This window comes from Haemorhous mexicanus, chromosome 5, assembly GCF_027477595.1.
Source record: "Haemorhous mexicanus isolate bHaeMex1 chromosome 5, bHaeMex1.pri, whole genome shotgun sequence".
Lineage (NCBI taxonomy): Eukaryota > Metazoa > Chordata > Aves > Passeriformes > Fringillidae > Haemorhous > Haemorhous mexicanus.
Window position 1 is genome coordinate 76,191,597 of NC_082345.1, and position 67,099 is coordinate 76,258,695.

The window sequence follows — 67,099 nt, forward strand, 5'->3', positions numbered from 1 at the left end:
TGGGGCTCTAAATGAAAACGTAAAAGATCCTATAATGCTGAGAATGGGGCTCTTGGCCTTGAGGCGAAAAGAGGCACAGTCTGTCACAGTGTCACAAGATTGTTGGGCTGGAGGTAAAAGCATGGGGGGGCTGGCATATTGATGCTGGGGTGGGCTTAGAAACCCTCGGGTAGCAGCTCAAGTGTTGCAGAGCTGGAGCCAAAGCCAAGATGCTGCCCTTTGAAGCTGGAGAAGAGCGCTGGCAGTGAAATAAAGCTTGTGGGTCAGCAGCTGAAAGGGCTGAAATCACTGGGCCTGGACTCATTATTGCTCATCTGGGATCGGGGCTGAACACGGCACAGGAACCACAGGGCTGCCACAGGCACCGTAGTGTTTTTCTGCCAAAATCACCGTGGGGCGCGTGCTATGGTGAACGTAAAATAGGTTGTGTGGAGCGCCAAAGGGGGCTGCAGCCTTGCGCCAGAAAGCCCCGCTGATGGTAGGAGATCACCTAGGTCTGTGATGGCACCTCTAGGGATCCAGTGGAAATCACTGTGGGGCTGGGTCTCTAACTGAAAATGGAAAAGATCTTATGATGCTGAGAATGGGTCTCTTGGCCTTGAGGCGAAAAGAGGCACAGTCTGTCACAGTGTCTCAGGATTGTTGGGCTGGAGGTAAAAGCATGGGGGGGCTGGCATATTGATGCTGGGCTGGGCTTAGAAACCCTCGGGTAGCAGCTCAAGTCTTGCAGAGCTGGAGCCACAGACAAGATGCTGCCCTTTGAAGCTGGAGAAGAGCGCTGGCAGTGAAATAAAGCTTGTGGGTCAGCAGCTGAAAGGGCTGAAATCACTGGGCCTCGACTCATCATTGCTTGTCTGGGACCGGGGCTGAACACGGCACAGGAACCACAGGGCTGCCACAGGCACCGTAGTGTTTTTCTGCCAAAATCCCTTTGGGGCCCGTGCTATGGTGAACGTAAAATAGGTTGTGTGGAGCGCCAAAGGGGGCTGCAGCCTTGCGCCAGAAAGCCCCGCTGATGCTAGGAGATCACCTAGGTCTGTGATGGCACCTCTAGGGATCCAGTGGAAATCACTGTGGGGCTGGAAATTGGACTGTGGGGCTGGGGCTCTAAATGAAAACGTAAAAGATCCTATAATGCTGAGAATGGGGCTCTTGGCCTTGAGGCGAAAAGAGGCACAGTCTGTCACAGTGTCACAAGATTGTTGGGCTGGAGGTAAAAGCATGGGGGGGCTGGCATATTGATGCTGGGGTGGGCTTAGAGGTCCTTGGGCTGGAGCTCAAGTCTTGCAGAGCTGGAGCCAAAGCCAAGATGCTGCCCTTTGAAGCTGGAGAAGAGCGCTGGCAGTGAAATAAAGCTTGTGGGTCAGCAGCTGAAAGGGCTGAAATCACTGGGCCTGGACTCATTATTGCTCATCTGGGATCGGGGCTGAACACGGCACAGGAACCACACGGCTGCCACAGGCACCGTAGTGTTTTTCTGCCAAAATCACCGTGGGGCCCGTGCTATGGTGAACGTAAAATAGGTTGTGTGGAGCGCCAAAGGGGGCCGCAGCCTTGCGCCAGAAAGCCCCGCTGATGGTAGGAGATCACCTAGGTCTGTGATGGCACCTCTAGGGATCCAGTGGAAATCACTGTGGGGCTGGAAATTGGACTGTGGGGCTGGGGCTCTAAATGGAAACGGAAAAGAACTTATGATGCTGAGAATGGGGCTCTTGGCCTTGAGGCGAAAAGAGGCACAGTCTGTCACAGTGTCACAAGATTGTTGGGCTGGAGGTAAAAGCATGGGGGCTGGCATATTGATGCTGGGGTGGGCTTAGAGGTCCTTGGGCTGGAGTTCAAGTCTTGCAGAGCTGGAGCCACAGAGAAGATGCTGCCCTTTGAAGCTGGAGAAGAGTGCTGGCAGTGAAATAAAGCTTGTGGGTCAGCAGCTGAAAGGGCTGAAATCACTGGGCCTCGACTCATCATTGCTTGTCTGGGATCGGGGCTGAACACGGCACAGGAACCACAGGGCTGCCACAGGCACCGTAGTGTTTTTCTGCCAAAATCACTATGGGGCGCGTGCTATGGTGAACGTAAAATAGGTTGTGTGGAGCGCCAAAGGGGGCTGCAGCCTTGCGGCAGAAAGCCCCGCTGATGCTAGGAGATCACCTAGGTCTGTGATGGCACCTCTAGGGATCCAGTGGAAATCACTGTGGGGCTGGCATATTGATGCTGGGGTGGGCTTAGAAACCCTCGGGTAGCAGCTCAAGTCTTGCAGAGCTGGAGCCAAAGCCAAGATGCTGCCCTTTGAAGCTGGAGAAGAGCGCTGGCAGTGAAATAAAGCTTGTGGGTCAGCAGCTGAAAGCGCTGAAATCACTGGGCCTGGACTCATCATTGCTTGTCTGGGATCGGGGCTGAACACGGCACAGGAACCACAGGGCTGCCACAGGCACCGTAGTGTTTTTCTGCCAAAATCACTGTGGGGCCCGTGCTATGGTGAACGTAAAATAGGTTGTGTGGAGCGCAAAAGGGGGCTGCAGCCTTGCGGCAGAAAGCCCCGCTGATGGTAGGAGATCGCCTAGGTCTGTGATGGCACCTCTAGGGATCCAGTGGAAATCACTGTGGGGCTGGGTCTCTAACTGAAAACGGAAACGATCTTCTAATGCTGAGAATGGGGCTCTTGGCCTTGAGGCGAAAAGAGGCACAGTCTGTCACAGTGTCACAAGATTGTTGGGCTGGAGGTAAAAGCATGGGGGGGCTGGCATATTGATGCTGGGCTGGGCTTAGAGGTCCTTGGGCTGGAGCTCAAGTCTTGCAGAGCTGGAGCCAAAGCCAAGATGCTGCCCTTTGAAGATGGAGAAGAGCGCTGGCAGTGAAATAAAGCTTGTGGGTCAACAGCTGAAAGGGCTGAAATCACTGGGCCTGGACTCATCATTGCTTGTCTGGGATCGGGGCTGAACACGGCACAGGAACCACAGGGCTGCCACAGGCACCGTAGTGTTTTTCCGCCAAAATCCCTTTGGGGCCCGTGCTATGGTGAACGTAAAATAGGTTGTGTGGAGCGCAAAAGGGGGCTGCATCCTTGCGCCAGAAAGCCCCGCTGATGGTAGGAGATCGCCTAGGTCTGTGATGGCACCTCTAGGGATCGAGCGGAAATCACAGTGGGGCTGGAAATTGGACTGTGGGGCTGGGGCTCTAAATGAAAACGTAAAAGATCCTATAATGCTGAGAATGGGGCTCTTGGCCTTGAGGCGAAAAGAGGCACAGTCTGTCACAGTGTCACAAGATTGTTGGGCTGGAGGTAAAAGCATGGGGGGGCTGGCATATTGATGCTGGGGTGGGCTTAGAAACCCTCGGGTAGGAGCTCAAGTGTTGCAGAGCTGGAGCCAAAGCCAAGATGCTGCCCTTTGAAGCTGGAGAAGAGCGCTGGCAGTGAAATAAAGCTTGTGGGTCAGCAGCTGAAAGGGCTGAAATCACTGGGCCTGGACTCATTATTGCTCATCTGGGATCGGGGCTGAACACGGCACAGGAACCACAGGGCTGCCACAGGCACCGTAGTGTTTTTCTGCCAAAATCACCGTGGGGCGCATGCTATGGTGAACGTAAAATAGGTTGTGTGGAGCGCCAAAGGGGGCTGCAGCCTTGCACCAGAAAGCCCCGCTGATGGTAGGAGATCACCTAGGTCTGTGATGGCACCTCTAGGGATCCAGTGGAAATCACTGTGGGGCTGGGTCTCTAACTGAAAATGGAAAAGATCTTATGATGCTGAGAATGGGGCTCTTGGCCTTGAGGCGAAAAGAGGCACAGTCTGTCACAGTGTCACAAGATTGTTGGGCTGGAGGTAAAAGCATGGGGGGGCTGGCATATTGATGCTGGGCTGGGCTTAGAGGTCCTTGGGCTGGAGCTCAAGTCGTGCAGAGCTGGAGCCACAGACAAGATGCTGCCCTTTGAAGCTGGAGAAGAGCGCTGGCAGTGAAATAAAGCTTGTGGGTCAGCAGCTGAAAGGGCTGAAATCACTGGGCCTCGACTCATCATTGCTTGTCTGGGATCGGGGCTGAACACGGCACAGGAACCACAGGGCTGCCACAGGCATTGTAGTGTTTTTCTGCCAAAATCCCTGTGGGGCGCGTGCTATGGTGAACGTAAAATAGGTTGTGTGGAGCGCCAAAGGGGGCTGCAGCCTTGCGGCAGAAAGCCCCGCTGATGGTAGGAGATCACCTAGGTCTGTGATGGCACCTCTAGGGATCCAGTGGAAATCACTGTGGGGCTGGAAATTGGACTGTGGGGCTGGGGCTCTAACTGAAAACGGAAACGATCTTCTAATGCTGAGAATGGGGCTCTTGGCCTTGAGGCGAAAAGAGGCACAGTCTGTCACAGTGTCACAAGATTGTTGGGCTGGAGGTAAAAGCATGGGGGGGCTGGCATATTGATGCTGGGGTGGGCTTAGAGGTCCTTGGGCTGGAGCTCAAGTCGTGCAGAGCTGGAGCCACAGACAAGATGCTGCCCTTTGAAGCTGGAGAAGAGCGCTGGCAGTGAAATAAAGCTTGTGGGTCAGCAGCTGAAAGGGCTGAAATCACTGGGCCTCGACTCATTATTGCTCATCTGGGATCGGGGCTGAACACGGCACAGGAACCACAGGGCTGCCACAGGCACCGTAGTGTTTTTCTGCCAAAATCACCATGGGGCGCGTGCTATGGTGAACGTAAAATAGGTTGTGTGGAGCGCCAAAGGGGGCTGCAGCCTTGCGCCAGAAAGCCCCGCTGATGGTAGGAGATCACCTAGGTCTGTGATGGCACCTCTAGGGATCCAGTGGAAATCACTGTGGGGCTGGGGCTCTAACTGAAAACGTAAAAGATCCTATAATGCTGAGAATGGGGCTCTTGGCCTTGAGGCGAAAAGAGGCACAGTCTGTCACAGTGTCACAAGATTGTTGGGCTGGAGGTAAAAGCATGGGGGCTGGCATATTGATGCTGGGGAGGGCTTAGAAACCCTCGGGTAGCAGCTCAAGTCTTGCAGAGCTGGAGCCACAGACAAGATGCTGCCCTTTGAAGCTGGAGAAGAGCGCTGGCAGTGAAATAAAGCTTGTGGGTCAGCAGCTGAAAGGGCTGAAATCACTGGGCCTGGACTCATCATTGCTTGTCTGGGATCGGGGCTGAACACGGCACAGGAACCACAGGGCTGCCACAGGCACCGTAGTGTTTTTCTGCCAAAATCACCGTGGGGCGCGTGCTATGGTGAACGTAAAATAGGTTGTGTGGAGCGCCAAAGGGGGCTGCAGCCTTGCGCCAGAAAGCCCCGCTGATGGTAGGAGATCACCTAGGTCTGTGATGGCACCTCTAGGGATCCAGTGGAAATCACTGTGGGGCTGGAAATTGGACTGTGGGGCTGGGGCTCTAAATGGAAACGGAAAAGAACTTATGATGCTGAGAATGGGGCTCTTGGCCTTGAGGCGAAAAGAGGCACAGTCTGTCACAGTGTCACAAGATTGTTGGGCTGGAGGTAAAAGCATGGGGGCTGGCATATTGATGCTGGGGTGGGCTTAGAGGTCCTTGGGCTGGAGTTCAAGTCTTGCAGAGCTGGAGCCACAGAGAAGATGCTGCCCTTTGAAGCTGGAGAAGAGTGCTGGCAGTGAAATAAAGCTTGTGGGTCAGCAGCTGAAAGGGCTGAAATCACTGGGCCTCGACTCATCATTGCTTGTCTGGGATCGGGGCTGAACACGGCACAGGAACCACAGGGCTGCCACAGGCACCGTAGTGTTTTTCCGCCAAAATCCCTGTGGGGCGCGTGCTATGGTGAACGTAAAATAGGTTGTGTGGAGCGCCAAAGGGGGCTGCAGCCTTGCGCCAGAAAGCCCCACTGATGGTAGGAGATCCCCTAGGTCTGTGATGGCACCTCTAGGGATCCAGTGGAAATCACTGTGGGGCTGGGTCTCTAACTGAAAATGGAAAAGATCTTATGATGCTGAGAATGGGGCTCTTGGCCTTGAGGCGAAAAGAGGCACAGTCTGTCACAGTGTCTCAGGATTGTTGGGCCGGAGGTAAAAGCATGGGGGCTGGCATATTGATGCTGGGCTGGGCTTAGAAACCCTCGGGTAGCAGCTCAAGTCTTGCAGAGCTGGAGCCACAGACAAGATGCTGCCCTTTGAAGCTGGAGAAGAGCGCTGGCAGTGAAATAAAGCTTGTGGGTCAGCAGCTGAAAGGGCTGAAATCACTGGGCCTCGACTCATCATTGCTTGTCTGGGACCGGGGCTGAACACGGCACAGGAACCACAGGGCTGCCACAGGCACCGTAGTGTTTTTCTGCCAAAATCACCGTGGGGCGCGTGCTATGGTGAACGTAAAATAGGTTGTGTGGAGCGCCAAAGGGGGCTGCAGCCTTGCGCCAGAAAGCCCCGCTGATGCTAGGAGATCACCTAGGTCTGTGATGGCACCTCTAGGGATCCAGTGGAAATCATTGTGGGGCTGGAAATTGGACTGTGGGGCTGGGGCTCTAACTGAAAACGTAAAAGATCCTATAATGCTGAGAATGGGGCTCTTGGCCTTGAGGCGAAAAGAGGCACAGTCTGTCACAGTGTCACAAGATTGTTGGGCTGGAGGTAAAAGCATGGGGGGGCTGGCATATTGATGCTGGGGTGGGCTTAGAGGTCCTTGGGCTGGAGCTCAAGTCTTGCAGAGCTGGAGCCAAAGCCAAGATGCTGCCCTTTGAACATGGAGAAGAGCGCTGGCAGTGAAATAAAGCTTGTGGGTCAGCAGCTGAAAGCGCTGAAATCACTGGGCCTGGACTCATCATTGCTTGTCTGGGATCGGGGCTGAACACGGCACAGGAACCACAGGGCTGCCACAGGCACCGTAGTGTTTTTCTGCCAAAATCACCATGGGGCGCGTGCTATGGTGAACGTAAAATAGGTTGTGTGGAGCGCCAAAGAAGGCTGCAGCCTTGCGGCAGAAAGCCCCGCTGATGGTAGGAGATCCCCTAGGTCTGTGATGGCACCTCTAGGGATCCAGTGGAAATCACAGTGGGGCTGGAAATTGGACTGTGGGGCTGGGGCTCTAACTGAAAACGGAAACGATCTTCTAATGCTGAGAATGGGGCTCTTGGCCTTGAGGCGAAAAGAGGCACAGTCTGTCACAGTGTCACAAGATTGTTGGGCTGGAGGTAAAAGCATGGGGGGGCTGGCATATTGATGCTGGGGTGGGCTTAGAGGTCCTTGGGCTGGAGCTCAAGTCTTGCAGAGCTGGAGCCAAAGCCAAGATGCTGCCCTTTGAAGCTGGAGAAGAGCGCTGGCAGGGAAATAAAGCTTGTGGGTCAACAGCTGAAAGGGCTGAAATCACTGGGCCTGGACTCATCATTGCTTGTCTGGGATCGGGGCTGAACACGGCACAGGAACCACAGGGCTGCCACAGGCACCGTAGTGTTTTTCTGCCAAAATCCCTTTGGGGCCCGTGCTATGGTGAACGTAAAATAGGTTGTGTGGAGCGCCAAAGGGGGCTGCAGCCTTGCGCCAGAAAGCCCCGCTGATGGTAGGAGATCCCCTAGGTCTGTGATGGCACCTCTAGGGATCCAGTGGAAATCACTGTGGGGCTGGGTCTCTATATGAAAACGGAAAAGATCTTCTAATGCTGAGAATGGGGCTCTTGGCCTTGAGGCGAAAAGAGGCACAGTCTGTCACAGTGTCTCAGGATTGTTGGGCTGGAGGTAAAAGCATGGGGGGGCTGGCATATTGATGCTGGGCTGGGCTTAGAAACCCTCGGGTAGCAGCTCAAGTCTTGCAGAGCTGGAGCCACAGACAAGATGCTGCCCTTTGAAGCTGGAGAAGAGCGCTGGCAGTGAAATAAAGCTTGTGGGTCAACAGCTGAAAGGGCTGAAATCACTGGGCCTGGACTCATCATTGCTTGTCTGGGATCGGGGCTGAACACGGCACAGGAACCACAGGGCTGCCACAGGCATTGTAGTGTTTTTCTGCCAAAATCCCTGTGGGGCGCGTGCTATGGTGGACGTAAAATAGGTTGTGTGGAGCGCCAAAGGGGGCTGCAGCCTTGCGGCAGAAAGCCCCGCTGATGGTAGGAGATCACCTAGGTCTGTGATGGCACCTCTAGGGATCCAGTGGAAATCACTGTGGGGCTGGCATATTGATGCTGGGGTGGGCTTAGAAACCCTCGGGTAGCAGCTCAAGTCTTGCAGAGCTGGAGCCAAAGCCAAGATGCTGCCCTTTGAAGCTGGAGAAGAGCGCTGGCAGTGAAATAAAGCTTGTGGGTCAGCAGCTGAAAGGGCTGAAATCACTGGGCCTGGACTCATCATTGCTTGTCTGGGATCGGGGCTGAACACGGCACAGGAACCACAGGGCTGCCACAGGCACCGTAGTGTTTTTCTGCCAAAATCACTGTGGGGCCCGTGCTATGGTGAACGTAAAATAGGTTGTGTGGAGCGCCAAAGGGGGCTGCAGCCTTGCGGCAGAAAGCCCCGCTGATGGTAGGAGATCGCCTAGGTCTGTGATGGCACCTCTAGGGATCCAGTGGAAATCACTGTGGGGCTGGGTCTCTAACTGAAAACGGAAACGATCTTCTAATGCTGAGAATGGGGCTCTTGGCCTTGAGGCGAAAAGAGGCACAGTCTGTCACAGTGTCACAAGATTGTTGGGCTGGAGGTAAAAGCATGGGGGGGCTGGCATATTGATGCTGGGGTGGGCTTAGAGGTCCTTGGGCTGGAGCTCAAGTCTTGCAGAGCTGGAGCCAAAGCCAAGATGCTGCCCTTTGAAGCTGGAGAAGAGCGCTGGCAGGGAAATAAAGCTTGTGGGTCAACAGCTGAAAGGGCTGAAATCACTGGGCCTGGACTCATCATTGCTTGTCTGGGATCGGGGCTGAACACGGCACAGGAACCACAGGGCTGCCACAGGCACCGTAGTGTTTTTCCGCCAAAATCCCTTTGGGGCCCGTGCTATGGTGAACGTAAAATAGGTTGTGTGGAGCGCAAAAGGGGGCTGCAGCCTTGCGCCAGAAAGCCCCGCTGATGGTAGGAGATCACCTAGGTCTGTGATGGCACCTCTAGGGATCGAGCGGAAATCACAGTGGGGCTGGAAATTGGACTGTGGGGCTGGGGCTCTAAATGAAAACGTAAAAGATCCTATAATGCTGAGAATGGGGCTCTTGGCCTTGAGGCGAAAAGAGGCACAGTCTGTCACAGTGTCACAAGATTGTTGGGCTGGAGGTAAAAGCATGGGGGGGCTGGCATATTGATGCTGGGGTGGGCTTAGAAACCCTCGGGTAGCAGCTCAAGTGTTGCAGAGCTGGAGCCAAAGCCAAGATGCTGCCCTTTGAAGCTGGAGAAGAGCGCTGGCAGTGAAATAAAGCTTGTGGGTCAGCAGCTGAAAGGGCTGAAATCACTGGGCCTGGACTCATTATTGCTCATCTGGGATCGGGGCTGAACACGGCACAGGAACCACAGGGCTGCCACAGGCACCGTAGTGTTTTTCTGCCAAAATCACCGTGGGGCGCGTGCTATGGTGAACGTAAAATAGGTTGTGTGGAGCGCCAAAGGGGGCTGCAGCCTTGCGCCAGAAAGCCCCGCTGATGGTAGGAGATCACCTAGGTCTGTGATGGCACCTCTAGGGATCCAGTGGAAATCACTGTGGGGCTGGGTCTCTAACTGAAAATGGAAAAGATCTTATGATGCTGAGAATGGGGCTCTTGGCCTTGAGGCGAAAAGAGGCACAGTCTGTCACAGTGTCTCAGGATTGTTGGGCCGGAGGTAAAAGCATGGGGGCTGGCATATTGATGCTGGGCTGGGCTTAGAAACCCTCGGGTAGCAGCTCAAGTCTTGCAGAGCTGGAGCCACAGACAAGATGCTGCCCTTTGAAGCTGGAGAAGAGCGCTGGCAGTGAAATAAAGCTTGTGGGTCAGCAGCTGAAAGGGCTGAAATCACTGGGCCTCGACTCATCATTGCTTGTCTGGGACCAGGGCTGAACACGGCACAGGAACCACAGGGCTGCCACAGGCACCGTAGTGTTTTTCTGCCAAAATCCCTTTGGGGCCCGTGCTATGGTGAACGTAAAATAGGTTGTGTGGAGCGCCAAAGGGGGCTGCAGCCTTGCGCCAGAAAGCCCCGCTGATGCTAGGAGATCACCTAGGTCTGTGATGGCACCTCTAGGGATCCAGTGGAAATCACTGTGGGGCTGGAAATTGGACTGTGGGGCTGGGGCTCTAACTGAAAACGTAAAAGATCCTATAATGCTGAGAATGGGGCTCTTGGCCTTGAGGCGAAAAGAGGCACAGTCTGTCACAGTGTCACAAGATTGTTGGGCTGGAGGTAAAAGCATGGGGGGGCTGGCATATTGATGCTGGGGTGGGCTTAGAGGTCCTTGGGCTGGAGCTCAAGTCGTGCAGAGCTGGAGCCACAGACAAGATGCTGCCCTTTGAAGCTGGAGAAGAGCGCTGGCAGGGAAATAAAGCTTGTGGGTCAGCAGCTGAAAGGGCTGAAATCACTGGGCCTGGACTCATCATTGCTTGTCTGGGATCGGGGCTGAACACGGCACAGGAACCACAGGGCTGCCACAGGCACCGTAGTGTTTTTCTGCCAAAATCACCGTGGGGCGCGTGCTATGGTGAACGTAAAATAGGTTGTGTGGAGCGCCAAAGGGGGCTGCAGCCTTGCGCCAGAAAGCCCCGCTGATGGTAGGAGATCACCTAGGTCTGTGATGGCACCTCTAGGGATCCAGTGGAAATCACTGTGGGGCTGGAAATTGGACTGTGGGGCTGGGGCTCTAAATGGAAACGGAAAAGAACTTATGATGCTGAGAATGGGGCTCTTGGCCTTGAGGCGAAAAGAGGCACAGTCTGTCACAGTGTCACAAGATTGTTGGGCTGGAGGTAAAAGCATGGGGGGGCTGGCATATTGATGCTGGGGTGGGCTTAGAGGTCCTTGGGCTGGAGTTCAAGTCGTGCAGAGCTGGAGCCACAGAGAAGATGCTGCCCTTTGAAGCTGGAGAAGAGTGCTGGCAGTGAAATAAAGCTTGTGGGTCAGCAGCTGAAAGGGCTGAAATCACTGGGCCTCGACTCATCATTGCTTGTCTGGGATCGGGGCTGAACACGGCACAGGAACCACAGGGCTGCCACAGGCACCGTAGTGTTTTTCTGCCAAAATCCCTTTGGGGCGCGTGCTATGGTGAACGTAAAATAGGTTGTGTGGAGCGCCAAAGGGGGCTGCAGCCTTGCGCCAGAAAGCCCCGCTGATGGTAGGAGATCCCCTAGGTCTGTGATGGCACCTCTAGGGATCCAGTGGAAATCACTGTGGGGCTGGGTCTCTAACTGAAAATGGAAAAGATCTTATGATGCTGAGAATGGGGCTCTTGGCCTTGAGGCGAAAAGAGGCACAGTCTGTCACAGTGTCTCAGGATTGTTGGGCCGGAGGTAAAAGCATGGGGGGGCTGGCATATTGATGCTGGGCTGGGCTTAGAAACCCTCGGGTAGCAGCTCAAGTCTTGCAGAGCTGGAGCCACAGACAAGATGCTGCCCTTTGAAGCTGGAGAAGAGCGCTGGCAGTGAAATAAAGCTTGTGGGTCAGCAGCTGAAAGGGCTGAAATCACTGGGCCTGGACTCATCATTGCTTGTCTGGGATCGGGGCTGAACACGGCACAGGAACCACAGGGCTGCCACAGGCATTGTAGTGTTTTTCTGCCAAAATCCCTTTGGGGCCCGTGCTATGGTGGACGTAAAATAGGTTGTGTGGAGCGCCAAAGGGGGCTGCAGCCTTGCGGCAGAAAGCCCCGCTGATGGTAGGAGATCACCTAGGTCTGTGATGGCACCTCTAGGGATCCAGTGGAAATCACTGTGGGGCTGGCATATTGATGCTGGGGTGGGCTTAGAAACCCTCGGGTAGCAGCTCAAGTCTTGCAGAGCTGGAGCCAAAGCCAAGATGCTGCCCTTTGAAGCTGGAGAAGAGCGCTGGCAGTGAAATAAAGCTTGTGGGTCAGCAGCTGAAAGGGCTGAAATCACTGGGCCTGGACTCATCATTGCTTGTCTGGGATCGGGGCTGAACACGGCACAGGAACCACAGGGCTGCCACAGGCACCGTAGTGTTTTTCTGCCAAAATCACTGTGGGGCCCGTGCTATGGTGAACGTAAAATAGGTTGTGTGGAGCGCCAAAGGGGGCTGCAGCCTTGCGGCAGAAAGCCCCGCTGATGGTAGGAGATCGCCTAGGTCTGTGATGGCACCTCTAGGGATCCAGTGGAAATCACTGTGGGGCTGGGTCTCTAACTGAAAACGGAAACGATCTTCTAATGCTGAGAATGGGGCTCTTGGCCTTGAGGCGAAAAGAGGCACAGTCTGTCACAGTGTCACAAGATTGTTGGGCTGGAGGTAAAAGCATGGGGGGGCTGGCATATTGATGCTGGGGTGGGCTTAGAGGTCCTTGGGCTGGAGCTCAAGTCTTGCAGAGCTGGAGCCAAAGCCAAGATGCTGCCCTTTGAAGCTGGAGAAGAGCGCTGGCAGGGAAATAAAGCTTGTGGGTCAACAGCTGAAAGGGCTGAAATCACTGGGCCTGGACTCATCATTGCTTGTCTGGGATCGGGGCTGAACACGGCACAGGAACCACAGGGCTGCCACAGGCACCGTAGTGTTTTTCCGCCAAAATCCCTTTGGGGCCCGTGCTATGGTGAACGTAAAATAGGTTGTGTGGAGCGCAAAAGGGGGCTGCAGCCTTGCGCCAGAAAGCCCCGCTGATGGTAGGAGATCACCTAGGTCTGTGATGGCACCTCTAGGGATCGAGCGGAAATCACAGTGGGGCTGGAAATTGGACTGTGGGGCTGGGGCTCTAAATGAAAACGTAAAAGATCCTATAATGCTGAGAATGGGGCTCTTGGCCTTGAGGCGAAAAGAGGCACAGTCTGTCACAGTGTCACAAGATTGTTGGGCTGGAGGTAAAAGCATGGGGGGGCTGGCATATTGATGCTGGGGTGGGCTTAGAGGTCCTTGGGCTGGAGCTCAAGTCTTGCAGAGCTGGAGCCAAAGCCAAGATGCTGCCCTTTGAAGCTGGAGAAGAGCGCTGGCAGTGAAATAAAGCTTGTGGGTCAGCAGCTGAAAGGGCTGAAATCACTGGGCCTGGACTCATTATTGCTCATCTGGGATCGGGGCTGAACACGGCACAGGAACCACACGGCTGCCACAGGCACCGTAGTGTTTTTCTGCCAAAATCACCGTGGGGCCCGTGCTATGGTGAACGTAAAATAGGTTGTGTGGAGCGCCAAAGGGGGCCGCAGCCTTGCGCCAGAAAGCCCCGCTGATGGTAGGAGATCACCTAGGTCTGTGATGGCACCTCTAGGGATCCAGTGGAAATCACTGTGGGGCTGGAAATTGGACTGTGGGGCTGGGGCTCTAAATGGAAACGGAAAAGAACTTATGATGCTGAGAATGGGGCTCTTGGCCTTGAGGCGAAAAGAGGCACAGTCTGTCACAGTGTCACAAGATTGTTGGGCTGGAGATAAAAGCATGGGGGGGCTGGCATATTGATGCTGGGGTGGGCTTAGAGGTCCTTGGGCTGGAGCTCAAATCGTGCAGAGCTGGAGCCAAAGCCAAGATGCTGCCCTTTGAAGCTGGAGAAGAGCGCTGGCAGTGAAATAAAGCTTGTGGGTCAGCAGCTGAAAGGGCTGAAATCACTGGGCCTGGACTCATCATTGCTTGTCTGGGATCGGGGCTGAACACGGCACAGGAACCACAGGGCTGCCACAGGCACCGTAGTGTTTTTCTGCCAAAATCACCGTGGGGCGCGTGCTATGGTGAACGTAAAATAGGTTGTGTGGAGCGCAAAAGGGGGCTGCAGCCTTGCACCAGAAAGCCCCGCTGATGGTAGGAGATCCCCTAGGTCTGTGATGGCACCTCTAGGGATCCAGTGGAAATCACTGTGGGGCTGGGTCTCTATATGAAAACGGAAAAGATCTTCTAATGCTGAGAATGGGGCTCTTGGCCTTGAGGCGAAAAGAGGCACAGTCTGTCACAGTGTCTCAGGATTGTTGGGCTGGAGGTAAAAGCATGGGGGGGCTGGCATATTGATGCTGGGCTGGGCTTAGAAACCCTCGGGTAGCAGCTCAAGTCTTGCAGAGCTGGAGCCACAGACAAGATGCTGCCCTTTGAAGCTGGAGAAGAGCGCTGGCAGTGAAATAAAGCTTGTGGGTCAGCAGCTGAAAGCGCTGAAATCACTGGGCCTGGACTCATCATTGCTTGTCTGGGATCGGGGCTGAACACGGCACAGGAACCACAGGGCTGCCACAGGCACCGTAGTGTTTTTCCGCCAAAATCCCTGTGGGGCCCGTGCTATGGTGAACGTAAAATAGGTTGTGTGGAGCGCCAAAGGGGGCTGCAGCCTTGCGGCAGAAAGCCCCGCTGATGGTAGGAGATCGCCTAGGTCTGTGATGGCACCTCTAGGGATCCAGTGGAAATCCCTGTGGGGCTGGAAATTGGACTGTGGGGCTGGGGCTCTAACTGAAAACGTAAAAGAACTTATGATGCTGAGAATGGGGCTCTTGGCCTTGAGGCGAAAAAAGGCACAGTCTGTCACAGTGTCACAAGATTGTTGGGCTGGAGGTAAAAGCATGGGGGGGCTGGCATATTGATGCTGGGGTGGGCTTAGAGGTCCTTGGGCTGGAGCTCAAGTCTTGCAGAGCTGGAGCCACAGACAAGATGCTGCCCTTTGAAGCTGGAGAAGAGTGCTGGCAGTGAAATAAAGCTTGTGGGTCAGCAGCTGAAAGGGCTGAAATCACTGGGCCTGGACTCATCATTGCTTGTCTGGGATCGGGGCTGAACATGGCACAGGAGCCGTAGAGCTGGCACAGAAACCATAGTCTTTTTGCCTCGAAACACCTTTATGCGCGTTTCACGGATGAAGGGGCTGGGTATTGTGACTGAAATTAGAATAGGTTGTGTGGAGAGGAAAAGGGGGCTGACACCTTGCGCCTGAAAGCCCCGTTGATGCCAGGATATTGCCTGAGCCAGGGATGGCACCTCCTGGGATGGAGCAGAAAACACTGAGGGCCTGGGACTTGGAATGAAAATGGTAAAGATACTAGACCTGTAGATGGGGCTGTGGCCATCGAGGTGGACTTATGCAGGGGCTGGCACCGTGGTTGGGGATTGATGATCTGGAGCTGAAATCATGGGGGGCTGGCCTATTGATGCTGCGGTGGGCTTAGAGACCCTTGGCCGGGGGCTGAAGCCTTTCGGAGCTGGAGCCAAGGCCAAGATGCTGCCCTTTGAAGCTGGAGAATCGTGCAGCTGCAGCTGGAAGAAGAGCACTTCCAGTGAAATAACGCTTGTGGGTTAACAGCTGAAAGGGCTGAAATCACTGGGCCTGGACTCATCATTGCCTGTCTGGGATTGGGGCTGAACACGCTATAGGAGCCATAGGGCTGGCACAGACACCGTCGTGTTCTTGCGCCGAAACACCTTTAGGCCCGTGGTTGAAGGGGCTGTGTATTGTGACTGAAAGTAGAATAGGTTGCATCGAGAGGAAAAGTGGGCTGCAACCTTGCACCTGAAAACCCCGTCGATGCCAGGATATTGCCTGGGCCTGTCATGGCACTTCCTGGGATGGAGCCAACATCACTGTGGGGCTGAGAAGTGGACTGCGCGGCTGGGACATTGTTTGAAAATGGAAAATATACTAGTGCTGTCAATGGGGCTGTGGCCGTAGAGGTGAACTTATGCAGGGGCTGGCACCGTGTCTGGGGATTGTTGAGCTGCAGCTGAAATCACAGTGGGGCTGGGATATTGATGCTGGCGTGGCCTTAGAGACCCTCAGGGGAGAGCTCAAGTGTTGCAGAGCTGGAGCCAAGATCAAGATGCTGTACTTTATAGCTGGAGAATCGTGCAGCTGCAGTGTGCCGCCCGAGGAGCCGGGCATTCTTAGGAGAAGGGTGAGTAGCAGACTTGTTGGGCTGGGCTTTGGCCGCTGTGCACCTAAGATGATGCAATGATATTTGGTGTTGCTGATTGTAGCTGAGCAAGGGACCAGAGCCCGGTGACTGCAGGAAATTCCTAGCAGGCTAGGCGGCCTTCCTTGGCACCAGATGCAGATTCTCTTCTCCTGACATCCAAGAGATAAGTCGAGCGCTATGACAAACAGAGGGGATAAAAGCGAGGTGCTGGGAGGGCCTTTTAAGTGGCAGCTTTGGAGGCGGGGATGTGCAAGAGGCGACCTCTTAGGCCAGATAAAGTCACACGATGCTGAGGTGCTCAAAGGATCAGTCACCATTTGCCTTTGCAGGGGAAGCATCAACGGTGACTGTGTGTTTACAGCATTGCTCTTTGCCTTTAAATTTAGGAAGTAAAGCTGGATATGAGTAGTCAAGGTAAGTGGGCAAGGTGATCATCCATTCCCCTGGATGGAAGCAGTGGTTATTGCGCAGGTCTCAATTTCTGCTGCATCTCTCAGCCTCCATTCTCCTTTGTGTGCTTCAGGCGGTCCATGGGTATCACGCCGAGACCCCGTCAGCAACTGGCCAACAGACCCGGTTCGTCATGGGAACTGACACTGAGAAGTAAATTTGTGTTCAAGTGATTACAGAGGTTTTTCTTGATGTATTATTATGCTGAGTCTTAGTGGTGTTAATTGTTTTAAATTGTATTTTTTTATACTCTGAGGTAACTTCTTTGTGGTTTTTGGGTTTTTGTTTGGTTTTTTTTTTTTTTTGTAACTAAATATTATACAAGGTTTTTTTGGTAATGATTTTAGTAATTTTAATTGTGGTTTAACTATAATTTGTGTAAGAGTGCATAAATTGTATTTTAAGAATTTTTTATGTATAGGATGTTTTGATTAACAATTTAAAGTTTGCGAGAGATAAATTTAGGTATTAAGAGGTATGCTAACACGGTGTGTAGAAAATGGATTTTTAGGATCAGTGACCAATAAACACTGGTTTTGGATGTGTGGTTTTAGTGTTACTTATATGTTTTGTTTTGGTTACGGAATTGTTTATCGTGGGGTTTTTTGTAGCGTTTTAAATAAGGTTTGACACAGTGAGTAGGAATCTCGTGTGGTCTGTTTTTTGAGGAAACAGAAACATAACTTTTTCTTTAGGTTTAGGCTTCTTCAGGGAGCCGAGCCGAGCCCAGCCGCGCCGAGCTGAGCCGAACGGAGAGAGCGGTTCCGAGCTCAGCCGAAAGGAACCGAGCTGAGCCGAACGGAGAGAGCGGCTCCGAGCTCGGCCGAAAGGAACCGAGCTGAGCCGAACGGAGAGAGCGGCTCCGAGCTCAGCCGAAAAGAACCGAGCTGCGCCGAACGGAGAGAGCGGCTCCGAGTTCGGCCGAAAGGAACCGAGCTGAGCCGAACGGAGAGAGCGGCTCCGAGCTCGGCCGAAAGGAACCGAGCTGAGCCGAACGGAGAGAGCGGCTCCGAGCTCAGCCGAAAGGAACCGAGCTGAGCCGAACGGAGAGAGCGGCTCCGAGCTCAGCCGAAAGGAACCGAGCTGAGCCGAACGGGGAGAGCGGCTCCGAGCTCAGCCGAAAGGAACCGAGCTGAGCCGAACGGGGAGAGCGGCTCCGAGCTCAGCCGAAAGGAACCGAGCTGAGCCGAACGGAGAGAGCGGCTCCGAGCTCGGCCGAAAGGAACCGAGCTGAGCCGAACGGGGAGAGCGGCTCCGAGTTCGGCCGAAAGGAACCGAGCTGAGCCGAACGGAGAGAGCGGCTCCGAGCTCAGCCGAAAGGAACCGAGCTGAGCCGAACGGAGAGAGCGGCTCCGAGCTCGGCTGAAAGGAACCGAGCTGAGCCGAACACACAGAGCGGCTCCGAGCTCGGCCGAGCCGAACTCCGCCGAAGAGTCGAATGCAGCCGAAAGCAGCCGATAATAACCGAGCTGAGCCGAGCGCAGCATCCCGGGCAGGGCGGGGCGCCGGGGCAGGCTGGGGATGAATCGGGACGGGCTCGGGATGGATCGAGGGCTCTGGGAGGATTCCCCGCCTGTCCCTACCTCCCAGCCTTTAACTTCCCCTCCCGCTTTCCTCCACAGCCCGAGCTCCCTCCCTGCCCTTTCCCATCCCCTGCCATCCCTCCTCTCCTCCCGTCCCCCCTTTCCTTCTTTCCCCCGCAGCCGCGGGGCTTGGGGTGCCGGAGAATAAAGCCCAGAGGGCAACAAAAATGGAGCCTATGAGGACAAAAGAAATTAAGGAGAGGGAAGAAGCTACTCTTCTATTATTGTCTGTGTTTGAACCGGGTGGGGATCCCCTTTCACTTGTAGTCTTAGGGGTGTTGATTGAAGGAAAACCTGCCTTTTCCAGGCTGTTAGGGGTATCACAGGGGCGACAGGGAATCCCTGCGTTCTGTTTTAAATGGAAGGGGAAAAAATATTGTATATAAATAAATATAAATATGTACAATGTGTATAAATGTATACATTTCTATACGATGTATGTAAATATAAATAAACAAAAAAATTAGGAATTGATACAAATTATACTGTATATATCATTTAATATGTAATATATATTACATAGCTAAATATAGCACATATATTAGAACACTGAATATATTATAATCTAATATAGTAAAAAAAAAGGTGAATATATTATTATATAGTATACAACCACTTAAGAAATTAAATATCAAAAATATAAATCTGAAAAATATTAAAATATTGTTTAAAATGAAGGTATTTTTTGTTTTTATATGGTAACCGGCAGAGTTTTTATTATAGAATTATAAATAAAAATAAATGTAGATATCTAAGCATGAAATATATCATAACTACACAAATATATATAAAAAACTGTAATTTTAAAATAATGTAAGTATTAGCTGTACATATGATATAAATATAAATAATAAATTATATTATTACGTTCTGATGTGCATTATATAAGTTAATAGCTGTAATAAACCGATATAAACTATAAAAGAAAATGTGCATATAATAATGAAAAATAGAAGTATGAAAATATTTCAATATGGTTTAAAAGAAAGAGCCCTTTTTGGTTTTTATTTGGTTAGATGCAAGGGTTTTATTTAAAAAATATGAATATATATGTTATTTTTTATCGTTATAAATATATAAATATGAAATCAATATATAAAACCACAAAATATGAATAAATATAATTAATAGGAAGAGATGTAATATAGAATAAAAATTACACTATACATCACTATACATTTAGGATGTGAATATAAATATGAAAAATATAAATTTAAAAAATTAAATACTTTTTAAAAGAAAGGGGTTCTTTTTAGCTTTTATTTGGGTGGACGAGGGGTTTTATTTTAAAAATTATAAGCATTATAGAAATATAAATCTAAATACAGAAATATATAACCGATATATAAAGATATGTATAAAAATAGAAATATCAATATAAAAATAGGACTAGATCTAATATAGATTAAAAATCAAATTATACATCAATATACATTATAAATCTAAAAATAAATATAAAATTGAAAAATAAAAATATAAAATGTATTTAAATGTTTTTTAGAAGAAAGGCGTCTTTATTTTGGTTCTTTAGGTGTTAGAGACGGGGGTTTTTGGTTTTTTTCCCGGTTTGTTTTTTGGCATTTCTTTCAGAGGAGTTTTCGGCGGGGGCCGCCCCTGTTCTCTCTCGCCGCCTTCCCTGCCCGCAGCCCCAAGGCGCGCGGCTGCCCCCGGCTGGGGCGCGCGGCGGTGCTGCCGCCTTGTGGGCAGAGCGCGGTACTGCAGCCGGGCACGGGCGGGCATCCCCGCTGCCGCCATGTTGGGAGTGGCGTGCGGCGGGTGTCGCGGAGCCGCTTGACCTTCTCAAGGTGGCGGCCAAAAGGGCGGGAAAGTCGAAGACCCGCGGTCCGTCTAACCGAACTGCCTGCACGGCACCCCGGCGCCAGGGCGGCCCCGGCAGGATTTTCTGTGGCGTTTCATGTGTCCCGGACGCGGGCTGTCGGCTCAGCGGCGCGGTGGTCGGGCGCTTTTCGGTGGGTTTCTGACAGGCATCTGCGTAAACGCCTCTCTCTGCTGCTGGGTCTTCTTGCGGCCGCCATGTTGGGAGTGGCGTGTCGCGAATGTCGCGGACTTTTTTTGACCTTCTCAAGATGGCGGTGCAAAAGGGCGGGAAAATTGAAGGCCCCGCGGTCCGTCTAACCGGACTGCCTGCACAGCACCCTGACGCCTGCGCGGCCACGGCGGGATTTTTTTGTGGCGTTTCAAGTGCCGCGGATTCGAACTGTCCCCTCAGGTAAGTCGCGGACGGTTGTAATTTGGCGTGTTTCTGACAGGCATCTGCGTAAACGCCTCACGGTGGTGGGGGGGGGGGGGGGGTCCTCGTTTGGCCGCCATGTTGGGAGTGGAGTGTCGCGGATGTCGCGGACTCGCTTGACCTTCTCAAGGTGGCGGCATAAAGGGCGGGAAAATCGAAGCACGCCCCTCCCGGTAAGTCTGCCGCCTTGTGGACAGAGAGCGGTACTGCAGCCCCCCCGAGCCAGCGCCCTGCCCATCCCCAGGCGTTGGAAGCGACCGCAAAAAGGGCGGTAGAGGGATAGAGATCTGTACAAAGAGATAGAAATAGGGATCGTAAACAGAAAAATATTTAAATGTCGTTTAAAAAAAATTGGGGCTTTTTTGGTTTTTATTAGGTTATAGGCTGGAGTTTTTGAAAAATAATATAAATATAAATAATATAAAAATATAAATCCGACTATACAAATATATACTATATATACCGATACCTGTAAATATCTAATATAAATAAATTAAACTTATAGAAATACCTATTATAAAAATAATATATCTGATAGATTAAAAGGTTTTCTCTAGACTATATATCACATCTATAAATATAACGAATAAAAATTATAAATGGACATGTAAATATAATTATGCATAACAAAATTATTTTTAAATCTTTAAATACGTTGCAAATAAAGGGGTGTTTCTGGTTTTCATTTGGTTAGGGGCAAGGGTTTTATTTTAAATAATGTAAATATTTTAGAAATATTTTCTATATCTAAATATAGAAAGATAAAATAAATGTATAAAGATATACACCTGTAACTAAACTATAAATTTAAATTTAAATATAAATATATGTAAGTAATATGAAGAGGTGTCATTTAGAATATAAATAATATTAGGCGGCAAAATAATTAATTCATAAAAATGTGTATATAAATATGAAAAATGTAAATATAAAGATATGTAAATATAGGTTAAAAGAAAGGGTTCTTTTCGTTTTTATTTGGTTAGAGGCAGGGCTTTTATTTTAAATAATATGAATATAGATATTATTATTTTATATTTCTAAATACAGAACTATATAATCAGGATATAAATGTAGATATAAAGTATAAATCAATAGAAATAATAGGAAGAGATGTAATAGAGAGCAGAAATAATTAATATATACATTAATATACATTTGAAATGTAAATGTGAGTCTAAATATAAAAACCATAAGTTAAAAAAAAATTAAATACAGGTAAAAAAAAGTGGTTCTTCTCGGCTTTTATTTGGTTCGAGGCAGGTTTATTTTTTAAAATAATAGAAGCGTTACAGAAGTAAAAAAATTAACCAGACATATATAATCAATATAAAAACATATGTATAAAAATATATAAATAAATATAAATAATAAGAATGTATGTAATATAGAATATAAATTTATATACAGATAGAAAACGATAAACATAAATGTACAAATAAACGTTATACATCAATATACATTTTAAATAGAAAGGAATATAAATCTAAAAAAAAAAAATTTAAATATTTTTTACAACAAAGGGTTGGTGGTTTTGTTTTTTTTTTCGTTTTTATTGGGTTAGAGGCAGGGGTTTTGTTTTAAATAATATGAATATAGATATTATTTTTGTCTATTTCTAAATATAGAAATATACAATCAGGATATAAATATATAGATAGAGAAATATAAAAAGAAATAAAAGTAATAGGAAGAGATGTAATATAGAACACAAATGACACTATACAATAATATACATTTAAACTGTAAATGGGAGTATAAATATGAAAAATGTAATTTAAAAAAAATTAAATAAAGTTTAAAAGAAAGGGGTTCTTTTTGGCTTTTATTTGGGTAGAGGCAGGGGTTTTATTTGAAATCATATGATTGTTACAGAATTATAAAATCTTAACCAGAAATATATAATCAATATGTAAAATATATTAATAAATCTAAGTAATAGGAATCGATTAAATATAGAATATAAATGTATATATCAATAGAAAATTATAAATATAGAAATCAACATTAGGCATCAATATACATTCTAAATCGAAATTTGGGTATAAACATGAAAAATTTGAAAATAAAATATATTTAAATATTGTTTAAAAGAAAGGCTTGGGTTGTTCTTTGTTGACTTTTTTTTGCTTTTTAGCCGCCTGGTGGGCAGAGCGCGGTACTGCAGCCCCCCGAGGTTAGCCGACAATAGCCGAGTGGAGCCGAAGAACCGAAAATAGCCGAGTGTGGACGAAAATAGCCGAGTGGAGCCGAAGAACCGAAAATAGCCGAGGGTGGACGAAAATAGCCGAGTGCAGCCGAAGAACCGAAAATAGCCGAGGGTGGACGGAAATTGCCGAGTGCAGCCGAAGAACCGAATAGGACCGAGTTTAGACGAACCGTGCCGAGTTCAGCACAAGAACTTCTCCCCTCCTTTTTCGAGGTGCATTGGGTGTCCCAAGGAGGGCTGGGTTCCTCAGCAGGGGTCTTAGGAGTTGGCGCTGATTCTGCTTTTTCTGAAGGTGTATCAAAGTGTGCTACCTGAATGACCGTTCTCTCCCCTGGAAAGCTTTCTCTCAATGCCATCAGCGCACGAACGCGTTTTAGTTGTGGAACCAGACGGAATGAGAAAAGCCAACACCCGTAGCAGATTTCTGTTTGCTCTGGGTCTGTGAGAAGCGGGCTCTGCGCTGGTCACCGAGAGGCGCTGTTGGAGAGTGGCACCAGCGCCAGGTGTGAGTGTGACGATGATTGAGGGCTCGGAGCAGCCCCAGGTGTGAGTGTGACGATGAGGAGGGGCCGGCTCCTGCCGGGGTCTGTTTTAGGGGGAGGGTTTGCCTCAGCTCCCTTTTGCATGGTGCTGCTGCTGAGTAGCGGGGCTCCCGGGGCTGTCTCGTGGAAGGACGGTGAGAGCTTCTCCCGGGCTCTGGGGGAACACCAGGATGCGCGCTTGGATACGCGGAGCGTTGCTTAAAGGAGGTGCCGAGGGACAAAGCTTTGTGCCGGGAAGCGGCAGCCGAACAGGTGAGCCCGTGTGGACTCGGAGCGGGGACTTTTGTCCTTTCCCTTCTCAATTTCATCTTGCCAGTCCCTCCCCGGTTCCCCAGGAACAAAAATGGAGCTTATGAGGACAAAAGAAATTAAGGAGAGGGAAGCAGCTACTCTTCTATTATTGTCTGTGTTTGAATCGGGGGGGATCCCCCTTCACTTGCGGTTTTAAGGGTGTTGATTGAAGGAAAACCTGCCTTTTCCAGGCTGTTAGGGGTATCACAGGGGCGACAGGGAATCCCCGCATTCTGTTTTAAGGGGAATTGGAAAAATATCGTTGTCGTATTGTGAGTTTGATTTGAAGGCAGCCACCCCATTTTCATCATCCTAAGGTTTAAATTGAGGGGGCAGCCCTGTTGTCCCTCCTTCTCGAGGGTTCGAATTGAGGTCCAAATCCCTCTTTGCCATCAGTTGAAGGCTTTCATTTGAGGAGAACCCCTTATTTTCTGTTATGACAGGGGATGAAACTGAAGGGGAGAACACATTTATTCGCCCTTGTTGAAGCGAGGTGAGCCCCGCCCGCGGCGTCAGTTTCGGGGTACAATTGCGGGCACCTCCAGCTCTCGCAGCGTTCGCAGGCTTGCGATCGGGCCGCGCCGCAGCGTTCGAGGGCGCTTCTTCTGCCCGTGGCCCGGCCCCGAACGTTCCCGCTCGGGAGCCCTCCCGGCACCGCCCGGGCGCTCGCTGAGGCGGACGGGGAATTTGGCGCGGCGGGGCTGCCGCGGCAGCGCCGGTGCGAGCCGTGCCGGAGCCGAGCGGGGCTGTGCCGGGCCGGCGGGCGGGGGAGGCGGCCCGGGCCCTGCGCTGGCCCGGCCGGTGCCGGCCGCTCTGCCCGCTCCGGGCGCGGGGCTCGGGCGCCGCCGGGGCCCCCTGGGCCCGGTGCCGGCCCCGCCGGGCCGGGGGAGCGGGCGGGGGGCTCCGGGGCGGCGCCGCCCCTGCGCGCCGGAGGAGCCGCTGTCCTGCCGGCAGCCGCGCTCCGTCCGTGCCGGCAGCGCGGGCTTCGATTGCTGAAAGTTCTTGGACGTCGTGGTTTCGAGGCGGGTTTTGGGAATCGATTGCATCGCTTCGTTCTGTTTGCAGTTGCTGGATGCTAAGGGATAGGGTGTTTTTCCTGAATGCTGTGGATCTCGGTTCAGGTGGTGACGATAAAGGTTTGTTTTGAATGGAGTTTTGTTGTCGGATTTTTTTTTTTTTTTTTTTTTTTTTTTTTTTTTTTTTTTTTTTTTTTTTTGCCGGGGTGTGCGATGTTTTCTAAAGGTGTGCGATGGTTTTTATGGGTCGTAGCGTGAAGTAGAGGTTAGGCGTTTAATTCTGTTGTGGTGGCTTTTAGTAGCGTGAGTGTGTAGCGTTTGTTCTGGTGGGCTTGAGGTAGCGTCAGGTAGTTAATAGCAGCGGGGTTTTAAAGATATTGATAATTGCGTTTGTGTTTATCGTCTTACAGGGCTTTCATTTATTTGGTTTGTTCGATTGTAGCGTACGTTTTATTGTGACGGATCGTTTGGGAGATATTGTTTATGGTTCCGTTTCTCTTTAGGCTTTGTGTTCATTTCTAGGCGGCGTTTTATTTTGATAGATTGAGGCACTATGGGTTGATTCAGTTAGGATTTTTTTGTTGTTGTTGTAAATTTAAGTTTATTTAAATTTAAGTTTTCGGTTGGGTTTTTGGTTGGGTTTTTTTGGTGGTGCTTTTTTTTTTTTTTTGGCCTTTGATATATTTGGTTGTTGTTTATCAGGGTTTTTTTTTTGGAACATGGGTATTTATAGGGTGGGTCTTTTTAAGTAGTTTTTTTATTTGGGTAGTTATTTTCTTATTTTGTAGTGGTTGAGATTTTTTTCTATTTCGTTAATTAGTTCGGTTTTTAAAGTTATTTTTACAGAGTATTGGTTATTCTTTGACTTAGTGTAGAGGTAGAATTTTTTTTTTCTTTTTTTCTTTTTTTTTTTTTTTTTTAGTAAAGTTCAGGGTCATTGGCACTGCTTGGAGTTTAGTAAGGTGGTTTGAATTTTTCCTCGTAGTTTTGGTGATTTGCTGTGTGCGTTTCTATTGGGTTTTCTTTTATATTCGTTGCATTTTTCTGATGTGATGAGAATTGTTACGGCAAAGAGCGTTGTGTGGCTTTTTGCTGGCCGTCGGTTGGCTGGTGGAGGTATCTGGATGCTTTTGGAGGATATTGGTGGGAATTTGATGCTGTTTGTTTTGTCCTATTATTTAGGAATTGGATTTTAAATGTAAAATTATAACTATAACGATAATGAAACAAAACAAATAGATGTATAAAAATGGGAATAAAACCCCTTAAAATTTAAATATAGACCGAATATATAAAAGTGAAACATGTAACATGAATCATTATATATTACAATAAGCTATTATAATTTTTAATACAGAGTATTACATATGTTTATAGATATCTAAAGATCTAGATTATAAATAGAAACAAAGCCCCAATCAAAATATAAATATAGAAATGGATGACAAATATATGCAGACATATATAACAATATAAGATAATTATAAATACAGAATAATAAAAATCGATACAATACATAATACAAGTAATACTGTATATATCTTATGATAATATATTATAGGAAATGTGTATTGGATATATATAAGTAGAGTACATCAATATGTTATCGTATACTATATAACAAATTATAAATATAAATATGAAAATTATAAATATAAAAATATTTTTAAATAGTAAAGCGGGTTTTTTTTTGTCAATAGGCAGAGTTTTGATTGTAAAAATTTTAGATACAAATAATATAAAGGTGGCAATCTAAGGATAGAAATAGATCATAAATACATACAGATATATATAAAATTTAAAAATATAAGAAAAAATTAGTTGTAGCAGTAGATATGATACATAATAGAAATAATAATTTAAATACTTTTTTAGAATTTTATATATCTTATATGTAATCACTATTATAATGCATCAAAAGAAACGAAAGAATCATATGTGAATATAATTTTAGGAAGTAGAAATAAAAATACTTCAATGGCGTTTAAAATAAGGGGGGGTTGTATTTATTTTGTTAGAGACAGGGTTTTTATTTTGAATAATAGAAGTATTATATAAATAGAAATCTAAAGAAAGAAATATACCATCGATATAGACAGATATGTATAAAAACGCAAAACATAAATAAATACAAACCATAGGAGTAGATGTAATATATTATACAAATTACCTAACGCGTCAATGTCCGGTATAAAGATGCATGTGAATGTAAACATGAAACATTTAAATCTAAAATGGATTTAAATAGGGTTTTAAAGAAAGGGCGCTTGTTTCGTTCCTGTTGGGTAAGAGGCAGGTTTTCGGCGTTTATTTCAGAGGATTTTCTGGGGGATGGCAGCCGGTTTTTTGCCCGCCTTCCCCGCCCGCAGCCGAGCGCGGTCCCGCCCCCCGGACGGGCAGCGGCCGGGACGCGTCCGTGCCGAGGCCCGCGCGCGATCGCGCCCTGGGGGGCGGCTCGGCCGGGACGCGCTTGACCTTCCCAAGATGGCGGCCAAAAGGGCGGGAAAAAGGAGCACCGCGGTCTGTATACCAGACTGCCTGCCCGCCGGCCCGGCGGGATTTTCCGTGAGGTATGCAGCGCCGGGCACACGGGCCCTGGGTCAGTGGCGCCGCTGGCGGGCGGGTGGCGGGCGGGCGCCGACAGGCAATGGCACGGACGCCTCTCTCTGCCGGGGACCCGCAGCCGCCGCCGTCCCGGGACTCGGGAGAGGCTCGGCCGGGAGCCGGGTGACCTTCCCAAGATGGCGGCACGAAGGGGGGGCGCAGTCGAGGCTCGCGGTCCGTTCGCTGCGCTGCCCGCACGGCGCCCCCGTGGCGGCGCCGGCCCGTCGGGGCTTTCCGCGGTGGTTCCGGTGCGGGGCTGGCGGGCTGTGGGCTCGGCAGCGCCGCGGGCGGGCGGGTTTTGGGGGGCCGCTGACGGGCACTGGCGTGGTGGCCTCTCTTCGCCGAGGTACTCAGGGTGCATCCTCTGCTGCTGCTGGAGGGGGCTTTTGTACTGGGGAAGCTTATTTTATTTTTCCGAATGAAAATAAGCTGCCCGGTATGCCCGTGTAGGCGTCAGTAAAACGCGTGCTTTGGTAGGGAATTTAGTACTTAAAAGTAGGGGGTTTATTTTATTTAAGCGTGGATGAGTCTCCAATGACTCGATAGTCACACCAATGTCAATATTACAGCCTGGCAGGTGACCGCGTTGGAGAGAGGAGGGCGGCTGCCAGCAGGCAGCCCCCAGGAAAACAGGGGAGTTTCAGTGGTTTCTGGAGCCTGAGGAACAGGGAGATGCCCTGAGCTAACCAGGAGTTAAGCGCAGTCATGCGGAGGCCTGGCTGTTACGATTGAAGGTCGCTTGGTGAATATCGATAGTTTCTGTAGGTATTTTTATATCTATAGAAAGATAAAAAGTAAAAGTAGACTATAGAGCATTGTGCAGGAGAAGAAGAACCCTTTATGTAAGATGTGACCTGAGGGGCATCATGCCAGGCTGTCCCTTCCAGACTGGGAAGGATTCAGTGTTTTGTATGGCACGATGGAGAGTTTTGAAAAGTAAGATTTCCTCTTCGGTGCAGGTCCGATGGGTGAGGCCTGGCAGCTTGTGCACTGCCACTGTGCTACCCTGCGTGCCTCTCCTTCCCTCCCTGCTCCGCAGGCACAGCACGGGATCAGCAGGGAGAGGCGGCTCTGTCGTGGAGGATCCAGGAGCTCGGCGCGCGTGTCTGAGCCTGCAGCTGCGAGCCGCAGCAGGACCCAAGGTCTGCACACGCCTGTGTACAGGTACTCTCAGAAATGTTGACTGTCCTGACTGAGCCCTCAGGAGCTGGCAGTGCCAGCCTGGAGAACAAGAGTAACTTCCAGCCTTTTCTTTTGTCTCCGTGTCCAGTGTTCAGTCTAATTACTGCTGGGCCTTTGCCCATCATGGTGTGAAATGCTTCAGGGAATAAAGGGGGGGAAAAAAGCGGGGGGAAAAGAAAAAAAGATCAAACAGTGGTCTAAACCTCAGGAGGAAGAAGACATCTGTCAGGACACACTCTTAAGAGAAATGGGATAAAGAATACTTGTTTACTAAATCTTTCGTATCTGTAGCTAGTTCAAAGACAGTCAAAGCCAGTCCTTCCCGTGAGAAGGGCAAAAGAAGAACAGAGAAGCCCTCAGCCTAAGCCATTGGAAGCAGCAGCAGCAGCTTTGTGTACTCCGGTGTGGCAGGCATTCCTGGGTTGGCTTTTTTTCTTTTGCATCTAGCACCGGTAGAGGAAAGTTCTTTGCAAGGTGATCGTTCCAGCCTTGTATTGAAATGTGAGCAAAGAGGAGCTTCCTCAGTTGGATTTGGGTTTATTCACGGCACTTGTAAACAGAGTTAGGGTGAAGATAACGCGGGCAGGGAGTGTGCCGTGGGTTACCACAAGCGATAAAGGATTTTGGGACGGTGACAAGGCAGTTTCCCCTTCAACGTATTGTTTTTTTTTTTCTAGAAGAATGATGCGAGAACAGAAAAGTTGCAATGGCATTGCAGTTCCCTGCACAGAAAATAGCCAGGGAGGTGAAGCCCGGCCCAGTGGTGCCGTTCGACTGCGCCCCGACTGGGAGCATCAGGTGAGTGACGAGGACTGAGCCGCTCCCCCCCTTTAGCAAGCACACCGGCAGTGTCAAGCCGGATCACCCTTTTCCAGACCACTGGCATGTGCTTGGGGACAATAACCCGTACTTTTCACAGCCAGGTCTTCTGAGCCACAGCACCTCCTGCTCTGCGGTGGCCACTGCTCACTGATCCCAGTGAAAGCAAACTTGTGTACAGGCACTCTGCAAAATTCCCACCTTAGATGCCACTGAAGCGCAGCTTTGGCTTTCGGGCATCTCCCCCGCAGGCCGCCCCGTGTGTCGTTTCCGCAGAGGATTCCTTGTTAGTTAATGACTTCGTTTTGTTTTTAATTTCCAAAGAATATCAGTTGACTTTTACAGCTTCTTCAGTGCTCCCCAAGCTTCATGCCACACCTAAATGCTCATCTTCGCTGCCTGAAGGTCCTTTCTGACCTGAACGATTCTATGACTTTGGTCCGTACTTCAGCTTAAGGGAAAAGCTGCACGTTGATTGGGTTTTGGAGAAAAAGATTTGAACGTCCAGCTGTGAATTGATCTTGTGTTTTGTCTTCCAGGTTCATTCCCATTGTGATCTGCAAATGGCAAATCAGGGTTGCTCTTCGTTAAAACCAAAAGCGCTCTCAGAATGTTGATGGAGGTGATGATTGCAGGGGCGATGCTTCTGGAGAATAGCTCCCCCATCTTCCCCAGGGCCTGGGCAGAGAGAGGTGGAGCTCGGAGTCCCCCCAGTCCTCCCGCGGGTGTCGGCGTCTGCAGCGCCATCGGGACGGGATCCACGGCGCAGCTCCCTCCTCCAGAGGCCGAAAGCTCAGCCTCCAGTTTCGTGCAGGGTGATCACCTTTCCAGGGCAATACAAGCACTTCCCAAGAGCAGCTGGTGAAGATGGCGCAGAAGCAAGGACAAGGGTGCAGTGAAAAGTTTGGTGCATCGATCCAGCTTCCGGACATGGTAGGGAAGACACACCGTTTGATAAAACACCAAACACGGTACTTTTCATTCTTTGTGTTTTTCTGTGCCCCCATTGTGATCACCCCTGGAAGTATTATTTTCGAAAAACATATCTAGGAGAGAAATCGTAACCTGCTTTGCGTCCTTCTGCCTGGAAGGGTTGTGACACAGGGAAGTGAGGAAGGGGCTGGCCGGGGTCAGCCTCTGCTGAGCCTCAGCTCTGGCTGCTGCTCCTGCTTCCCGGGTACAGCCAAAAGCTGTCATGATCAAAAGAGCAGGCAGCCCTTCTGTCCTGAGTAACAGGGGCCATTTCTTCCTGAGTGACTCAAGATGGGAAATCATTCTTGGAGCTTCAAAAGAAAAAAAAAAAAAAAAACCTCACGCAATCATTTCTAAGTGTGTATATATACACATAGATTTCCTTCAATGAAGAAGAAAATCTTAGAAATATCATGTCACGTCTGGCTTCCTAGAGAACATCCTTATCTCTGGGCTTCTGAAATCAAATGTCTGTGCATTTATAGAGCATTTCCCCTCTTTTTATGTGCCTCCCACAGTGATCTTCTACCCTGCCCCACGGCAAGAAGAGTTTGGTGATTTTGCTGCTCTGCTCTCTCAAGGGTGTTGCAGGCTGCGTAGCAGGGAGTGAAGCCCTTGTCGCTGCTCATCAGACACTTTCCTACAGAATTCTCCCTGCAGTGATAAAATTAGAGTGGTGTTAGTGAGCTGCCAAGTAGAGCAGGTAACATTGGACAAGAATGGTTTCTGAGCTGCTGTTCACTAGCACGTGTTTCCCCTTTCCAGCGCGGTGCCGCCGCCCAAGAAAGGATTTTTGTGGGTCAGCCAGATGTGCTCCTGCCTCCCACTGAGGCTCTGAGATGGAGCCGAGTTTGCATTCCAGTTTATTGCAACAGAGGGTCACGGGAAATTTCCTCAGCTATCTCAGGCACAGAGCCATGGAAGCAAGTAAGCCTGAGCTCCTGCGTGCTTGCTGTGAGCCTTGGGACGAGTGTGCATCATTGCAGGCTTGGAATTTATTGAAATGTGCTAAGGAAACCGGCTCTGGGGGGGGAGGGAGGGAGGGAGGGAGGGGAAATCCTCTCTTCACATGTGCCAATCCTTCTCTGAAACTCATCCCGGCAGGACAGCACAAAGACTGAACGTGTAAGAAGATGTGGGGTGCAATGGAGAACCTGGCAGGAGCATCCGACGCACACGTGCACGAGTTTTGCTTTTTGCTTGGATTGAAACTCAAAAGTTGTAAGGAATTTGGGAATGAGATGGGACGTTTCAGAAGAAGAGGAAGGAGGAGAAGAAGTTGTTGTTACAGTCCTGGCAAAATCCTTTGTTCTAGCTAATAAAAGAAGTTAGTTTAAAAAAAAAAAAAAAAAAAAAAAAAAAAAGTGTTTTTTTTTCCTTGAATATTATATTCGTTGGTGGTGTATGGTGTGTTGCTTTATTTCTTGGTATTCTTAACTCTCTGTCATTGTTTTCTTTTTGAGTGAGGCTAACTTTATGGATGGGTTGGTTTGTATTTGAGTAGGATTAATTTCAGTAGGTTTCTTTAATAGACTTGGGATATTGTTGGGATTTTGGTTTTGTTTATTGGATGTATAAACAGAGAGATTTGGTAGGGCTAGCTCGGCTGCTGGAGTTTTGGGTGTTAATTTATTAGATGGCTTTTGTTAAAAGCCGTTTTAAAATTGTTGAAAGTTTTCTTAAAAAGGTCGTGGTTTAAAGGTGGTTTTTAAGAATTGATTGTATTGTTTTATGCTGTTTGTAGCTGGTGTACGAGAAGGGATATGGTGTACTTCTTGAGTGTTACGGTTTTAGCGTTCCCAAGTTCCGATTTATTTCTGGTGTGATGGGTTTTGTTTAGTTTTATCTTTGGGGACAGGGGCATTTTTATGGTGGGTTTTTATAGGCAACATTTTTTAAAATTTGGGTAGTGGTATTTTTAGTATTTTAATAGTTTAGATTTTTTATTTGTATGCTTTTAATTAGTTGTTTTTTAATTTTTAAGATAATTTTTATAGATGATTTGTTCTTATTTGTGAGTTAGCATAAAGGTGGAGCTTTGGGGGCTTTTTGTAGTAATGTTTAGGGTCAGTTGCACAGTTTTGAGTTCAGTGAGTCGGTTTGATTTATTTTTTCATGGGTTTTTGTTTTTATTAGCAGTTATTTCATTTTCAATGTGTGTTTGAGTTTTTTGGGTTTCTGAGCTACTGGTTTGGGAGGAAGTTTAGGATTGGAATGGATGGGGGGGTTTGGGCTAGTTATAGAGGGGTTTTAAAATTTATTTCCAGTTGGGTTTCTGTGAGTTTTTAATGGGGTGAAGTGTAGTGGGGCCTTTGTTCTTTGTTAGTAGCAGAAATAGGTTTTGTTTGGATGTGCTGCGATGGGACGAGCGTGCCCTGCGCGCCGGCGCTGACCGAGGCGCGTCGGGATTTCTCTGGTTCTGACGGGTCAGGTGAGTGAGTTGATATGGTTTACTAGACAGGTCAAAAGAGAAATAAAAATAAATTTGAAAGGAAATCTAAAACTATAACTGTAAACATGAACATGGAAAACAGATAAATATATAAAACGATCATATAATGTATGTTATTGTGACATACTATAATATATGGAAAATAGAGTCTAATATATATACACAAATATATATAAGTAGAGATTGTAAATATAAAAATATTCACTATAGTTTAAAAGAAATTGGGGATTTTTTTTTGTTTTTATTAGGTTATAGGCTGGGTTCTTTTATAAATAGTAGAAATATAAATAATATAAAACTATAAATCCAACTATACAAATCTATAATATATCTACTGATACCTATAAATATGTAATATAACTAAATATAAGTAATATAAATATATAGTATAAAGACAGGTCTGTTCTTCAAGGCATTCTCTATACTAGATAATCTATAAATATAGTAAAAAATAGAAATGTACATGTGAATATAATGATGAAAAATGAAATTATTTTTAAACTTTTAAATACGGTTTAACTGAAGGGGTGTCTTTGGTTTTTATTTGGTTAGAGACAGGGGCTTTATTTTAAACAAGGCAAGTATTATAGAAATGTAAATCGAAATATAGAAATATATTATATAAAGATATGTAACTATAATTAAACTCTAAATGTAAACCTAAATATAAATATGTGTAAGTAATGTGAAGAGATGTAATCTAGAATATCAATAACATTATAGGGCAATTGAAATTATAAATATAAATGGGAAAATAAATACGAAAAATATTACTATAAAATATGTTAATATAATTTAAAAGAAAGGTCGTTTTTTCTTTTTATTTGGTGTGAGGCAGGGTTTTTGTTTTAAATAATATGAATATAGATATTATTGTTTGATATTTCTAAATATCGAAATATAGAAAGAAGATATGAAAATACAGATATAGAAATATAAGCTAGAAATATATATAAATAATAGGAAGAGGTGTAATATAGAACACAAATGACACCATACATTAAGATATATACGAGTATAAATATGAAAAATAAAATAAAAAATAATGAAATACATTTTAAAGGAAAGGGGTTCTTTTTGGCTTTTATTTGGGTAAAGGCAGGGGTTTAATTAGAAATCATGTAAGTGTTACAGAAGTAAAAATCTTAACCCGAAATATCTAATCAGTATATAAAAACATGTATAAAACCATAGAAATAAACCTAAGTAATGGGAACAGATGAAATCTAGAAATTCAATTTCTATCTAAATAGAAATTTGTAAGTATAAATTGTTAAATTACATGCTACACCAATATATACATGATAGATATAAATGTGAATATAAATATGAAAAAATATAAAAAGTAAAATAGATACTGTTTTAAAGGAATGTTCGGGTTTGGGCTGGTTTTTGGGGGTTTTTTTGTTTTGTGTTTTTCTTTTTGTTTCTTATTGGGTGAGAGGCAGGGTTTAATTTCTTCCGGCTTATTTTTTGGCATTTCTTTCAGAGGAGTTTTCGGCGGGGGCCGCCCCTGTTCTCTCTCGCCGCCTTCCCTGGCCGCAGCCCCAAGGCGCGCGGCTGCCCCCGGCTGGGGCGCGCGGCGGTGCTGCCGCCTTGTGGGCAGAGCGCGGTACTGCAGCCCGGCACGGGCGGGCGTCCCCGCTGCCGCCATGTTGGGAGTGGCGTGCGGCGGGTGTCGCGGAGCCGCTTGACCTTCTCAAGGTGGCGGCCAAAAGGGCGGGAAAGTCGAAGACCCGCGGTCCGTCTAACCGAACTGCCTGCACGGCACCCCGGCGCCAGGGCGGCCCCGGCAGGATTTTTTGTGGCGTTTCATGTGTCCCGGACGCGGGCTGTCGGCTCAGCGGCGCGGTGGGCGGGCGCTTTTCGGCGGGTTTCTGACAGGCATCTGCGTAAACGCCTCTCTCTGCTGCTGGGGCTTCTCGCGGCCGCCATGTTGAGAGTGGCGTGTCGCGAATGTCGCGGACTTTCTCTGACCTTCTCAAGATGGCGGTGAAAAAGAAGGCCCCGCGGTCCGTCTAACCGGACTGCCTGCACAGCACCCTGACGCCTGCGCGGCCACGGCGGGATTTTTTGTGGCGTATCAAGTGCCTCGGACGCGGGCTGTGAGCTCAGGTGAGTCGCGGACGGTTGTAATTTGGCGTGTTTCTGACAGGCATCTGCGTAAACGCCTCACGGTGGGGGGGGCGGGGGGGGGTCCTCGTTTGGCCGCCATGTTGGGAGTGGAGTGTCGCGGATGTCGCGGACTCGCTTGACCTTCTCAAGGTGGCGGCATAAAGGGCGGGAAAATCGAAGAGCGCCCCTCCCGGTAAGTCTGCCGCCTTGTGGACAGAGAGCAGTACTGCAGCCCCCCCGAGCCAGCGCCCTGCCCATCCCCAGGCGTTGGAAGCGACCCCAAAAAGGGCGGTAGAGGGATAGAGATCTGTACAAAGAGATAGAAATAGGGATCGTAAACAGAAAAATATTTAAATGTCGTTTAAAAAAAATTGGGGCTTTTTTGGTTTTTATTAGGTTATAGGCTGGAGTTTTTGAAAAGGATTATAAATATAAATAATATAAAAATATAAATCCGACTATACAAATATATACTATATATACCGATACCTGTAAATATCTAATATAAATAAATTAAACTTATAGAAATACCTATTATAAAAATACTATATCTGATAGATTAAAAGGTTTTCTCTAGACTACATATCACATCTATAAATATAATGAATAAAAATTATAAATGGACATGTAAATATAATTAGGCAGAACAAAATTATTTTTAAATCTTTAAATAGGTTGTAAATAAAGGGGTGTTTCTGGTTTTCATTTGGTTAGAGGCAAGGGTTTTATTTTAAATAATGTAAATATTTTAGAAATATTTTCTATATCTAAATAGAGAAAGATAAAATAAATGTATAAAGATATACACCTATAACTAAACGATAAATTTAAATTTAAATATGAATATATGTAAGTAATATGAAGAGGTGTCATTTAGAATATAAATAATATTAGGCGGCAAAATAATTCATTCGTATGAATGTGTATATAAATATGAAAAATGTAAATATAAAGATATGTAAATATAGGTTAAAAGAAAGGGTTCTTTTCGTTTTTATTTGGTTAGAGGCAGGGCTTTTATTTTAAATAATATGAATATAGATATTATTGTTTTATATTTCTAAATATAGAACTATATAATCAGGATATAAATGTAGATATAAAGTATAAATCAATAGAAATAATAGGAAGAGAAGTAATAGAGAGCAGAAATAATTAATATATACATTAATATACATTTGAAATGTAAATGTGAGTCTAAATATAAAAACCATAAGTAAAAAAAAAATTAAATACAGTTAAAAAAAAGTGGTTCTTCTCGGCTTTTATTTGGTTCGAGGCAGGTTTATTTTTTTAAATAATAGAAGTGTTACAGAAGTAAAAAACTTAACCAGACATATATAATCAAGATAAAAACATATGTATAAAAATATATAAATAAATATAAACAATAGGAATGTATGTAATATAGAATATAAATTTATATACAGATAGAAAACGATAAACATAAATGTACAAATAAACGTTGTACATCAATATACATTTTAAATAGAAAGGACTATAAATCTAAAAAAAAAAAATTTAAATATTTTTTACAACAAAGGGTTGGTGGTTTTTTTTTTTTTTCGTTTTTATTGGGTTAGAGGCAGGGGTTTTGTTTTAAATAATATGAATATAGATATTATTTTTGTCTATTTCTAAATATAGAAATATATAATCAGGATACAAATATATAGATAGAGAAATATAAAATAGAAATAAATATAATAGGGAGAGATGTAATATAGAACACAAATGACACTATACATGAATACACATTTAAACTGTACATGGGAGTATAAATATGAAAAATGTAATTTAAAAAAAATTAAATAAAGTTTAAAAGAAAGGGGTTCTTTTTGGCTTTTATTTGGGTAGAGGCAGGGGTTTTATTTGAAATCATATGATTGTTACAGAATTATAAAATCTTAACCAGAAATATATAATCAATATGTAAAATATATTAATAAATCTAAGTAATAGGAATCGATTAAATATAGAATATAAATGTATATATCAATAGAAAATTATAAATATAGAAATCAACATTAGGCATCAATATACATTCTAAATCGAAATTTGGGTATAAACATGAACAATTTGAAAATAAAATATATTTAAATATTGTTTAAAAGAAAGGCTTGGGTTGTTCTTTGTTGACTTTTTTTTGCTTTTTTGCCGCCTGGTGGGCAGAGCGCGGTACTGCAGCCCCCCGAGGTTAGCCGACAATAGCCGAGTGGAGCCGAAGAACCGAAAATAGCCGAGTGGAGCCGAAGAACCGAAAATAGCCGAGTGCAGCCGAAGAACCGAAAATAGCCGAGTGTGGACGGAAATAGCCGAGTGCAGCCGAAGAACCGAAAATAGCCGAGTGTGGACGGAAATAGCCGAGTGCAGCCGAAGAACCGAATAGGACCGAGTTTAGACGAACCGTGCCGAGTTCAGCACGAGAACTTCTCCCCTCCTTTTTCGAGGTGCATTGGGTGTCCCAAGGAGGGCTGGGTTCCTCAGCGGGGGTCTTAGGAGTTGGCGCTGATTCTGCTTTTTCTGAAGGTGTATCAAAGCGTGCTACCTGAATGACAGTTCTCTCCCCTGGAAAGCTTTCTCTCAATGCCATCAGCGCACGAACGCGTTTTAGTTGTGGAACCAGACGGAATGAGAAAAGCCAACACCCGTAGCAGATTTCTGTTTGCTCTGGGTCTGTGAGAAGCGGGCTCTGCGCTGGTCACCGAGAGGCGCTGTTGGAGAGTGGCACCAGCGCCAGGTGTGAGTGTGACGATGATGAGGGCTCGGAGCAGCCCCAGGTGTGAGTGTGACGATGAGGAGGGGCCGGCTCCTGCCGGGGTCTGTTTTAGGGGGAGGGTTTGCCTCAGCTCCCTTTTGCATGGTGCTGCTGCTGAGTAGCGGGGCTGCCGGGGCTGTCTCGTGGAAGGACGGTGAGAGCTTCTCACGGGCTCTGGGGGAACACCAGGATGCGCGCTTGGATACGCGGAGCGTTGCTTAAAGGAGGTGCCGAGAGACAGAGCTTTGTGCCGGGAAGCGGCAGCCGAACAGGTGAGCCCGTGTGGACTCGGAGCGGGGACTTTTGTCCTTTCCCTTCTCAATTTCATCTTGCCAGTCCCTCCCCGGTTCCCCAGGAACAAAAATGGAGCTTATGAGGACAAAAGAAATTAAGGAGAGGGAAGCAGCTACTCTTCTGTTATTGTCTGTGTTTGAACCGGGGGGGGATCCCCCTTCACTTGCGGTTTTAAGGGTGTTGGTTGAAGGAAAACCTGCCTTTTCCAGGCTGTTAGGGGTATCACAGGGGCGACAGGGAATCCCTGCGTTCTGTTTTAAGGGGAATTGGAAAAATATCGTGGTCGTATTGTGAGTTTGATTTGAAGGCAGCCACCCCATTTTCATCATCCTAAGGTTTAAATTGAGGGGGCAGCCCTGTTGTCCCTCCTTCTCGAGGGTTCGAATTGGGGTCCAAATCCCTCTTTGCCATCAGTTGAAGGCTTTCATTTGAGGAGAACCCCTTATTTTCTGTTATTACAGGGGATGAAACTGAAGGGGAGAACACACATTTATTCGCCCTTGTTGAAGCGAGGTGAGCCCCGCCCGCGGCGTCAGTTTCGGGGTACAATTGCGGGCACCTCCAGCTCTCGCAGCGTTCGCAGGCTTGCGATCGGGCCGCGCCGCAGCGTTCGAGGGCGCTTCTTCTGCCCGTGGCCCGGCCCCGAACGTTCCCGCTCGGGAGCCCTCCCGGCACCGCCCGGGCGCTCGCTGAGGCGGGCGGGGAATTTGGCGCGGCGGGGCTGCCGCGGCAGCGCCGGTGCGAGCCGTGCCGGAGCCGAGCGGGGCTGTGCCGGGCCGGCGGGCGGGAGAGGCGGCCCGGGCCCTGCGCTGGCCCGGCCGGTGCCGGCCGCTCTGCCCGCTCCGGGCGCGGGGCTCGGGCGCCGCCGGGGCCCCCTGGGCCCGGTGCCGGCCCCGCCGGGCCGGGGGAGCGGGCGGGGGGCTCCGGGGCGGCGCCGCCCCTGCGCGCCGGAGGAGCCGCTGTCCTGCCGGCAGCCGCGCTCCGTCCGTGCCGGCAGCGCGGGCTTCGATTGCTGAAAGTTCTTGGACGTCGTGGTTTCGAGGCGGGTTTTGGGAATCGATTGCATCGGTTCGTTCTGTTTGCAGTTGCTGGATGCTAAGGGATAGGGTGTTTTTCCTGAATGCTGTGGATCTCGGTTCAGGTGGTGACGATAAAGGTTTGTTTTGAATGGAGTTTTGTTGTCGGATTTTTTTTTTTTTTTTTTTTTTTTTTTTTTTTTTTTTTTTTTTTTCTGCCGGGGTGTGCGATGTTTTCTAAAGGTGTGCGATGGTTTTTATGGGTCGTAGCGTGAAGCAGAGGTTAGGCGTTTAATTCTGTTGTGGTGGCTTTTAGTAGCGTGAGTGTGTAGCGTTTGTTCTGGTGGGCTTGAGGTAGCGTCAGGTAGTTAATAGCAGCGGGGTTTTAAAGATATTGATAATTGCGTTTGTGTTTATCGTCTTACAGGGCTTTCATTTATTTGGTTTGTTCGATTGTAGCGTACGTTTTATTGTGACGGATCATTTGGGAGATATTGTTTATGGTTCCGTTTCTTTTTAGGCTTTGTGTTCATTTCTAGGCGGCGTTTTATTTTGATAGATTGAGGCACTATGGGTTGATTCAGTTAGGATTTTTTTGTTGTTGTTGTAAATTTAAGTTTATTTAAATTTAAGTTTTCGGTTGGGTTTTTGGTTGGGTTTTTTTGGTGGTGCTTTTTTTTTTTTTTTGGCCTTTGATATATTTGGTTGTTGTTTATCAGGGTTTTTTTTTTGGAACATGGGTATTTATAGGGTGGGTCTTTTTAAGTAGTTTTTTTATTTGGGTAGTTATTTTCTTATTTTGTAGTGGTTGAGATTTTTTTCTATTTCGTTAATTAGTTCGGTTTTTAAAGTTATTTTTACAGAGTATTGGTTATTCTTTGACTTAGTGTAGAGGTAGAATTTTTTTTTTCTTTTTTTCTTTTTTTTTTTTTTTTTTTTAGTAAAGTTCAGGGTCTTTGGCACTGCTTGGAGTTTAGTAAGGTGGTTTGAATTTTTCCTCGTAGTTTTGGTGATTTGCTGTGTGCGTTTCTATTGGGTTTTCTTTTATATTCGTTGCATTTTTCTGATGTGATGAGAATTGTTACGGCAAAGAGCGTTGTGTGGCTTTTTGCTGGCCGTCGGTTGGCTGGTGGAGGTATCTGGATGCTTTTGGAGGATATTGGTGGGAATTTGATGCTGTTTGTTTTGTCCTATTATTTAGGAATTGGATTTTAAATGTAAAATTATAACTATAACGATAATGAAACAAAACAAATAGATGTATAAAAATGGGAATAAAACCCCTTAAAATTTAAATATAGACCGAATATATAAAAGTGAAACATGTAACATGAATCATTATATATTACAATAAGCTATTATAATTTTTAATACAGAGTATTACATATGTTTATAGATATCTAAAGATCTAGGTTATAAATAGAAACAAAGCCCCAATCAAAATATAAATATAGAAATGGATGACAAATATATGCAGACATATATAACAATATAAGATAATTATAAATACAGAATAATAAAAAGCGATACAATACATAATACAAGTAATACTGTATATATCTTATGATAATATATTATAGGAAATGTGTATTGGATATATATAAGTAGAGTACATCAATATGTTATCGTATACTATATAACAAATTATAAATATAAATATGAAAATTATAAATATAAAAATATTTTTAAATAGTAAAGCGGGTTTTTTTTTGTCAATAGGCAGAGTTTTGATTGTAAAAATTTTAGATACAAATAATATAAAGGTGGCAATCTAAGGATAGAAATAGATCATAAATACATACAGATATATATAAAATTTAAAAATATAAGAAAAAATTAGTTGTAGCAGTAGATATGATACATAATAGAAATAATAATTTAAATACTTTTTTAGAATTTTATATATCTTATATGTAATCACTATTATAATGCATCAAAAGAAACGAAAGAATCATATGTGAATATAATTTTAGGAAGTAGAAATAAAAATACTTCAATGGCGTTTAAAATAAGGGGGGGTTGTATTTATTTTGTTAGAGACAGGGTTTTTATTTTGAATAATAGAAGTATTATATAAATAGAAATCTAAAGAAAGAAATATACCATCGATATAGACAGATATGTATAAAAACGCAAAACATAAATAAATACAAACCATAGGAGTAGATGTAATATATTATACAAATTACCTAACGCATCAATGTCCGGTATAAAGATGCATGTGAATGTAAACATGAAACATTTAAATCTAAAATGGATTTAAATAGGGTTTTAAAGAAAGGGCGCTTGTTTCGTTCCTGTTGGGTAAGAGGCAGGTTTTCGGCGTTTATTTCAGAGGATTTTCTGGGGGATGGCAGCCGGTTTTTTGCCCGCCTTCCCCGCCCGCAGCCGAGCGCGGTCCCGCCCCCCGGACGGGCAGCGGCCGGGACGCGTCCGTGCCGAGGCCCGCGCGCGATCGCGCCCTGGGGGGCGGCTCGGCCGGGACGCGCTTGACCTTCCCAAGATGGCGGCCAAAAGGGCGGGAAAAAGGAGCACCACGGTCTGTATACCAGACTGCCTGCCCGGCGGGATTTTCCGTGAGGTATGCAGCGCCGGGCACACGGGCCCTGGGTCAGTGGCGCCGCTGGCGGGCGGGTGGCGGGCGGGCGCCGACCGGCAATGGCACGGAGGGCCTCTCTCTGCCGGGGACCCGCAGCCGCCGCCGTCCCGGGACTCGGGAGAGGCTCGGCCGGGAGCCGGGTGACCTTCCCAAGATGGCGGCACGAAGGGGGCGGCGCGGTCGAGGCTCGCGGTCCGTTCGCTGCGCTGCCCGCACGGCGCCCCCGTGGCGGCGCCGGCCCGTCGGGGCTTTCCGCGGTGGTTCCGGTGCGGGGCTGGCGGGCTGTGGGCTCGGCAGCGCCGCGGGCGGGCGGGCGGGTTTTGGGGGGCCGCTGACGGGCACTGGCGTGGTGGCCTCTCTTCGCCGAGGTACTCAGGGTGCATCCTCTGCTGCTGGAGGGGGCTTTTGTACTGGGGAAGCTTATTTTATTTTTCCGAATGAAAATAAGCTGCCCGGTATGCCCGTGTAGGCGTCAGTAAAACGCGTGCTTTGGTAGGGAATTTAGTACTTAAAAGTAGGGGGTTTATTTTATTTCAGCGTGGATGAGTCTCCAATGACTCGATAGTCACACCAATGTCAATATTACAGCCTGGCAGGTGACCGCGTTGGAGAGAGGAGGGCGGCTGCCAGCAGGCAGCCCCCCGGGGAAAACAGGGGAGTTTCAGTGGTTTCTGGAGCCTGAGGAACAGGGAGATGCGCTGAGCTAAGCAGGAGTTAAGCGCAGTCATGCGGAGGCCTGGCTGTTACGATTGAAGGTCGCTTGGTGAATATCGATAGTTTCTGTAGGTATTTTTATATCTATAGAAAGATAAAAAGTAAAAGTAGACTATAGAGCATTGTGCAGGAGAAGAAGAACCCTTTATGTAAGATGTGACCTGAGGGGCATCATGCCAGGCTGTCCCTTCCAGACTGGGAAGGATTCAGTGTTTTGTATGGCACGATGGAGAGTTTTGAAAAGTAAGATTTCCTCTTCGGTGCAGGTCCGATGGGTGAGGCCTGGCAGCTTGTGCACTGCCACTGTGCTAACCTGCGTGCCTCTCCTTCCCTCCCTGCTCCGCAGGCACAGCACGGGATCAGCAGGGAGAGGCGGCTCTGTCGTGGAGGATCCAGGAGCTCGGCGCGCGTGTCTGAGCCTGCAGCTGCGAGCCGCAGCAGGACCCAAGGTCTGCACACGCCTGTGTACAGGTACTCTCAGAAATGTTGACTGTCCTGACTGAGCCCTCAGGAGCTGGCAGTGCCAGCCTGGAGAACAAGAGTAACTTCCAGCCTTTTCTTTTGTCTCCGTGTCCAGTGTTCAGTCTAATTACTGCTGGGCCTTTGCCCATCATGGTGTGAAATGCTTCAGGGAATAAAGGGGGGGAAAAAAGCGGGGGGAAAAGAAAAAAAGATCAAACAGTGGTCTAAACCTCAGGAGGAAGAAGACATCTGTCAGGACACACTCTTAAGAGAAATGGGATAAAGAATACTTGTTTACTAAATCTTTCGTATCTGTAGCTAGTTCAAAGACAGTCAAAGCCAGTCCTTCCCGTGAGAAGGGCAAAAGAAGAACAGAGAAGCCCTCAGCCTAAGCCATTGGAAGCAGCAGCAGCAGCTTTGTGTACTCCGGTGTGGCAGGCATTCCTGGGTTGGCTTTTTTTCTTTTGCATCTAGCACCGGTAGAGGAAAGTTCTTTGCAAGGTGATCGTTCCAGCCTTGAATTGAAATGTGAGCAAAGAGGAGCTTCCTCAGTTGGATTTGGGTTTATTCACGGCACTTGTAAACAGAGTTAAGGTGAAGATAACGCGGGCAGGGAGTGTGCCGTGGGTTACCACAAGCGATAAAGGATTTTGGGACGGTGACAAGGCAGTTTCCCCTTCAATGTATTGTTTTTTTTTTTCTAGAAGAATGATGCGAGAACAGAAAAGTTGCAATGGCATTGCAGTTCCCTGCACAGAAAATAGCCAGGGAGGTGAAGCCCGGCCAAGTGGTGCCGTTCGACTGCGCCCCGACTGGGAGCATCAGGTGAGTGACGAGGACTGAGCCGCTCCCCCCCTTTAGCAAGCACACCAGCAGTGTCAAGCCGGATCACCCTTTTCCAGACCGCTGGCATGTGCTTGGGGACAATAACCTGTACTTTTCACAGCCAGGTCTTCTGAGCCACAGCACCTCCTGCTCTGCGGTGGCCACTGCTCACTGATCCCAGTGAAAGCAAACTTGTGTACAGGCACTCTGCAAAATTCCCACCTTAGATGCCACTGAAGCGCAGCTTTGGCTTTCGGGCGTCTCCCCCGCAGGCCGTCCCGTGTGTCGTTTCCGCAGAGGATTCCTTGTTAGTTAATTACTTCGTTTTGTTTTTCATTTCCAAAGAATATCAGTTGACTTTTACAGCTTCTTCAGTGCTCCCCAAGCTTCATGCCACACCTAAATGCTCATCTTTCGCTGCCTGAAGGTCCTTTCTGACCTGAACGATTCTATGACTTTGGTCCGTACTTCAGCTTAAGGGAAAAGCTGCACGTTGATTGGGTTTTGGAGAAAAAGATTTGAAGGTCCAGCTGTGAATTGATCTTGTGTTTTGTCTTCCAGGTTCATTCCCATTGTGATCTGCAAATGGCAAATCAGGGTTGCTCTTTGTTAAAACCAAAAGCGCTCTCAGAATGTTGATGGAGGTGATGATTGCAGGGGCGATGCTTCTGGAGAATAGCTCCCCCATCTTCCCCAGGGCCTGGGCAGAGAGAGGTGGAGCTCGGAGTCCCCCCAGTCCTCCCGCGGGTGCTGGCGTCTGCAGCGCCATCGGGACGGGATCCACGGCGCAGCTCCCTCCTCCAGAGGCCGAAGGCTCAGCCTCCAGTTTCGTGCAGGGTGATCACCTTTCCAGGGCAATACAAGCACTTCCCAAGAGCAGCTGGTGAAGATGGCGCAGAAGCAAGGACAAGGGTGCAGTGAAAAGTTTGGTGCATCGATCCAGCTTCCGGACATGGTAGGGAAGACACACCGTTTGCTAAAACACCAAACACGGTACTTTTCATTCTTTGTGTTTTTCTGTGCCCCCGTTGTGATCACCCCTGGAAGTATTATTTTCGAAAAACATATCTAGGAGAGAAATCGTAACCTGCTTTGCGTCCTTCTGCCTGGAAGGGTTGTGACACAGGGAAGTGAGGAAGGGGCTGGCCGGGGTCAGCCTCTGCTGAGCCTCAGCTCTGGCTGCTGCTCCTGCTTCCCGGGTACAGCCAAAAGCTGTCATGATCAAAAGAGCAGGCAGCCCTTCTGTCCTGAGTCACAGGGGCCATTTCTTCCCGAGTGACTCAAGATGGGAAATCATTCTTGGAGCTTCAAAAGAAAAAAAAAAAAAAAACCTCACGCAATCATTTCTAAGTGTGTATATATACACATAGATTTCCTTCAATGAAGAAGAAAATCTTAGAAATATCATGTCACGTCTGGCTTCCTAGAGAAAATCCTTATCTCTGGGCTTCTGAAATCAAATGTCTGTGCATTTATAGAGCATTTCCCCTCTTTTTATGTGCCTCCCACAGTGATCTTCTACCCTGCCCCACGGCAAGAAGAGTTTGGTGACTTTGCTGCTCTGCTCTCTCAAGGGTGTTGCAGGCTGCGTAGCAGGGAGTGAAGCCCTTGTCGCTGCTCATCAGACACTTTCCTACAGAATTCTCCCTGCAGTGATAAAATTAGAGTGGTGTTAGTGAGCTGCCAAGTAGAGCAGGTAACATTGGACAAGAATGGTTTCTGAGCTGCTGTTCACTAGCACGTGTTTCCCCTTTCCAGCGCGGTGCCACCGCCCAAGAAAGGATTTTTGTGGGTCAGCCAGATGTGCTCCTGCCTCCCACTGAGGCTCTGAGATGGAGCCGAGTTTGCATTCCAGTTTATTGCAACAGAGGGTCACGGGAAATTTCCTCAGCTATCTCAGGCACAGAGCCATGGAAGCAAGTAAGCCTGAGCTCCTGCGTGCTTGCTGTGAGCCTTGGGACGAGTGTGCATCATTGCAGGCTTGGAATTTATTGAAATGGGCTAAGGAAACCGGCTTTGGGGAGGGAGGGAGGGAGGGAGGGAGGGAAATCCTCTCTTCACATGTGCCAATCCTTCTCTGAAACTCATCCCGGCAGGTCAGCACGAAGACTGAACGTGTAGGAAGATGTGGGGTGCAATGGAGAACCTGGCAGGAGCATCCGACGCACACGTGCACGAGTTTTGCTTTTTGCTTGGATTGAAACTCAAAAGTTGTAAGGAATTTGGGAATGAGATGGGACGTTTCAGAAGAAGAGGAAGGAGGAGAAGAAGTTGTTGTTACAGTGTTACAGTCCTGGCAAAATCCTTTGTTCTAGCTAATAAAAGAAGTTAGTTTAAAAAAAAAAAAAAAAAAAAGTGTTTTTTTTTCTTGAATATTATATTCGTTGATGGTGTATGGTGTGTTGCTTTATTTCTTGGTATTATTAACTCTCTGTCATTGTTTTCTTTTTGAGTGAGGCTAACTTTATGGATGGGTTGGTTTGTATTTGAGTAGGATTAATTACAGTAGGTTTCTTTAATAGACTTGAGATATTGTTGGGATTTTGGTTTTGTTTATTGGATGTATAAACAGAGAGATTTGGTAGGGCTAGCTCGGCCGCTGGAGTTTTGGGTGTTAATTTATTAGATGGCTTTTGTTAAAAGCCGTTTTTAAATTGTTGAAAGTTTTCTTAAAAAGGTCGTGGTTTAAAGGTGGTTTTTAGTAATTGATTGTATTGTTTTATGCTGTTTGTAGCTGGTGTACGAGAAGGGATATGGTGTACTTCTTGAGTGTTACGGTTTTAGCGTTCCCAAGTTCCGATTTATTTCTGGTGTGATGGGTTTTGTTTAGTTTTGTCTTTGGGGACAGGGGCATTTTTATGGTGGGTTTTTATAGGCAACATTTTTTAAAATTTGGGTAGTGGTATTTTTAGTATTTTAATAGTTTAGATTTTTTATTTGTATGCTTTTAATTAGTTTTTTTTAATTTTTAAGATAATTTTTATAGATTATTTGTTCTTATTTGTGAGTTAGCATAAAGGTGGAGCTTTGGGGGCTTTTTGTAGTAATGTTTAGGGTCAGTTGCACAGTTTTGAGTTCAGTGAGTCGGTTTGATTTATTTTTTCATGGGTTTTTGTTTTTATTAGCAGTTATTTCATTTTCAATGTGTGTTTGAGTTTTTTGGGTTTCTGAGCTACTGGTTTGGGAGGAAGTTTAGGATTGGAATGGATGGTGGGATTGGGCTAGTTATAGAGGGGGTTTAAAATTTATTTCCAGTTGGGTTTCTGTGAGTTTTTAATGGGGTGAAATGTAGTGGGGCCTTTGTTCTTTGTTAGTAGCAGAAATAGGTTTTGTTTGGATGTGCTGCGATGGGACGAGCGTGCCCTGCGCGCCGGCGCTGACCGAGGCGCGTCGGGATTTCTGTGGTTCTGACGGGTCAGGTGAGTGAGTTGATATGGTTTACTAGACAGGTCAAAAGAGAAATAAAAATAAATTTGAAAGGAAATCTAAAACTATAACTGTAAACATAAACATGGAAAACAGATAAATATATAAAACGATCATATAATGTATGTTATTGTGACATACTATCATATATAGAAAATAGAGCCTAATATATATACACAAATGTATATAAGTAGAGATTGTAAATATAAAAATATTCACTATAGTTTAAAAGAAATTGGGGATTTTTTTTTGTTTTTATTAGGTTATAGGCTGGGTTCTTTTATAAATAGTAGAAATATAAATAATATAAAACTATAAATCCAACTATACAAATCTATAATATATCTACTGATACCTATAAATATTTAATATAACTAAATATAAGTAATATAAATATATAGTATAAAGACAGATCTGTTCTTCAAGGCATTCTCTATACTAGATAATCTATAGTAAAAAATAGAAATGTACATGTGAATATAATGATGAAAAATGAAATTATTTTTAAACTTTTAAATACGGTTTAACTGAAGGGGTGTCTTTGGTTTTTATTTGGTTAGAGACAGGGGCTTTATTTTAAACAAGGCAAGTATTATAGAAATGTAAATCGAAATATAGAAATATATTATATAAAGATATGTAACTATAATTAAACTATAAATGTAAACCTAAATATAAATATGTGTAAGTAATGCGAAGAGATGTAATCTAGAATATCAATAACATTATAGGGCAATTGAAATTATAAATATAAATGGGAAAATAAATACGAAAAATATTACTATAAAATATGTTAATATAATTTAAAAGAAAGGTCGTTTTTTCTTTTTATTTGGTGTGAGGCAGGGTTTTTGTTTTAAATAATATGAATATAGATATTATTGTTTGATATTTCTAAATATAGAAATATAGAAAGAAGATATGAAAATACAGATATAGAAATATAAGCTAGAAATATATATAGATAATAGGAAGAGGTGTAATATAGAACACAAATGACACCATACATTAAGATATATACGAGTATAAATATGAAAAATAAAATAAAAAATAATGAAATACATTTTAAAGGAAAGGGGTTCTTTTTGGCTTTTGTTTGGGTAAAGGCAGGGGTTTAATTAGAAATAATGTAAGTGTTACAGAAGTAAAAACCTTAACCCGAAATATCTAATCAGTATATAAAAATATGTATAAAACCATAGAAATAAACCTAAGTAATGGGAACAGATGAAATATAGAAATTCAATTTCTATCTAAATAGAAATTTGTAAGTATAAATTGTTAAATTACATTATACACCAATATACATGATAGATATAAATGTGAATATAAATATGAAAAAATATAAAAAGTAAAATAGATACTGTTTTAAAGGAATGTTTGGGTTTGGGCTGGTTTTTGGGGTTTTTTTGTTTTGTGTTTTTCTTTTTGTTTCTTATTGGGTGAGAGGCAGGGTTTAATTTCTTCCGGCTTATTTTTTGGCATTTCTTTCAGAGGAGTTTTCGGCGGGGGCCGCCCCTGTTCTCTCTCGCCGCCTTCCCTGCCCGCAGCCCCAAGGCGCGCGGCTGCCCCCGGCTGGGGCGCGCGGCGGTGCTGCCGCCTTGTGGGCAGAGCGCGGTACTGCAGCCCGGCACGGGCAGGCGTCCCCGCTGCCGCCATGTTGGGAGTGGCGTGCGGCGGGTGTCGCGGAGCCGCTTGACCTTCTCAAGGTGGCGGCCAAAAGGGCGGGAAAGTTGAAGACCCTTGGTCCGTCTAACCGAACTGCCTGCACGGCACCCCGGCGCCAGGGCGGCCCCGGCAGGATTTTCTGTGGCGTTTCATGTGTCCCGGACGCGGGCTGTCGGCTCAGCGGCGCGGTGGTCGGGCGCTTTTCGGCGGGTTTCTGACAGGCATCTGCGTAAACGCCTCTCTCTGCTGCTGGGGCTTCTCGCGGCCGCCATGTTGAGAGTGGCGTGTCGCGAATGTCGCGGACTTTCTCTGACCTTCTCAAGATGGCGATGAAAAAAAGAAGGCCCCGCGGTCCGTCTAACCGGACTGCCTGCATAGCACCCTGACGCCTGCGCGGCCACGGCGGGATTTTTTGTGGCGTATCAAGTGCCTCGGACGCGGGCTGTGAGCTCAGGTGAGTCGCGGACGGTTGTAATTTGGCGTGTTTCTGACAGGCATCTGCGTAAACGCCTCACGGTGGGGGGGGGGGGGGGGTCCTCGTTTGGCCGCCATGTTGGGAGTGGAGTGTCGCGGATGTCGCGGACTCGCTTGACCTTCTCAAGGTGGCGGCATAAAGGGCGGGAAAATCGAAGAGCGCCCCTCCCGGTAAGTCTGCCGCCTTGTGGACAGAGAGCGGTACTGCAGCCCCCCCGAGCCAGCGCCCTGCCCATCCCCAGGCGTTGGAAGCGACCCCAAAAAGGGCGGTAGAGGGATAGAGATCTGTACAAAGAGATAGAAATAGGGATCGTAAACAGAAAAATATTTAAATGTCGTTGAAAATAAATTGGGGCTTTTTTGGTTTTTATTAGGTTACAGGCTGGAGTTTTTGAAAAGTAATATAAATATAAATAATATAAAAATATAAATCCGACTATACAAATATATACTATATATACCGATACCTGTAAATATCTAATATAAATAAATTAAACTTATAGAAATACCTATCATAAAAATAATATATCTGATAGATCAAAAGGTTTTCTCTAGACTATATATCACATCTATAAATATAACGAATAAAAATTATAAATGGACATGTAAATATAATTATGCATAACAAAATTATTTTTAAATCTTTAAATAGGTTGTAAATAAAGGGGTGTTTCTGGTTTTCATTTGGTTAGAGGCAAGGGTTTTATTTTAAATAATGTAAATATTTTAGAAATATTTTCTATATCTAAATAGAGAAAGATAAAATAAATGTATCAAGATATACACCTATAACTAAACGATAAATTTAAATTTAAATATGAATATATGTAAGTAATACGAAGAGGTGTCATTTAGAATATAAATAATATTAGGCGGCAAAATAATTAATTCGTATGAATGTGTACATAAATATGAAAATTGTAAATATAAAGATATGTAAATATAGGTTAAAAGAAAGGGTTCTTTTCGTTTTTATTTGGTTAGAGGCAGGGCTTTTATTTTAAATAATATGAATATAGATATTATTGTTTTATATTTCTAAATCTAGAACTATATCATCAGGATATAAATGTAGATATAAAGTATAAATCAATAGAAATAATAGGAAGAGAAGTAATAGAGAGCAGAAATAATTAATATATACATTAATATACATTTGAAATGTAAATGTGAGTCTAAATATAAAAACCATAAGTAAAAAAAAAATTAAATACAGTTAAAAAAAAGTGGTTCTTCTCGGCTTTTATTTGGTTCGAGGCAGGTTTATTTTTTTAAATAATAGAAGTGTTACAGAAGTAAAAAACATAACCAGACATATATAGTCAAGATAAAAACATATGTATAAAAATATATAAATAAATATAAACAATAGGAATGTATGTAATATAGAATATAAATTTATATACCGATAGAAAACGATAAACATAAATGTACAAATAAACGTTGTACATCAATATACATTTTAAATAGAAATGAATATAAATCTAAAAAAAAAATTCAAATATTTTTTACAACAAAGGGTTGGTGGTTTTGTTTTTTTTTTTTCGTTTTTATTGGGTTAGAGGCAGGGGTTTTGTTTTAAATAATGTGAATATAGATATTATTTTTGTCTATTTCTAAATATAGAAATATATAATCAGGATATAAATATATAGATAGAGAAATATAAAATAGAAATAAATATAATAGGAAGAGATGTAATATAGAACACAAATGACACTATACATGAATACACATTTAAACTGTAAATGGGAGTATAAATATGAAAAATGTAATTTAAAAAAAATTAAATAAAGTTTAAAAGAAAGGGGTTCTTTTTGGCTTTTATTTGGGTAGAGGCAGGGGTTTTATTTGAAATCATATGATTGTTACAGAATTATAAAATCTTAACCAGAAATATATAATCAATATGTAAAATATATTAATAAATCTAATTAATAGGAATCGATTAAATATAGAATATAAATGTATATATAAATAGAAAATTATAAATATAGAAATCAACATTATGCATCAATATACATTCTAAATCGAAATTTGGGTATAAACATGAAAAATTTGAAAATAAAATATATTTAAATATTGTTTAAAAGAAAGGCTTGGGTTGTTCTTTGTTGACTTTTTTTTGCTTTTTAGCCGCCTGGTGGGCAGAGCGCGGTACTGCAGCCCCCCGAGGTTAGCCGACAATAGCCGAGTGGAGCCGAAGAACCGAAAATAGCCGAGTGTAGACGGAAATAGCCGAGTGCAGCCGAAGAACCGAAAATGGCCGAGTGTGGACGGAAATAGCCGAGTGGAGCCGAAGAACCGAAAATAGCCGGGGGTGGACGAAAATTGCCGAGTGCAGCCGAAGAACCGAATAGGACCGAGTTTAGACGAACCGTGCCGAGTTCAGCACAAGAACTTCTCCCCTCCTTTTTCGAGGTGCATTGGGTGTCCCAAGGAGGGCTGGGTTCCTCAGCAGGGGTCTTAGGAGTTGGCGCTGATTCTGCTTTTTCTGAAGGTGTATCAAAGCGTGCTACCTGAATGACAGTTCTCTCCCCTGGAAAGCTTTCTCTCAATGCCATCAGCGCACGAACGCGTTTTAGTTGTGGAACCAGACGGAATGAGAAAAGCCAACACCCGTAGCAGATTTCTGTTTGCTCTGGGTCTGTGAGAAGCGGGCTCTGCGCTGGTCACCGAGAGGCGCTGTTGGAGAGTGGCACCAGCGCCAGGTGTGAGTGTGACGATGATGAGGGCTCGGAGCAGCCCCAGGTGTGAGTGTGACGATGAGGAGGGGCCGGCTCCTGCCGGGGTCTGTTTTAGGGGGAGGGTTTGCCTCAGCTCCCTTTTGCATGGTGCTGCTGAGTAGCGGGGCTCCGGGGGCTGTCTCGTGGAAGGACGGTGAGAGCTTCTCCCGGGCTCTGGGGGAACACCAGGATGCGCGCTTGGATACGCGGAGCGTTGCTTAAAGGAGGTGCCGAGAGACAGAGCTTTGTGCCGGGAAGCGGCAGCCGAACAGGTGAGCCCGTGTGGACTCGGAGCGGGGACTTTTGTCCTTTCCCTTCTCAATTTCATCTTGCCAGTCCCTCCCCGGTTCCCCAGGAACAAAAATGGAGCTTATGAGGACAAAAGAAATTAAGGAGAGGGAAGCAGCTACTCTTCTATTATTGTCTGTGTTTGAACCGGGGGGGGATCCCCCTTCACTTGCGGTTTTAAGGGTGTTGATTGAAGGAAAACCTGCCTTTTCCAGGCTGTTAGGGGTATCACAGGGGCGACAGGGAATCCCTGCGTTCTGTTTTAAGGGCAATTGGAAAAATATCGTGGTCGTATTGTGAGTTTGATTTGAAGGCAGCCACCCCATTTTCATCATCCTAAGGTTTAAATTGAGGGGGCAGCCCTGTTGTCCCTCCTTCTCGAGTGTTCGAATTGGGGTCAAAATCCCTCTTTGCCATCAGTTGAAGGCTTTCATTTGAGGAGAACCCCTTATTTTCTGTTATGACAGGGGATGAAACTGAAGGGGAGAACACACGTTTATTCGCCCTTGTTGAAGCGAGGTGAGCCCCGCCCGCGGCGTCCGTTTCGGGGTACAATTGCGGGCACCTCCAGCTCTCGCAGCGTTCGCAGGTTGCAGTTGCTGGATGCTAAGGGATAGGGTGTTTTTCCTGAATGCTGTGGATCTCGGTTCAGGTGGTGACGATAAAGGTTTGTTTTGAATGGAGTTTTGTTGTCGGATTTTTTTTTTTTTTTTTTTTTTTTTTTTTTTTTTTTTTGCCGGGGTGTGCGATGTTTTCTAAAGGTGTGCGATGGTTTTTATGGGTCGTAGCGTGAAGTAGAGGTTAGGCGTTTAATTCTGTTGTGGTGGCTTTTAGTAGCGTGAGTGTGTAGCGTTTGTTCTGGTGGGCTTGAGGTAGCGTCAGGTAGTTAATAGCAGCGGGGTTTTAAAGATATTGATAATTGCGTTTGTGTTTATCGTCTTACAGGGCTTTCATTTATTTGGTTTGTTCGATTGTAGCGTACGTTTTATTGTGACGGATCATTTGGGAGATATTGTTTATGGTTCCGTTTCTTTTTAGGCTTTGTGTTCATTTCTAGGCGGCGTTTTATTTTGATAGATTGAGGCACTATGGGTTGATTCAGTTAGGATTTTTTTGTTGTTGTTGTAAATTTAAGTTTATTTAAATTTAAGTTTTCGGTTGGGTTTTTGGTTGGGTTTTTTTGGTGGTGCTTTTTTTTTTTTTTTTTTTTTTTTTGGCCTTTGATATATTTGGGTGTTGTTTATCAGGGGTTTTTTTTTGGAACATGGGTATTTATAGGGTGGGTCTTTTTAAGTAGTTTTTTTTATTTGGGTAGTTATTTTCTTATTTTGTAGTGGTTGAGATTTTTTTCTATTTCGTTAATTAGTTCGGTTTTTAAAGTTATTTTTACAGAGTATTGGTTATTCTTTGACTTAGTGTAGAGGTAGAATTTTTTTTCTTTTTTTTTTTTTTTTTTAAGTAAAGTTCAGGGTCATTGGCACTGTTTGGAGTTTAGTAAGGTGGTTTGAATTTTTCCTCGTAGTTTTTGTGATTTGCTGTGTGCGTTTCTATTGGGTTTTCTTTTATATTCGTTGCATTTTTCTGATGTGATGAGAATTGTTACGGCAAAGAGCGTTGTGTGGCTTTTTGCTGGCCGTCGGTTGGCTGGTGGAGGTATCTGGATGCTTTTGGAGGATATTGGTGGGAATTTGATGCTGTTTGTTTTGTCCTATTATTTAGGAATTGGATTTTAACTGTAAAATTATAACTATAACGATAATGAAACAAAACAAATAGATGTATAAAAATGGGAATAAAACCCCTTAAAATTTAAATATAGACCGAATATATAAAAGTGAAACATGTAACATGAATCATTATATATTACAATAAGCTATTATAATTTTTAATACAGAGTATTATATATGTTTATAGATATCTAAAGATCTAGATTATAAATAGAAACAAAGCCCCAATCAAAATATAAATATAGAAATGGATGACAAATATATGCAGACATATATAACAATATAAGATAATTATAAATACAGAATAATAAAAACCGATACAATACATAATACAAGTAATACTGTATATATCTTATGATAATAGATTATAGGAAATATGTATTGGATATATATAAGTAGAGTACATCAATATGTTATCGTATACTATATAAGAAATTATAAATATAAATATGAAAATTATAAATATAAAAATATTTTTAAATAGTAAAGCGGGGTTTTTTTTGTCAATAGGCAGAGTTTTGATTGTAAAAATTTGAGATACAAATAATATAAAGGGGGAAATCTTAGGATAGAAATATATCATAAATACATACAGATATATATAAAATTTAAAAATATAAGAAAAAATCAGTTGTAGCAGTAGATATGATACATAATAGAAATAATAATTTAAATACTTTTTTAGAATATTATATGTCTTATATGTAATCACTATTATAATGCATCAAAAGAAACGAAAGAATCATATGTGAATATAATTATAGGAAGTAGAAATAAAAATATTTCAATGGCGTTTAAAATAAGGGGGGGTTGTATTTATTTTGTTAGAGACAGGGTTTTTATTTTGAATAATAGAAGTATTATATAAATAGAAATCTAAAGAAAGAAATATACAATCGATATAGACAGATATGTATCAAAACGCAAAACATAAATAAATACAAACCATAGGAGTAGATGTAATATATTATACAAATTACCTAACGCGTCAATGTCCGGTATAAAGATGCATGTGAATGTGAACATGAAACATTTAAATCTAAAATAGATTTAAATAGGGTTTTAAAGAAAGGGCGCTTGTTTCGTTCCTGTTGGGTAAGAGGCAGGTTTTCGGCGTTTATTTCAGAGGATTTTCTGGGGGATGGCAACCGGTTTTTTGCCCGCCTTCCCCGCCCGCAGCCGAGCGCGGTCCCGCCCCCCGGACGGGCAGCGGCCGGGACGCGTCCGTGCCGAGGCCCGCGCGCCATCGCGCCCTGGGGGGCGGCTCGGCCGGGACGCGCTTGACCTTCCCAAGATGGCGGCCAAAAGGGCGGGAAAAAGGAGCACCGCGGTCTGTATACCAGACTGCCTGCCCGCCGGCCCGGCGGGATTTTCCGTGAGGTATGCAGCGCCGGGCACACGGGCCCTGGGTCAGTGGCGCCGCTGGCGGGCGGGTGGCGGGCGGGCGCCGACAGGCAATGGCACGGACGCCTCTCTCTGCCGGGGACCCGCAGCCGCCGCCGTCCCGGGACTCGGGAGAGGCTCGGCCGGGAGCCGGGTGACCTTCCCAAGATGGCGGCACGAAGGGGGGGCGCAGTCGAGGCTCGCGGTCCGTTCGCTGCGCTGCCCGCACGGCGCCCCCGTGGCGGCGCCGGCCCGTCGGGGCTTTCCGCGGTGGTTCCGGTGCGGGGCTGGCGGGCTGTGGGCTCGGCAGCGCCGCGGGCGGGCGGGCGGGTTTTGGGGGGCCGCTGACGGGCACTGGCGTGGTGGCCTCTCTTCGCCGAGGTACTCAGGGTGCATCCTCTGCTGCTGGAGGGGGCTTTTGTACTGGGGAAGCTTATTTTATTTTTCCGAATGAAAATAAGCTGCCCGGTATGCCCGTGTACGCGTCAGTAAAACGCGTGCTTTGGTAGGGAATTTAGTGCTTAAAAGTAGGGGGTTTATTTGATTTAAGCGTGGATGAGTCTCCAATGACTCGATAGTCGCAACAATGTCAATATTACAGCCTGGCAGGTGACCGCGTTGGAGAGAGGAGGGCGGCTGCCAGCAGGCAGCCCCCCGGGGAAAACAGGGGAGTTTCAGTGGTTTCTGGAGCCTGAGGAACAGGGAGATGCCCTGAGCTGAGCAGGAGTTAAGCGCAGTCATGCGGAGGCCTGGCTGTTACGATCGAAGGTCGCTTGGTGAATATCGATAGTTTCTGTAGGTATTTTTATATCTATAGAAAGATAAAAAGTAAAAGTAGACTATAGAGCATTGTGCAGGAGAAGAAGAACCCTTTATGTAAGATGTGACCTGAGGGGCATCATGCCAGGCTGTCCCTTCCAGACTGGGAAGGATTCAGTGTTTTGTATGGCACGATGGAGAGTTTTGAAAAGTGAGATTTCCTCTTCGGTGCAGGTCCGATGGGTGAGGCCTGGCAGCTTGTGCACTGCCACTGTGCTACCCTGCGTGCCTCTCCTTCCCTCCCTGCTCCGCAGGCACAGCACGGGATCAGCAGGGAGAGGCGGCTCTGTCGTGGAGGATCCAGGAGCTCGGCGTGCGTGTCTGAGCCTGCAGCTGCGAGCCGCGGCAGGACCCAAGGTCTGCACACGCCTGTGTACAGGTACTCTCAGAAATGTTGACTGTCCTGACTGAGCCCTCAGGAGCTGGCAGTGCCAGCCTGGAGAGCAAGAGTAACTTCCAGCCTTTTCTTTTGTCTCCGTGTCCAATGTTCAGTCTAATTCCTGCTGGGCCTTTGCCCATCATGGTGTGAAATGCTTCAGGGAATAAAGGGGGGGAAAAAAGCGGGGGGAAAAGAAAAAAAGATCAAACAGGGGTCTAAACCTCAGGAGGAAGAAGACATCTGTCAGGACACACTCTTAAGAGCAATGGGATAAAGAATACTTGTTTACTAAATCTTTCGTATCTGTAGCTAGTTCAAAGACAGTCAAAGCCAGTCCTTCCCGTGAGAAGGGCAAAAGAAGAACAGAGAAGCCCTCAGCCTAAGCCATTGGAAGCAGCAGCAGCAGCTTTGTGTACTCTGGTGTGGCAGGCATTCCTGGGTTGGCTTTTTTTCTTTTGCATCTAGCACCGGTAGAGGAAAGTTCTTTGCAAGGTGATCGTTCCAGCCTTGAATTGAAATGTGAGGAAAGAGGAGCTTCCTCAGTTGGATTTGGGTTTATTCACGGCACTTGTAAACAGAGTTAAGGTGAAGATAACGCGGGCAGGGAGTGTGCCGTGGGTTACCACAAGCGATAAAGGATTTTGGGACGGTGACAAGGCAGTTTCCCCTTCAACGTATTGTTTTTTTTTTTCTAGAAGAATGATGCGAGAACAGAAAAGTTGCAATGGCATTGCAGTTCCCTGCACAGAAAATAGCCAGGGAGGTGAAGCCCGGCCCAGTGGTGCCGTTCGACTGCGCCCCGACTGGGAGCATCAGGTGAGTGACGAGGACTGAGCCGCTCCCCCCCTTTAGCAAGCACACCGGCAGTGTCAAGCCGGATCACCCTTTTCCAGACCGCTGGCATGTGCTTGGGGACAATAACCTGTACTTTTCACAGCCAGGTCTTCTGAGCCACAGCACCTCCTGCTCTGCGGTGGCCACTGCTCACTGATCCCAGTGAAAACAAACTTGTGTACAGGCACTCTGCAAAATTCCCACCTTAGATGCCACTGAAGCGCAGCTTTGGCTTTCGGGCATCTCCCCCGCAGGCCGCCCCGTGTGTCGTTTCCGCAGAGGATTCCTTGTTAGCTAATTACTTCGTTTTGTTTTTAATTTCCAAAGAATATCAGTTGACTTTTACAGCTTCTTCAGTGCTCCCCAAGCTTCATGCCACACCTAAATGCTCATCTTCGCTGCCTGAAGGTCCTTTCTGACCTGAACGATTCTATGACTTTGGTCCGTACTTCAGCTTAAGGGAAAAGCTGCACGTTGATTGGGTTTTGGAGAAAAAGATTTGAACGTCCAGCTGTGAATTGATCTTGTGTTTTGTCTTCCAGGTTCATTCCCATTGTGATCTGCAAATGGCAAATCAGGGTTGCTCTTTGTTAAAACCAAAAGCGCTCTCAGAATGTTGATGGAGGTGATGATTGCAGGGGCGATGCTTCTGAAGAATAGCTCCCCCATCTTCCCCAGGGCCTGGGCAGAGAGAGGTGGAGCTCGGAGTCCCCCCAGTCCTCCCGCGGGTGCTGGCGTCTGCAGCGCCATCGGGACGGGATCCACGGCGCAGCTCCCTCCTCCAGAGGCCGAAAGCTCAGCCTCCAGTTTCGTGCAGGGTGATCACCTTTCCGAGGCAATACAAGCACTTCCCAAGAGCAGCTGGTGAAGATGGCGCAGAAGCAAGGACAAGGGTGCAGTGAAAAGTTTGGTGCATCGATCCAGCTTCCGGACATGGTAGGGAAGACACACCGTTTGCTAAAACACCAAACACGGTACTTTTCATTCTTTGTGTTTTTCTGTGCCCCCGTTGTGATCACCCCTGGAAGTATTATTTTCGAAAAACATATCTAGGAGAGAAATCGTAACCTGCTTTGCGTCCTTCTGCCTGGAAGGGTTGTGACACAGGGAAGTGAGGAAGGGGCTGGCCGGGGTCAGCCTCTGCTGAGCCTCAGCTCTGGCTGCTGCTCCTGCTTCCCGGGTACAGCCAAAAGCTGTCATGATCAAAAGAGCAGGCAGCCCTTCTGTCCTGAGTCACAGGGGCCATTTCTTCCTGAGTGACTCAAGATGGGAAATCATTCTTGGAGCGTCAAAAGAAAAAAAAAAAAAAACTCATGCAATCATTTGTAAGTGTGTATATATACACATAGATTTCCTTCAATGAAGAAGAAAATCTTAGAAATATCATGTCACGTCTGGCTTCCTAGAGAACATCCTTATCTCTGGGCTTCTGAAATCAAATGTCTGTGCATTTATAGACCATTTCCCCTCTTTTTATGTGCCTCCCACAGTGATCTTCTACCCTGCCCCACGGCAAGAAGAGTTTGGTGATTTTGCTGCTCTGCTCTCTCAAGGGTGTTGCAGGCTGCGTAGCAGGGAGTGAAGCCCTTGTCGCTGCTCATCAGACACTTTCCTACAGAATTCTCCCTGCAGTGATAAAATGAGACTTGTGTTAGTGAGCTGCCAAGTAGAGCAGGTAACATTGGACAAGAATTGTTTCTGAGCTGCTGTTCACTAGCACGTGTTTCCCCTTTCCAGCGCGGTGCCGCCGCCCAAGAAAGGATTTTTGTGGGTCAGCCAGATGTGCTCCTGCCTCCCACTGAGGCTCTGAGATGGAGCCGAGTTTGCATTCCAGTTTATTGCAACAGAGGGTCACGGGAAATTTCCTCAGCTGTCTCAGGCACAGAGCCATGGAAGCAAGTAAGCCTGAGCTCCTGCGTGCTTGCTGTGAGCCTTGGGACGAGTGTGCATCATTGCAGGCTTGGAATTTATTGAAATGTGCTAAGGAAACCGGCTCTGGGGGGGGAGGGAGGGAGGGAAATCCTCTCTTCACATGTGCCAATCCTTCTCTGAAACTCACCCCGGCAGGACAGCACGAAGACTGAACGTGTAAGAAGATGTGGGGTGCAATGGAGAACCTGGCAGGAGCATCCGACGCACACGTGCACGAGTTTTGCTTTTTGCTTGGATTGAAACTCAAAAGTTGTAAGGAATTTGGGAATGAGATGGGACGTTTCAGAAGAAGAGGAAGGAGGAGAAGAAGTTGTTGTTACAGTGTTACAGTCCTGGCAAAATCCTTTGTTCTAGCTAATAAAAGAAGTTAGTTAAAAAAAAAAAAATTAAAAAAAAAAAAAAGGTGGTTTTTTTCCTTGAATATTATATTCGTTGGTGGTGTATGGTGTGTTGCTTTATTTCTTGGTATTATTAACTCTCTGTCATTGTTTTCTTTTTGAGTGAGGCTAACTTTATGGATGGGTTGGTTTGTATTTGAGTAGGATTAATTTCAGTAGGTTTCTTTAATAGACTTGGGATATTGTTGGGATTTTGGTTTTGTTTATTGGATGTATAAACAGAGAGATTTGGTAGGGCTAGCTCGGCTGCTGGAGTTTTGGGTGTTAATTTATTAGATGGCTTTTGTTAAAAGCCGTTTTTAAATTGTTGAAAGTTTTCTTAAAAAGGTCGTGGTTTAAAGGTGGTTTTTAGTAATTGATTGTATTGTTTTATGCTGTTTGTAGCTGGTGTACGAGAAGGGATATGGTGTACTTCTTGAGTGTTACGGTTTTAGCTTTCCCAAGTTCCGATTTATTTCTGGTGTGATGGGTTTTGTTTAGTTTTATCTTTGGGGACAGGGGCATTTTTATGGTGGGTTTTTATAGGCAACATTTTTTAAAATTTGGGTAGTGGTATTTTTAGTATTTTAATAGTTTAGATTTTTTATTTGTATGCTTTTAATTAGTTTTTTTTAATTTTTAAGATAGTTTTTATAGATTATTTGTTCTTATTTGTGAGTTAGCATAAAGGTGGAGCTTTGGGGGCTTTTTGTAGTAATGTTTAGGGTCAGTTGCACAGTTTTGAGTTCAGTGAGTCGGTTTGGTTTATTTTTTCATGGGTTTTTGTTTTTATTAGCAGTTATTTCATTTTCAATGTGTGTTTGAGTTTTTTGGGTTTCTGAGCTACTGGTTTGGGAGGAAGTTTAGGATTGGAATGGATGGGGGGGTTTGGGCTAGTTATAGAGGGATTTTAAAATTTATTTCCAGTTGGGTTTCTGTGAGTTTTTAAAGGGGTGAAATGTAGTGGGGCCTTTGTTCTTTGTTAGTAGCAGAAATAGGTTTTGTTTGGATGTGCTGCGATGGGACGAGCGTGCCCTGCGCGCCGGCGCTGACCGAGGCGCGTCGGGATTTCTGTGGTTCTGACGGGTCAGGTGAGTGAGTTGATATGGTTTACTAGACAGGTCAAAAGAGAAATAAAAATAAATTTGAAAGGAAATCTAAAACTATAACTGTAAACATAAACATGGAAAACAGATAAATATATAAAACGATCATATAATGTATGTTATTGTGACATACTATCATATATGGAAAATAGAGTCTAATATATATACACAAATGTATATGAGTAGAGATTGTAAATATAAAAATATTCACTATAGTTTAAAAGAAATTGGGGATTTTTTTTTGTTTTTATTAGGTTATAGGCTGGGTTCTTTTATAAATAGTAGAAATATAAATAATATAAAACTATAAATCCAACTATACAAATCTATAATATATCTACTGATACCTATAAATATTTAATACAAAATAAATATAAGTAATATAAATATATAGTATAAAGACAGATCTGTTCTTCAAGGCATTCTCTATACTAGATAATCTATAAATATAGTAAAAAATAGAAATGTACATGTGAATATAATGATGAAAAATGAAATTATTTTTAAACTTTTAAATACGGTTTAACTGAAGGGATGTCTTTGGTTTTTATTTGGTTAGAGACAGGGGCTTTATTTTAAACAAGGCAAGTATTATAGAAATGTAAATCGAAATATAGAAATATATTATAAATATATAAAGATATGTAACTATAATTAAACTCTAAATGTAAACCTAAATATAAATATGTGTAAGTAATGTGAAGAGATGTAATCTAGAATATCAATAACATTATAGGGCAATTGAAATTATAAATATAAATGGGAAAATCAATACAAAAAATATTACTATAAAAAATATAATTTAAAAGAAAGGTCTTTTTTTATTTGGTGTGAGGCAGGGTTTTTGTTTTAAATAATATGAATATAGATATTATTGTTTGATATTTCTAAATATAGAAATATAGAAAGAAGATATGAAAATACAGATATAGAAATATAAGCTAGAAATATATATAGATAATAGGAAGAGGTGTAATATAGAACACAAATGACACCATACATTAAGATATATATATGTATATGAGTATAAATATGAAAAATAAAATAAAAAATAATGAAATACATTTTAATGGAAAGGGGTTCTTTTTGGCTTTTGTTTGGGTAAAGGCAGGGGTTTAATTAGAAATCATGTAAGTGTTACAGAAGTAAAAATCTTAACCCGAAATATCTAATCAGTATATAAAAACATGTATAAAACCATAGAAATAAACCTAAGTAATGGGAACAGATGAAATCTAGAAATTCAATTTCTATCTAAATAGAAATTTGTAAGTATAAATTGTTAAATTACATGATACACCAATATATACATGATAGATATAAATGTGAATATAAATATGAAAAAATATAAAAAGTAAAATAGATACTGTTTTAAAGGAATGTTCGGGTTTGGGCTGGTTTTTGGGGTTTTTTTTGTTTTGTGTTGTTCTTTTTGTTTCTTATTGGGTGAGAGGCAGGGTTTAATTTCTTCCGGCTTATTTTTTGGCATTTCTTTCAGAGGAGTTTTCGGCGGGGGCCGCCCCTGTTCTCTCTCGCCGCCTTCCCTGCCCGCAGCCCCAAGGCGCGCGGCTGCCCCCGGCTGGGGCGCGCGGCGGTGCTGCCGCCTTGTGGGCAGAGCGCGGTACTGCAGCCCGGCACGGGCGGGCATCCCCGCTGCCGCCATGTTGGGAGTGGCGTGTCGCGAATGTCGCGGACTTTCTCTGACCTTCTCAAGATGGCGGTGCAAAAGGGCGGGAAAAAGAAGGCCCCGCGGTCCGTCTAACCGGACTGCCTGCACAGCACCCTGACGCCTGCGCGGCCACGGCGGGATTTTTTGTGGCGTATCAAGTGCCTCGGACGCGGGCTGTGAGCTCAGGTGAGTCGCGGACGGTTGTAATTTGGCGTGTTTCTGACAGGCATCTGCGTAAACGCCTCACGGTGGGGGGGGGGGGGGGGTCCTCGTTTGGCCGCCATGTTGGGAGTGGAGTGTCGCGGATGTCGCGGACTCGCTTGACCTTCTCAAGGTGGCGGCATAAAGGGCGGGAAAATCGAAGAGCGCCCCTCCCGGTAAGTCTGCCGCCTTGTGGACAGAGAGCGGTACTGCAGCCCCCCCGAGCCAGCGCCCTGCCCATCCCCGGCGTTGGAAGCGACCGCAAAAAGGGCGGTAGAGGGATAGAGATCTGTACAAAGAGATAGAAATAGGGATCGTAAACAGAAAAATATTTAAATGTCGTTGAAAATAAATTGGGGCTTTTTTGGTTTTTATTAGGTTATAGGCTGGAGTTTTTGAAAAATAATATAAATATAAATAATATAAAAATATAAATCCGACTATACAAATATATACTATATATACCGATACCTGTAAATATCTAATATAAATAAACTAAACTTATAGAAATACCTATTATAAAAATAATATATCTGATAGATCAAAAGGTTTTCTCTAGACTATATATCACATCTATAAATATAACGAATAAAAATTATAAATGGACATGTAAATATAATTATGCAGAACAAAATTATTTTTAAATCTTTAAATAGGTTGTAAATAAAGGGGTGTTTCTGGTTTTCATTTGGTTAGAGGCAAGGGTTTTATTTTAAATAATGTAAATATTTTAGAAATATTTTCTATATCTAAATAGAGAAAGATAAAATAAATGTATCAAGATATACACCTATAACTAAACGATAAATTTAAATTTAAATATGAATATATGTAAGTAATATGAAGAGGTGTCATTTAGAATATAAATAATATTAGGCGGCAAAATAATTAATTCGTATGAATGTGTATATAAATATGAAAATTGTAAATATAAAGATATGTAAATATAGGTTAAAAGAAAGGGTTCTTTTCGTTTTTATTTGGTTAGAGGCAGGGCTTTTATTTTAAATAATATGAATATAGATATTATTGTTTTCTATTTCTAAATCTAGAACTATATAATCAGGATATAAATGTAGATATAAAGTATAAATCAATAGAAATAATAGGAAGAGAAGTAATAGAGAGCACAAATAATTAATATATACATGAATATACATTGGAAATGTAAATGTGAGTCTAAATATAAAAACCATAAGTAAAAAAAAAATTAAATACAGTTAAAAAAAAGTGGTTCTTCTCGGCTTTTATTTGGTTCGAGGCAGGTTTATTTTTTTAAATAATAGAAGTGTTACAGAAGTAAAAAACTTAACCAGACATATATAATCAAGATAAAAACATATGTATAAAAATATATAAATAAATATAAACAATAGGAATGTATGTAATATAGAATATAAATTTATAGACCGATAGAAAACGATAAACATAAATGTACAAATAAACGTTGTACATCAATATACATTTTAAATAGAAATGAATATAAATCTAAAAAAAAAAATTCAAATATTTTTTACAACAAAGGGTTGGTGGTTTGGTTTTTTTTTTTTTTCGTTTTTATTGGGTTAGAGGCAGGGGTTTTGTTTTAAATAATATGAATATAGATATTATTTTTGTCTATTTCTAAATATAGAAATATATAATCAGGATATAAATATATAGATAGAGAAATATAAAATAGAAATAAATATAATAGGAAGAGATGTAATATAGAACACAAATGACACTATACATGAATACACATTTAAACTGTAAATGGGAGTATAAATATGAAAAATGTAATTTTAAAAAAATTAAATAAAGTTTAAAAGAAAGGGGTTCTTTTTGGCTTTTATTTGGGTAGAGGCAGGGGTTTTATTTGAAATCATATGATTGTTACAGAATTATAAAATCTTAACCAGAAATATATAATCAATATGTAAAATATATTAATAAATCTAAGTAATAGGAATCGATTAAATATAGAATATAAATGTATATATCAATAGAAAATTATAAATATAGAAATCAACATTATGCATCAATATACATTCTAAATCGAAATTTGGGTATAAACATGAAAAATTTGAAAATAAAATATATTTAAATATTGTTTAAAAGAAAGGCTTGGGTTGTTCTTTGTTGACTTTTTTTTGCTTTTTAGCCGCCTGGTGGGCAGAGCGCGGTACTGCAGCCCCCCGAGGTTAGCCGGCAATAGCCGAGTGGAGCCGAAGAACCGAAAATAGCCGAGTGTAGACGGAAAGAGCCGAGTGGAGCCGAAGAACCGAAAATAGCCGAGTGTGGACGGAAATAGCCGAGTGCAGCCGAAGAACCGAAAATAGCCGGGGGTGGACGAAAATTGCCGAGTGCAGCCGAAGAACCGAATAGGACCGAGTTTAGACGAACCGTGCCGAGTTCAGCACAAGAACTTCTCCCCTCCTTTTTCGAGGTGCATTGGGTGTCCCAAGGAGGGCTGGGTTCCTCAGCAGGGGTCTTAGGAGTTGGCGCTGATTCTGCTTTTTCTGAAGGTGTATCAAAGCGTGCTACCTGAATGACAGTTCTCTCCCCTGGAAAGCTTTCTCTCAATGCCATCAGCGCACGAACGCGTTTTAGTTGTGGAACCAGACGGAATGAGAAAAGCCAACACCCGTAGCAGATTTCTGTTTGCTCTGGGTCTGTGAGAAGCGGGCTCTGCGCTGGTCACCGAGAGGCGCTGTTGGAGAGTGGCACCAGCGCCAGGTGTGAGTGTGACGATGATGAGGGCTCGGAGCAGCCCCAGGTGTGAGTGTGAGGATGAGGAGGGGCCGGCTCCTGCCGGGGTCTGTTTTAGGGGGAGGGTTTGCCTCAGCTCCCTTTTGCATGGTGCTGCTGCTGAGTAGCGGCGTTCCCGGGGCTGTCTCGTGGAAGGACGGTGAGAGCTTCTCCCGGGGTCTGGGGGAGCACCAGGATGCGCGCTTGGATACGCGGAGCGTTGCTTAAAGGAGGTGCCGAGAGACAGAGCTTTGTGCCGGGAAGCGGCAGCCGAGCAGGTGAGCCCGTGTGGACTCGGAGCGGGGACTTTTGTCCTTTCCCTTCTCAATTTCATCTTGCCAGTCCCTCCCCGGTTCCCCAGGAACAAAAATGGAGCTTATGAGGACAAAAGAAATTAAGGAGAGGGAAGCAGCTACTCTTCTGTTATTGTCTGTGTTTGAACCGGGGGGGGATCCCCCTTCACTTGCGGTTTTAAGGGTGTTGATTGAAGGAAAACCTGCCTTTTCCAGGCTGTTAGGGGTATCACAGGGGCGACAGGGAATCCCTGCGTTCTGTTTTAAGGGCAATTGGAAAAATATCGTGGTCGTATTGTGAGTTTGATTTGAAGGCAGCCACCCCATTTTCATCATCCTAAGGTTTAAATTGAGGGGGCAGCCCTGTTGTCCCTCCTTCTCGAGTGTTCGAATTGGGGTCAAAATCCCTCTTTGCCATCAGTTGAAGGCTTTCATTTGAGGAGAACCCCTTATTTTCTGTTATGACAGGGGATGAAACTGAAGGGGAGAACACACGTTTATTCGCCCTTGTTGAAGCGAGGTGAGCCCCGCCCGCGGCGTCCGTTTCGGGGTACAATTGCGGGCACCTCCAGCTCTCGCAGCGTTCGCAGGTTGCAGTTGCTGGATGCTAAGGGATAGGGTGTTTTTCCTGAATGCTGTGGATCTCGGTTCAGGTGGTGACGATAAAGGTTTGTTTTGAATGGAGTTTTGTTGTCGGATTTTTTTTTTTTTTTTTTTTTTTTTTTTTTTTTTTTTTTTTTTTGCCGGGGTGTGCGATGTTTTCTAAAGGTGTGCGATGGTTTTTATGGGTCGTAGCGTGAAGTAGAGGTTAGGCGTTTAATTCTGTTGTGGTGGCTTTTAGTAGCGTGAGTGTGTAGCGTTTGTTCTGGTGGGCTTGAGGTAGCGTCAGGTAGTTAATAGCAGCGGGGTTTTAAAGATATTGATAATTGCGTTTGTGTTTATCGTCTTACAGGGCTTTCATTTATTTGGTTTGTTCGATTGTAGCGTACGTTTTATTGTGACGGATCATTTGGGAGATATTGTTTATGGTTCCGTTTCTTTTTAGGCTTTGTGTTCATTTCTAGGCGGCGTTTTATTTTGATAGATTGAGGCACTATGGGTTGATTCAGTTAGGATTTTTTTGTTGTTGTTGTAAATTTAAGTTTATTTAAATTTAAGTTTTCGGTTGGGTTTTTGGTTGGGTTTTTTTGGTGGTGCTTTTTTTTTTTTTTTTTTTTTTTTTTGGCCTTTGATATATTTGGGTGTTGTTTATCAGGGGTTTTTTTTTGGAACATGGGTATTTATAGGGTGGGTCTTTTTAAGTAGTTTTTTTTATTTGGGTAGTTATTTTCTTATTTTGTAGTGGTTGAGATTTTTTTCTATTTCGTTAATTAGTTCGGTTTTTAAAGTTATTTTTACAGAGTATTGGTTATTCTTTGACTTAGTGTAGAGGTAGAATTTTTTTTCTTTTTTTTTTTTTTTTTTAAGTAAAGTTCAGGGTCATTGGCACTGTTTGGAGTTTAGTAAGGTGGTTTGAATTTTTCCTCGTAGTTTTTGTGATTTGCTGTGTGCGTTTCTATTGGGTTTTCTTTTATATTCGTTGCATTTTTCTGATGTGATGAGAATTGTTACGGCAAAGAGCGTTGTGTGGCTTTTTGCTGGCCGTCGGTTGGCTGGTGGAGGTATCTGGATGCTTTTGGAGGATATTGGTGGGAATTTGATGCTGTTTGTTTTGTCCTATTATTTAGGAATTGGATTTTAACTGTAAAATTATAACTATAACGATAATGAAACAAAACAAATAGATGTATAAAAATGGGAATAAAACCCCTTAAAATTTAAATATAGACCGAATATATAAAAGTGAAACATGTAACATGAATCATTATATATTACAATAAGCTATTATAATTTTTAATACAGAGTATTATATATGTTTATAGATATCTAAAGATCTAGATTATAAATAGAAACAAAGCCCCAATCAAAATATAAATATAGAAATGGATGACAAATATATGCAGACATATATAAC

The 67,099-nt window shown here is 44.9% G+C and overlaps 2 long non-coding RNA genes across 2 annotated transcripts; both read left to right on the top strand.

Annotated features, from left to right (window-relative positions):
• Positions 1-22,962: 22,962 nt before the first annotated feature.
• LOC132328141 (uncharacterized) lies at positions 22,963-28,838 on the top strand. The gene is made up of 3 exons (XR_009486700.1): positions 22,963-23,186; positions 27,885-28,009; positions 28,705-28,838. It is a non-coding gene; the product is annotated as an uncharacterized LOC132328141 (long non-coding RNA).
• Positions 28,839-58,458: 29,620 nt separating this feature from the next.
• Positions 58,459-58,958, top strand: LOC132328142 (uncharacterized). The gene is made up of 2 exons (XR_009486701.1): positions 58,459-58,676; positions 58,845-58,958. It is a non-coding gene; the product is annotated as an uncharacterized LOC132328142 (long non-coding RNA).
• The last annotated feature ends 8,141 nt before the right edge of the window (positions 58,959-67,099 follow it).